The 71,621-nt window shown below is 48.4% G+C and overlaps 1 long non-coding RNA gene across 1 annotated transcript; it reads right to left on the bottom strand.

Annotated features, from left to right (window-relative positions):
• Positions 1–38,821: 38,821 nt before the first annotated feature.
• On the bottom strand, positions 38,822–47,947 carry LOC134522645 (uncharacterized). The gene is made up of 3 exons (XR_010073085.1): positions 47,834–47,947; positions 44,352–44,429; positions 38,822–42,577 (listed from the first exon to the last, which is right to left on the bottom strand). It is a non-coding gene; the product is annotated as an uncharacterized LOC134522645 (long non-coding RNA).
• Between the last annotated feature and the right edge of the window lie 23,674 nt (positions 47,948–71,621).

Below are 71,621 nucleotides of genomic sequence, written 5' to 3'. Positions count from 1 at the left end.
AGCCCCGGATCTCCCAACCACACCAAAGAGCAGGCTTACCACTGCTAGCCTTTGTTACTAATTGTCCTTCAGGCTACTTGAGATGAATTACCGTCGCTTACATTTTCCTGTTTTTCCTTTCTCTTCTATTGGGTTAAAAAAAAAAAAAAAAAAGAAAAAGAAATAATAAAAAAAGAGAAATCTGAAATCTTTCCACTTAGCGGAGCTGGATGGATCAGACAAGTGTAGCGTTGACTGTTGACAGCACTTCACAAGAAAACCCTCTGACTGCAAACTGTCTCATTGATATGTTCAGCTTGACACGTCGGATTGATTTTTGATTGTTTTACAAAGCTCGCTTCTGCGTGTTTTCATTATCAAGGCTGGGCAGTTTTCATACTAACACTTACAAAATGTTAGCGCTATTAATATAATTTGATATCATCTATACTGCATCTAATTGTAACAAGTAATCCAGCAAATTAAGCCTCTTCCACCAAAGCTCTCCAAAATGGATTGCACTTCTGATTATTCTTTTAGTTTGTTTCATTTGGGAGCGCTTGAAACAGCAGCAATATTACTTTAGTTCTAACTTTTTAATCCTGCGAGTTGTGAAGGCAAAATTTGGGCTGAAAGTTTTAAATTCCAGACAGGCGAATGCGATCAGCACCGAATCCGTGCTTATTCCCAGCGACTTCATCGGGAACTGGATCAGCTCCCATGGGAACCTGTGCCGGGCTGCAGTTTGGGAGGCGATGGCACGCTCAAGGGAAGAACAGTGTCAAACATTCGCCGCCCGTGTGGACTGGTTGGATCGATCCTTGTCCTTCATCTATTAAATCTGCTGTCCCCAGCCATCCCTGGGGACACCCCCATGATCCCATGCCCAGCCTCCAGGCTCTCATCCACCCTCTTCTTTGCTCTTTCTCATCTTGCTCCAAGGATGTTGGCTCACCGTGAACCTCCCTCACCCTCCAGAAACCCCAGAAAGGAGGTGTGGTGGTGCTTGGTCTTCCCCGTGCAATCGTTGGGCTCCTGCTGATGACCCCAATGAGAGTTTTTGCACAGCAGAGGCCTGGAACCGGTCCAAATTCCCCCAGAAATTTAGGAGAAACTTCCCTTCCTAAGACAGATTGAAGACATGGGTTATGGTTGAGTTAAGATGAGTGCTGTGGGTAGCTGGCCCACATAGAGAATTATCTCCTTCTGCTGGTCCTGTTCAGCTGTTGTCCCTTGGAAGAAATACTGCCTGCGCTGCCTTTGCCTTTTTTTAAATGCAGCACGTGAAAAGGAGGAACGAAACCATCTCGGCTGAATTTTAGAAGCCAGAGCCCACAGCCCATATGCGAAACTGCAACTGGTTTTGTTCCCGCCGTGGCTGTATCTGTGTTTGCAGCCGGCGCGATCACCCCAGCGGGCACCGAGCAGCGCGGTGACCAGGCGGCCTGCGTTTCACAAGATTGTCCTTTTTTTTCTCCAATCGCAGGAGAAAAAAAGAAAAAAATCCTTTCCCATCACTTTTCCCCCCATTTTTTTACCCAGTAAATGAAAATTTAATATTCCTTGGTGCCACGCGTCCTTTTTCTGAGCCTGAGGTAACGATTACCCCAGGTTCCATCCGCTGTGCAAGGGCTGGGAATTTGCTCGTGAACAAGCGCCCTCCTTGCTTTTCTTTTTATAAAGAAGCGTGGCCCTAAATAGTGCGTAAGCGCTCTCCCGCGACCATGCGCTCTCTTCATAACCCTTCCACTCGAACAAAGTGATTGTCTGAACTGAAATCGCTTCACTGAGATGATTAAATTAGTTCCTACATGCCAGAGATGTACAGAGGTCTTGACATTTATATTTGGGTACTAGAGTCTGACATTCAAATGCGTTTGTGTTTGAAAACAGCGTAATTTAAAAAGTAGCATAAAATCCATTAATATAATAGGGAGAGAGGGCGATGCTTTAATTTGTTTGGGGCTGTGAAAAACGATCATTTCCCGCGGCTGCGGGGAGGGCAGCCCTGCGATGGCCGGGCTGTGCGAGACGTGAGCTCCCCAGTGTCCCCCAGTTTCACCAGCACCCGTGAAATATTAAACCCCCAGACACCGGGGGAAAATCAGCCTTGGTCTGCGCGGGGCTGAGGTGCTTCTAATCACGATAGGTTTATTTTGACACCATATAATCCACTATTTCTTCCTGCAGGTTGGCGCACACCTGCGGCTGGGCTGGCAAACCAAGAGGCGCACGGGGGCTAAATCTCCAAAAGGGCAAAATAAGCAATTAATGACATTCTGGGGGAATCCCAGCGAGGGAAAAGGCACAACTCACGTGCAGGCGGCTTATTGCGAATCCAGCCAGCACCCCTACAAAGAGAACCTGACCCGAAATTAAGTTCTGTATTACATGGTGAGGATGCTGTAGGCTGTTAGTTGCCATTATTTAGGAACCGAAATTATATGCTTTTAAAAATTATTTTTGACCCGATGATACACTTGTTTAACATGTATATTAAAAACCTCTATGAGTGTCCAAATCCCATTGTTTTATCATGGCTTGGATACCCAAGCAGACACTCTCTTTTGCCTGGAAACAGGATTTTTAACTTTAACACAGAGCTGCATTGCCACTTTTCAATGTTATTTTGAATGAGTGAATGCAAATGACATTATTCAATTTGCAGAAGCGGTTTCATTCATGATGTGTCATTAGCATCTGGTACCTAAAGGAAACATTTTTCACCAACTAAAATAAAAAAAAAAGAGGCTGATAAAGTCCTGAGAGCAAGTTCCCCGCTACGCCGGCAGCGCAGCAGCCCAGTAGTTTCACGCTTTTGCATCAAAACAGAACTCCGTTGGGATATTTATGTTTTTCCCAGGATGTTCCTCAAATGCGGGGGGAAAAAAGAACTGTAGAGATCTAGGCTGGAGCACATGAGCGTGCACGACCCAGCGGCAACGAAGAAGGAGCCTGTGATAAAAGCGCGTGCCCACATTTTGCTGGCGTGTGTCTGCACATATTTATTATTCTCATCTGCAATATTGATGACCGAGGACCAATCTCACTGCACATGCGTCTTCCTCCCCGCATCCCTTTTCCTTCACTTGCGCAGCTGAAAAACGCTTGCGATTATTTGTTGTTGCTGTTCTGGTTTTGAGCAGTGAGCAAAATGCCCTGATGTTAACGCCGATTCATTTTCCCGGGTGGGAAAAAAAAATAAAAAAGAAAGAAAAAACCAAATAAACCATATGAAAACAGTAATCAGAGGAATCGGGGCAGGCCATTGCAGTCAATAGCGACCGGGGCTGGGAGACGTCGTTTCGGCTGTTGGGAGCAGGTCAGAGGAGGGGAGTAGGTTGTGAGTGCTAAAAATGAGGATTTTATTATGCAAGGGGAACCCTCGTTTTAAAGGGGCAGGAGAAAACTGCATTCGGGATCAAGCTCAGTCTTCAAAATAGTGAAAATTGCTCACGTGGCTAGGACGACTGGTGTCGCTTTTTTTGGAAAAACAACTCTTAATTAATTGGGAAAAAATTGGCACAAGAATAAGTGAGAATAGACATACGTATACATGGGTGTGTGTACATATACATAATACACTTATTTATTATGCACGTGCTGGAGCGCGTATATGAGTGTGTGTACGTATGATAAGAATAATGAGCTATAACAAAAATGAGGGGACAATTATTCTGATCTTTTGTAACCCATCTCGGCTGCACAAATTATCATTTTGAGCGGTCTGAAAACAGAAAACTAAGCATAATAGACTATAGGGAGGCATATTTAAAAAATAAATTAAGGAATAAAATGCATAGAGACAGAATGCCATGTTTTGTTATGTCATTCCCTGCCTGCCTTTCTTCAGGAGAGAGATTTCAAATTAAATTCAAAGACTCTACTTTTAAATAAACAATGAAAATTGAAAATAGCCTTCCTTGTTAAAATATATATATCTCTATTTCCTCTCTTTTCTTTTTTTTAAAGTAATGCAGTACTGTGCAACGGTACAAAAAAAAAAAAGGAGGGCATTAGGTATTAGGATTCCAAACGGGATAGTACATCTTTAATGATACATATGATAATTAAAGAATACAATAAACACAATTAGCATATGTTTTAAACAGTTTATTAGTGAAGCTTACCATAAAATCAGAATATATAGAGCTCCAGGGTTTGTTGGGATAACAGCTTCTAATCCTTAGAGTCATAAAATCCCTGGCTTGGAAGAAATGGGCATCTTTAAAATGATTGAATCAGCAGGCCTCGAGTGAAAACACACAAATTAGCAAACTCCAGCAGTTGGGCACTGCGCGGAGCCGCGATGCGCGGCGGCGAAGGCATCGCTGACACTGCCCCGGCAGCTCTGATGGAGCACAGCGGGGACGTGGTGCTGCTGTGGACATCCGAGGAGATAATCACTTTAACTCCTTCCAGACCAGGAGTTACCCAAAAATAAGAATTTAAAAAAAAAAAAAAAAAAAAAGCCTTTATTTTGCAAATAGTCATCGTGGGGAGAAATGGATGTCTGACCAAGTGACGGGTGTGAAGGAGGTGAGGGGTTTCAAGAGAGGCTTGGTCTGTGCCCCCTCCCTCCCTCCCTGCCGGCGGCGTCCCCGCGCGTGGCCGAGGGGACCCGCAGGTGGGTGGCCGCCACCCCGGGGTGTGCGGCTGCGCGGGAGCCCAGGGACTCGCCGCAGGCATTACCGGGAGTTTAACAGTTGAATAATTGAGTTAACGGGTCTGGACGGGGCTCTGACAGCGCTCAGGCGCAGCCGACAAATAATACCGTGTATTTCTTGCTCTTGCCTCTCTTCTTTTCCCGATGTCCGTATTCTGCCTTTATCTCTCCATTTCTTCCCATCTGACTTGAGGGCAGTGTGAGCAGTTGGGATGGTTTTTTTCCGCTAATGATTAACATATAAGCTCTTTACGTTCATCGCCCTACTGTAGAGATAATTTCTTCCCTCTTTTGTTATCCGTTTGTTTGTTTGGAGGGGGCGAGGATGGGTTTAATCCTGCAGTTCAGATATTTTGGGTTTCTTAAGAGCAGTGGGGAAGGCTCCGGATGAGAGCCGGTGTGGGCTGAAAGGAACAAAGCTCTGCCGAGTTTTTGTGAAGGGAAGGGGCAAATTGTCAACTTTATAATGAATCCTCATCAGACGCGATGACTTCCCAGCTCTGCGGCAAGGGAGAAGAATAGCAGTCAAGCGATGTTTGAACACATTCTTATGGGGAAATTGGAGTGTTTGGATCCCGAAATTAGATCTGAAGGCAGCCAAACATCTCCATAAAAATGGGAGCTTCACTCAAATGAAGGCATTTCAAGTTTGCTCAGCTCCCGGTCTGATGTGAACGAATTCAATCACAGCTCCGCACGGAGCGAGCGTTTTGCTGTCCCTGCTGCGTGGCAGAGCTGGTGGGCACGGAAGAGGCTGCCTGCTAATTCGGGTGGTCGGGAACAAATTCTTCTGAGTCATCTTAAACATGCGAGGAATACTGAAAACACACGGCATGTGTGGAGACACTACGTTGCTTCACATTTATCCCTTAGCTTGGAATTTGTGCTGATATTTTCCTTAACTTCTGCTTGGGTGAGACCTGAAGCCCAAGAGATGGATGCACTGTGTAATAGCAACGCAAGTACAAACCATGCGCCACGTTTTGCCCCATAGATATTCGTCTGGTTTTGCCCCATATTAGTCTAAACACAAAAGAAAAGAGCTGGAGGAGAAATGAAGGTCCAAAAAAGATGAAGTGACTTCCCCAAGGTCAAACAGCAGGACGGTGGCAAAGGCAGGAATATAAACACGAATTATATTGTCACTCCGCTCGAGGAAAAGGTTGAAATGCAGCTCAGTTTTTTCCCTTGTGGTTTAGACCCAGCTCGACGTATTTGACCTCTATTCGCCTGGCCAAGGTCTGGGGAAAGAAATACGAAAAATAGGAATCTCTGCCTACTCTGGGGAAGGACAGGGAGGTAAACTGAGGTGTGTCGTGGGTTCACGCAACGGCATTGCCTGGTTGAAGCAAGTCAAGGGGTGAGGCAGGGTCTAGTCAACTTTTTTCTGTTTTTTCTATCATCGACTTCATTGGTTTTGAGTTGTGTTTGAAGGGACAAAGAAATTTGGCCCCCCAGCCTGGGAGGAGGGGGGGGGAATGTAATTGCACCCATTTTTTATTGTGATGTTTCCCTCTGGACATTCCCAGGCTGATTCACAGCCGGCGGCACCCGCTGGGCACCAGAGTCAGCACAGTAGAAGGAGCTTTGATCACAAGACCTGAATTTTAGCTCCATCTCCAGTTTTTAGCAGAGGAATTCAGCATCTAGTGGAGCGTTCAGAGCAAATCGCCGGGGGAGGGCAGAGCAGAAGCAGCTTGGCGTTCTGCTTCGGGTGGTCATTTCAGCCTGGAACCCCCTCGCCCGGGGCTTGCCCTGAGCTGGAAGAAGGTTCTGCAGACCTCCATCTCCACCTCGGCTCTGCACGCTCCTGGTGGGGAAGAGTTCGTCATCTGAGAGGTGTAACGGCATATTCAGCCGTCTGATTATGGCACGTAAAGCCCACTGGCACCCAAGTGTTACAGAATAATATATGTGCCAGACGTGACTCAACTGGAGCTGGCGGCACTGGAGGGCACCAGTTGCTGGTCCCGCATCCCAGTTGCCCACCCATGTCCCCTGCCATGGGTCAAGGGGCGCGAGGGTAAAATTGCAACACTCAGGAGCAGAATATCCTCCAGAAAAGAGCAGTGATAGCAGTTAAGAATGAATCCGGATCAAAGTCAGAAATAAAATCTAGTGTCAGCGACCCCTCTCTGCTCTTGCCGTTATAGAGAAGGCCGCGGCATTTTCCAAACCTGAGATTTTAAAGAAAACATTTTAAGTAACAATGTGTACTGTTCTCTCTTTCATTCAGGGGGAAGCATTAACACACTTTGTTTTTTTTTAACCATCCAAACACGTGGCACAAGCTTTTTTGCATTTAGCGCATCAGGTCAACTTAGCGTCTGCAGAATATCTTCCTGTACACTTTCCATTAGCATTTTGTATTTATTAGCGATAAACTCAGAAACAGCGGATACCTAATTCAGCCAAAAACTAATTCTGCACTGTATATTTGACTAAGACGTTGGCTTTAAAATGTGTTAGTTATTTTTATAGATATTCTAAAAATAATATTAGAGGGTTTATTACCTAACCCGATTCACACATAATTTGACGTTCGAATGTTGAGGGCTCGTGCATGTGTTAAAACAGTGAGAAAACATGCACAGAAATTTTTCAAGACTTCTTTAAAATAAAAAAAAACCAAACCAGAAAATTACTATTTGCCCCAACTACATTGCAAATTGAAAAATTGACAGCGGTGGGTAGCTTGTACACCAGCATTTATTAGCTCGGTTCCTCCGCGCAGACTTTTTAGGATGCTCTATCACGGATTAATGTCTCTCAGCAAAGAACGTGCTATAAAAAAATAAGGAATGCAGCTGATAAAATTAATGAAACAAATCATTGTTGAAAAGCATTTGGTGAGGTGTGAATTTGAAAGCTAGTTTCCTAATACAATATTTGTAAAATAAACAGAAATTAATATCCATTAATATTAACATAATTATCTTAGCTGAGAATGTTGAACTGTTGCCTGTTTTGTTCTTTTCAACTGCGGCGTCTCACTACAACTGTTTCTGTAGCTGGGGAATAATCTGCTTGTGTACGCTGTAATGACACAAGGAATAAAACGTAATAAAAGGAATACGATCTGAATTCCCATCTCAGCGAAGAGTAATTCCACAATCCATATATTTCTTCGGTGGCTTTCCTATAAGGTGAATACTTCTGCATGGCTTTAGCTCCCAGACCCATTTTCACTGCCACCTCGAGTCGGGCTCACATGAGAAACTCATTCTGCTTGACACAAAAATCTTTCCCCGCATCTTGAAATTACCCTGAGTGATCCTAAATTTCCTAAAGGCTGGGAAGGTGACGGGGGTGGGTTCCACTGTCCCCCTTCCACCGCTGCCCATGGGACAGCCCCTTCTCTCCGCCTTTCCCACCAGGGAGGATGGTTCCCAGGTGGGCATCCCAACTTTGGCATGCACATCAGAAGCAAACTTCGGATCTTCCCAGCTCTGTGCAGAGCTGCCTTTCGGACCCGCTAAAATGTGAAAAAACGTGACATTTTCCACCAGAAATGGCTTATTTTTAGTTCTGCAGATACCGCAGTAGCTCGCGAGTGAAACCAGGCGCTGTGTGGACTGAAGTAAAAAAAACGACATCTCACAAAGTCAAACCACGGAGAGAAAAAAAGGGAGTTTGTTCTTTTAATGACCAAAGCAATGCGGCATACATTCACATCCCGGTGCTGTGTTAGGTTGTGATCCGCGGAATGCAAACGGTGTGGTGCCGGGTGGTGCCGATGGGCAAAGGGACGAGGGGTCTCGGGCAGCCCGGGAGAAGGGACGAGCCCCATCCACCCCGTGGAGCTTCGGACCTGAAATGAGGGAGCAGGCGGCTTTCTGGCGAGGAAGGCTCCGCAGGCAGGACGGGGGAGCTTTGGCTTCAGTAAGACTCCGGCTCTAATTTGCCGTTCGTTAGGTCCCATGTTGGTGCGTGCACCCCTGCCCACACAGAGCGGGTAACATAGGGTTTACACAGGATCCTTTCTCTGAAGCGAAGTGAAACGCTAAAGATTTTCTGAGCAAATATCTCCTTTTAAAAACCTTTCCTCGTCCATCTCATGCAGACGTGAGTTAGTGGCTGTCCATCCCGTCGCCACTAATGTTTCTGTAGAGCATCCATCAGATCCAGCCCAGAGAGGCTGGAGTCATGGGAATAACGGTCTTTTCAACTCATTGGCTCAGCAGCCTCATGAACTCGGCCTTAATCAAAATATTTGATCCAACCTGAAAAAAAAAAATATGCGTTTTACCTAGACATTTCTTAACCACCTCTATTATTGCTCTCAAGATTTTCAATGTTGTTTTGAGGGAAAAAAAAAGCCCTGAAACATTTTGTTTTGGAAGTGTGGAAGTGAAACTTTTTTTAGTCGCTTTTCCAGCCTGCCACGTTGCCATATTTACCACGGCGCTAACAGTTGTCAGAGATTATCTGGCTGAGTCACAGCTTTTATGGGCTCGACTCCGGTACTAGAGACGCGAAGCAGCTCCTCTGCAACCCAAGGTTTATGTTGGCATAAGCGAGATCAGAATTCGCCCTTCTGTTTACCGTTTAGCTGAATCACCCCATCACAGACCAACTGTCATCTGTCACTCCATACTTTTAATGGTACATTGCACTGATGTTGTCTATTTTTTCCCCTTCCGAGCAGCCCTGTCACTCTGGTATGTGCTAATCTCTTCTTCCAGGCTTCTGTTGGATCTCTTAATGATGCCACCACTGCAATTTAGGGGGGGTTATTACAAAAAAAAGTCAGGAGAGGCTATGGGGAGGTAGAGGCAGAATCAGATTTGCCCTGTAGCTCGGGCTGTGGACTAAAGGGACCCCAAGTGCCCCCCAAGCCGTGTTTTACCCGAACGGTCCCAGGCATCGCTGTGGCTGGGGAGCGGAGGAGGTCCCCCTCCCGCCGCCACAGCCGGGCTGCCTCTCTCCCACCAAGTGTGTTGTAGAGAATTAATCAATTTTAAAATAACGTTCTGTTTTTAATGCTCGGGCCTCACCACAGCTCTCCGTTCCTCTGGCCAGCGGCCCAGAGATCTCTACCCGGCGCTCGGCTTCCTTGGGGCCCCGGTGGCGACAGCACCTCGGCGCTCAATAACCCCTGCGGTGACGAAGGGCTCGCGTGGCCCTGCCAAGCGCCTTTGCGCAATGTCCCACGCCTGCTCTGCGTCTCCAGCTGGGGAGGTGCTTTTCTAACATCTGCAGGATGAATCACGTCCTCTTCTTGTATTGCAGTAGTCAAAGTGGGGAGAGCCGCGCCGTGCCGAAGGCCATTCGGCTGGGGGAGGAGCTGCCCACCCAGGGCCATCTGAAATATTTCAATTACTGAGTCCCATTTCCTGGGTGTGGGCGTAGGGGGGAATTTAAGCCACAACAAACTCCCACGAGTTTTTCCACCCCTTTTTTCCATTTGTATAATTAGATTTTTCCTCTAAGAATTTTAGCCTTTTTTTTGTTTTGTTTTTGTTTTTTGCAAATCTCTACAAAAAACTCTGAAGTTTGTTCGTGGCCTTTCCAGAATTACCCATATGTATGTGAAACGAGCATTAACACTGAGCGGTGAATTTAGTGTGAACTATCACTTAGCTATGGCGGGTAGCGCCTGTGAACATTAACCCATTTTGGGGGGTGGGGGGGGCACACATTTTTATGTTAGCAAAGGGTTTTGTCCCTGCAAAATGCAAGTTAGCGTATGCACCATTGTGATGAGTCCAAGATCAGGGTAAAAATGGTTTTGCCGGTTCGATCGCTATATGTATGCGACGTATGGTACACGTGACTTGCAGAGGTCCATCTGGTAAGAGAAATAATAGTGTCGTTGCATCGTATGTGTCTGGGCACGCGTGTATTTCTCTGTGCTCCTTCTTTGTCATGATTCCACGGTTTAATTTAAATATGTGTTTCACTTCTCTCCATATTTCAGGTTTATTACAGAGTATGAAAATCAGGAAGCTTTTTGTTCACTTCATACATCTCCTCCAACAAAGCCAGACATCAGAACCCAGCACAGGCTCCAGAGTGATTATTGTTACACATGATCTATGGAGCAGATAAATTACAGCTTGATTTTTACAAGGTATGTTGAGCCTGCAGGCTTCAGCAGAAACAAAAAACAAAACAAAACACAAAACCTTGGTTTAACTAGTAATTTGAGGAAATATGACAAACCTGACATGGAAGTCACAGAGCAAATAAATATGCACATCCATCATTTTGTAAAATAATGCCTTCGCTAGAGAGACCTCTGCTTGCTGCAGTCTGCAGTGTAACATTTCTTTGTGGTTTCCTCGTCTCAGATCCTGCTACATGAAGAATCAAGTTAGTTATAGTTGAAAGGAACAATTGTTTGCAGAGGAAAACCAGTGCCGTACGGTGAAATAGTGCAAATATCATTCTGTGTGAATCAAAACTAAGTTGATTCTAGGACATATTATAATATTCCTAGAATTTTTAGATGTGGTTTTTCTTCATGATATGATTGCTAAAATACCGATCGGAGAGTCTTTTCTTTTATTGTAGAATAATCTAGTTCCTAGAAATAAAAATCACCTGGTGGTTATTGCAGATATAAAATCTTACTTTATACAAAATACAACAAAAGGCAGTTTCAGAGTCATCTTCTGAGCACAATAGTTTTGCTGGTGCACTGGAAAGAAATTACGTACGAAATTCTCACTTCAGGGATCGGCTTTTTGTACCTTCTGGGTTTTTTTTTTGCAGCTTGCCAATATTTGGAAGGTTTTGTGCGATGCTGAGGAGCACGGTCGGTGCCCTTTGTGTGAGATCTGCATCTCCAGCAGCCCCATCCCTGCGGAGCCAGGGAGCTGCAGATGTCACTGAGTTGGTCTCCACAACCTGGCGAAGCTCAAGAGAGGAGGCACCGATGGGGATGTCAACTTTGACATTGGGAGGAGGATTTTACCAAGAGTTTAAGGCTTAAATCTAAAAACTTATGTCCAACTGCCTCTGGATAAAGCACCAAACAGAACCAAATGCTCCACTCCTAAAGAAGTGTCTTCATCAAAGCCACGACCCTTTACGTGCTCCGTTCCTGATCCTTAGGTTTTTCTCCGTTTCCAGGGATGGGCAGGATGGAGAGGAGCCAGGTCACCACCACACATACACATGCACATGTCCAAAATACCTGCCAGCCTAGAGAAGAAGACGCTGCCACGTGCAGGGAGGTGGGTCTGGGTCATCCCAGGCCGTGGCACGACCTGGATCCCCAGCGTCCTGTGCCTGGTGTCCACCACGTTCAGTGAAATCCCAGCAGATGGTGCCTGGAAGAGAGTAGAAGAACCTCCGTGTGCAAGTTCCCAACGGGGCAGAAGTACAAACCACAAATTGAGTGGCTCAGCCATGTTAAAACTGCCGTAACTCTGAGGGTACATGGAGTTGTTGCTGTAGGTATCAAAGAGCTCCAACATCCGAAGTTGGAGCACCAAAAAGTAAAGGATTTCAGGTTAGTAGGTCAGGAAGTAGGGCTGAAGTCCCTTTTGAGGTGGTTGGTTCCTTTATTAGATATGATCAGCATAGCCTGGCTGGGAGGTCTGCAGGACATTGTCTAAATTGGACTATGAGCCTCGTATCTTCCACTCTTAACCACAAGACCATCCTACGTATACAGCAAAGGTGGTGGTCCGAAACATAAGTCAAAGTTTAACCTCTACAGAAGCTGATTTTGGTCTGATCTTGTAGTTTTTGGTCCACATGTGTGGTTCTATGTTTTGGCCTCATCCTGCAGTTCTTGGTCAGGCAAACCTTGCTTGAGCCACTTGGAGCACGGCCTGTGTGAAGAGTCCGTCATCTGTTCCACTGCGTCTTCCAAGTCGCATCTTGCCATTTAAAAGCAAAATGCCTGCTCGCTACTCCGAGCATCGCCAAACCAAAACAACCGGTTTGTGCTTCATCCATAAAATTGCCGGCTAAATTTTCATTCTGGAATCATTACTCCAGGTGTTTGTCAAGGAAGATGCACAAAGCAGACGGAACACGTGTAGCATTTCATATACGAGGTTGAGGTGCGGGAGTGACAGGTTGAAAAATCTTGTTTGGACTCATACACTGAAACCGTTTAATATAAAAGTCACTGGTGGACTATAAATATGGAAAATCAATGTGCCGTATTTTTATAGAATCCCCATTCTGCATGTCTTTGAAACATATTAGTACTTCCAAGAAGCTGTAGAATCTAAACTCACCAATTTTTGCCTTGAACGTCTACAGTTCTTCAATGGGTCAGCCTCCAGAAGCCCAAATGTCTGCGCAATGTGCAGTTCATTGGAACGTGCACTTATATTAACTGACCCCGCAAAAGCCAACTGTGTTCATTTAGGCTAGGAATTACCCAATTTGCTCACATAATCTCAGCAATTACATGTTCATCTTGTTTTAATATCAGACCTATGGTGTCATTTACGTAGTATCTGATCTTTCTACTTAACCTCAAAGATATTAATCTTTATTAAAGGGGGCGAGAGGCAAAGAGGGGGAAGAGACGCTGGTGACAGATATTCTGACAGCTAGGAAAAGTCATTTATAAAGCGAACATCAGTAAACATTAGGGGTGACATATTGATATCAGCAGCAAGTAAACGGATGGCCAAGCTAGGATGAGGTATTACACCTTAAATTGTGGCAACCATTTTTTTTTTCCAAGGTTGATCTTTTATAATTTTTTTAAAGCGAAATTTACTGTTATGCCTCCTGCTTCCCCTATGGTAAAATGCCAGAAATTTGACTGAGATTTACTTAAAGTGACAGCAATGCCCCATTTTGTCCAAGAAAGATGATCACTAAATGTCACGTCTATCTACTCGCATGTGGATCACTTATTTGACATGCTCATGTCTAAGCTTCATACTGCTTTGCAACATGTTTTCTGTGGCTCTAAGGCAATTTGAAAGTTTTGTGGTGAAAACGTGAGCTGGCCAATGGCAGTTCATTAAAATAAATAAATAAAAAAATTGGGATTTGTTCCTCTGCATCCCAAGGGTGTCAGGCCAGAATTAGGCAGAAAGAGCCCTTACAAAAGCAGACCAAGAGCGTATGCTTCTGGTCAGGCTGCGAGAAGGTCATTGCTGGTGGGATGCTCTCGCCATCTCAGCTGAAGTAGAAACGCACCACAAAGAAAGCACTGGTGTTTAAACACAGAAAATAACCTTGTAAAATTTGCTCTTTTGATTTTTTTTTTTTAGAAATTTGTGAAATATTACAAGAGTCTGAAGCGGTGAAGAGCGTGGGTTCTCCAACTTTGCTGCAGAATGGGATTCTTTTCTCCCCATTTTGCTCAGCTCCTGGAGGGGGAGATGTGAAGCCCAGCTGGGTACCATCGGAGCGGTGGAGTCATGAGCACAAGCTCCTGTGGTGGGGAGTCTGTTCACATCTCCTGCTTTGCTGGGCCTCGGAAGTGACCTAAGGAAAGCGAAATGGAAAAGAAGGTAGAAGGCTTTTTGCACAAAATGGAACAGTAGGCATGAAAAATTAATGGCTTTCTACCTTCTTTGACGGTTTAGCTTGTCTTCCTTAGTAGTTATTGCCTTCCAGTCCAAAAGCGCGTCTGGAGATTGATAAAGGAATTCATGCATGTTTTGGAGACCGTAATGCAGCAGCCTGAAGAGTGAAGGATTACGGCCTGTGCTGGAGATGCCACCTCCCACCAGACCCAGCTTTCTTCAGGAGTCCCCACAGCCTGGGATGAGGGGACACCCTCACAGGGAGCCAGGCTAAGGGACACTCGTAGCAAGGCCAAGAGCTCTTTTTACCATCCTCTTTTAAAAACGTCTATCGGTCCTATTCGAATAAAAGAGAAGGCTCGAGTTCTGAATGCAAGGACATAAGTACATCTAACGAGAACGATACACCTTTGCGTTTGTTCTGGCACCAGAGAGTCAGCCAGCCTGCGCAGATGCCCAAATATTTATGAATTTTGAGGCGGAAATGCTAGAGTCACGCAATACAGCAAGAATATTGAATAATGGCTTATCCCGTTGACTCATGGCAGCTCTAACAAATTCTAAGTTTTTCCTAGCAGATATTCCTCCAGGCGCCCAGTTGCCAGCTCACGCATCGGAACTTCACTTTAGTCGCAGTTTAACTCCCAGAAGACCTGCGAGAGCAACAAAACCAGCTCTAAAGGTATCCTATGTAATAAGAAAAGAGGGCTTTTTTTTTTTGGCGCGTGGTGGAAGATTAAAGCCATTCTAAATGAAAGTAGAGTGTGTAACTGGATACAAGATTTCTAAATAGGTGGCACATGTCAGCAGGCATTACAGCAGTGTCTTTAGGTGAGCCTTTGATACAGGCTGCTGAATAGTTCAGTGAGATAGATGCGACCACGCGAGAGTTTCACAGCCTTGATTTGTTTTCCAGCTAAACTAAATCTGAATGGAACAGACTTAAATTACCTGTGATTTCTCTGTCTTTAAAAGGACACGTAAAAGCTCATGAGATCACTGGGCTCCCTGGGAAAAAAAGGGAAAGAAAAAAAAAACCAAAAACCACAAAAACCCAGGAAAACTATGAAAGATTCATTTTAATGGAATCCAGGTTTAGCTGTTTCATATTTAATAATGTTTAATATTTCATTTACTACTGGGGACTCACCTTTTTCAGAAGAATGTAAGATCCAAGGCACTATCACGCATTAAGATTTTATGTCTGACTGTAGCAATATTGTAAGGGTTGGCTTTGCAGCTGCTTGAGCCTGATGCAGAGAGCCTGGAAGCAACAAGGTTCTCTTCTTTTTTCCTACAGACAAACTAGGCGCCGAAGCCCCGGAAAGCGGTGGGGTAGAGCTGCGAATCCTAGCAACAGGCGGAGAGAGAACTGTACGTTTCTTCACATCCTCCAAGTGTTGGTGCCTTCTGGTACATCAGTTACAGGCAGCGACAGAGACCTTGGAACGGCCCTTCGTGCTGTTGCATCACGAAAGGGACAGAGTTTTTCCAGTGGGGTGGGTGAATTATTGCAGTCTGGGGAGAAAAGCAAACAACGCAACACTCCAGAGCTCATACTGTTGTTGCGCTTCCCTTCCTCGTAACGCACTGCCTATTGCTGAGGGGTTTCTTTTTTTCAATTTTCTGCGCTTTTAGTCTTTTTTAAGCCCTTCTCAGCGATAATGTGGGCTTTTCTTTTTGAGCGAACGCTGAAAATTTACACTCAAAAGTGTGAGCACAGGAAGATCTGCAAGAAAAATCCATAATTCGGCCGTCTGCAATGAAATCATGAGCGTTAAAAGCCATCACCTGCGTTTTGCAGAAAGGAAACTGAGACCTGAGCACACACTTCCTGGAAGGAGAAGCTCCTTTTAAATATGCAGCAGGTCTTGCCTTGCCAATATTAAACTAGCTTCTCTTCCTGGAGAGTCTGTCAATACAGTTTGACCCCTCTCTGTGGATATTCTTCAGAGCCTGAAGCGCTCAGATGATCTAAAAGGGTCCCCCGACACCATCCTCAGAGGGTGGTTTTCAGTCAACTGGCTTCTACGGAGCCTGGGAGAAAAAGGAAGACGGGACCTCCAGACTCCTTGGTCCCATCACCCCGTTCAGAAATGCACCGTTTCCCAGCTGATGCCGGTTTGTTAGTTTTCGCCACCAGTTTTGCTACTGGGAGAAGTTTCCAGGCTCTGAGGAGTTCTGCCTGGATGCGAAGGGTGGGAAGAGGGGCACTGAGAAGAGCTGGGACGCGAGGCATTCCGTTGTGCAACACAGACTGCTGCTCCTCTTAGAAGATTAATTTTGTAGTAAGTAGCGCTAGTGGGCTGTTGCCTTGGAGTGGACCAGCTGCTGCAAGGATGAAGCACAGGCTCAGACAGAAGGTTGCAGCAGAAGAGAGGGATTTGGCTCCCAGCAAGCACCGAAGCTGAAGAAGGGTCCTGTCTGCGTTCTGTCTGGGGGAGGGGGTGCATTTTCAAAATACAGCCCCCCTCCTGGCGCAGCTAGCTTCAAGATTTTTCTAAAAAGATTTATTGCTGGCAGAGGGCAAGCGTGTTGTTTTTTTTTTTTTTTTTTTGCTGGCAATTTCAGTTTCAGATCTCATCGAGGGGCTCTGGCATTTGCATACCTTCCCACGGAAACTGAATCAATGTTTGACATCATGGAACAGAATCTCAGGCGTGATTTAGCATTAGTAAGCCACTAGTCATCAGCGTACTGTCATTCCCCTATATCTGACATCTTAATATAGTCAGCCCCGTGCACACACATGTTCAGCAGCAGCAGATCCTTGTGCTCTCAGCACACGTGAGTTGTTTAACATGGGCCTGCACATACGAACATCCAAAAGACGCTGGTCCGACGTGATCAATTTTCAGCGCTCAAAATGCATTTTCCTTTTAGGTAAGAAGGGAATTTTAAGTCCTCTTAAATAATTGAAGATACTACTGATACAATCAAAAATCAAGCTCCCCAAGATGAAAATGTCTAGATGATGAATAAGTTAATGGAACTAAAATCCCAGTCGTAGCTGATTAGGGGACCAGGAGAGTTTATCAGAGATGGGAATGTACAAGCCCAGTCACAGCTTGACCTTGTAACAAATGAGAGCTGAAAAGCAATTAATTGAGAAATTATCAGGGAAAAGCGAAGTTGTATGGTTGGTTAGGTAAAGCAATATGTCAATGGGCCCGGGATTGATTTGGCTGGAATACCTCAAGGTCTCTGTTCTGATGATTCAGGACTTGAAGGAACTGGCCCGAGCCAAGCAATAAAAATAAAACAGGGTCAGCAGAGGGAGTCATCAGTCAGCAGGGTGGATCAGTGTTCATGTATTATTTAGCTGATAGTTAAGGGAAGTTATCAAACAAGAGCAGTCTTTAAATCCAACTTTTTTCCCCCCAGGGGAGGGGAAATGAAGGAAGAGAAAATCCTCTGTTGTGCAGACACTCACTGTCCTCAGCTGCAGCACTGAGCTGGGAGATGGTCCTGGGAACAAGAACCGCCACGCGTGCCTGTTCCCGGCGAGGGACCGTCGGTCGTGCTTGGGGCTGCAGCGCAGCAGTGACAAAAACCCCCACGGTCTCTCCATCCACCTCCGTGCACAGCCACTGAATCCCAGAAGTCAGCAGTGATCCATCTTTTCCCTTGGCTTTTCCTTCCTCCCTTTGCCTGCGAGATGACTTTTGGTGGGCGTTAGAGTACAGGCCAAGCTAGGCGCAGTTATTCAGCCTCTGCTCTGCTTTGCTTTGGCGGTGGATGGACATCATTTTCTGCCATGATATTTTCTTCCTTCCTGCTGCCAACAGGCTGCACAAGTCTTCTGCTCCCATCTCCAGCGGGTACCAGTGCCGCTCCCCAGCGGCCAAACTAACAGTGACCTCCTGCCCCTTTGTATCTTGATTATAGCGACTCATCCGCACATCAGCCTCCCACGTCCCACACATTCGGGAAGGTATTGCCAAGACCAAGACTTTAGCGTGTTGATCTGAGCTGCAAGATGTGGCTGGAAACACAGTTCCTCTGCTTCACGGGGTGCTTTAGGATCTGAATATGAAATGACCTGAGTGAGAACATAGTATCCTGGAGCTCAGGAGAACAGCAAAGCAAAACAAATTATATATAAAGTGTTCTAGAAAGAGCAGTGGGTTGGGTGAGGATCGCTGTCTCTTTGCTTGTCTTGTGACAATTCACTAAATAACACTAAACGATGTCTCTCTCTCTCTCTGAAGGCAGGAGAAAACCCCCGCAGAAACAGCCAGCACATGATTCGTGGCAGGATCGGGGCCTCAGACACCACAAACTGTTCCTTTTTGGGATCAAGATCCTGAGAAGCTGCAGAAAATTTGGGCTGAAGGTTTGTTGGAAAACTACAGCTAGCTCTTCCATCAGGACAAAATTTTAAGTTCCGGGGTGTTATTTTTTTTGGAGAAAGGCTTTCTAAATATTTCAGATTTGATACTGGGTCTTTTTGTCATTTCCTTGACAAAACCTAAATGACAGCCGCCTCTGTGGCTGAAAATAGGAACGTCGTTAGCATCATAGATATAGTGGGACAAGAGACAAAGGGTTGGCAGATAAATATAAAATGTCCGGTGATGCAGATATAGGACGGGCACCTTAATGTCAAGGCTAAAGAGAGCTGCCTAGAGATGACAAAATGAAGAAAGATTATAGCACAGGAGAAACTTGCATGTCCCCGTCACAGCAGCGATGAGTTGCACGGGGCTCTGCTCTTTGCGCCGGGAGGATGTGGGGGGGGGGGTGGCCGAGATGCGTTTGGACCTGGTTTGGTTGTGGGTGTCTTGTGAAGGGGGATCCCAAATGGGGAGCTGAAGGAAAGGAAGGAAACTAAACTGCTCGCCGTGGGAAAACAGTTTCTTTGCTGGGACTGGGCTCTGGCTGCAGGGAACGGTCAGCGTCCAGGAGCAGCAGAGACGGGGAGTTAAACCCCCACTAGTCAAAACCAGAACAAAGCTGTGATTTTAGCTTCTTAAGTCTCAATATGTAATAACAGAAGAAACTCCAATATTTCACTGCAAATAGCCATTGCTGCTGCAAACACGGGTTTTTAGAAGGAAATTCCAGCAGCAACGTGGAGATAAAGGAACGACTTTATCCCACTGCCTATGGATGTATCTCACACGCACTCATTTCTGGGACTCACAGTATGTCACGCTCCATGTAATGCATTTTCCATTTGTCCTGACCCGAGAGCTTTGCATTCAAGGAGCGGATCCCCCGAGTGAATTCATCAGGAGGAATAATAACCAACGCACGAGCCCGGAGTTGCTGGGCCAGCAGATCCATCCTGCAGTTGTCAGTGTGCTGAATTTCAGGGTAGCATAAATGCAGTCTCCCTTACTTAAGGACCAGAAGGAAACGGCAATATCTCTCCAGCCTATTTGCTTGAAATGAGAGAGAAAGGGTAAACGTGAAGTCTAAGCAGCAGCAAACAAGACTCGCTAGCAGTGCCCAGCGAGGGGGTCATCAAACAGAATCTCTTTTGTGAATAAAGGAAGAAGGTTTAAATGGTTTCTCTTACTCCGGCAGACCCTCTCGATGTTGCACAGGACGGCAGACGCAATCTGCTCGGGGGACGTGGAGGTGCCTGGCACGGGATCCTCAATCCGGTCGGAAGGGATGGACAGGTGACCGTCACGTTCTTTCATTTTTTTCCTGACTTTGGGAGCTATATGCAGTCTTGGCTATCTATGGCAGAAAACTTTCCTTGGATCTCTTCCACTTTATGCCAGGGTAGTGTTCAATCTGATGATTAGCTTGAGAGAAATGTATGCACTTTCCAGAGTGATTTACTACCTTACCTCTCCGAGCATTTCCATATAGGTGAATTCTATACATTTTGAAACCCGTAGCCAGAATTCGTGCTCCAGGATCCTTTTAAAGCCAGGCTCGGAGCCACTGTTTACCATTGACAGTGGATCGCGCTGAGAAAGGAAAATGGGATTTTCCCCACTGTGGTCAGCCCTGTCTTCTCCGCTTGGCTCCCTTTCTGGGGTCGCATCGTTCCTCGCCTCCGAGGCTGAGCTGCTGCGCAGCCTCCGTACAGCCCGTGAGAGTTTACGGGGTGGTAGTGGAAGTGCTGGCATGTCCCGGCACTAATCGCGTATTATCACCTTATGATAGTTATCAAAGCTGATTCCGAATGAATCCTCTTTGGAGAAGGTCCTTGGCCTGCCCTCTGCTCCGCAACATGCCCGAGGTACCACTCGTGCGGACACAAGAATCGCCAGCAGGAACTTCAGTGAAATCCAAGATGCGGTATCGCATTGCGTGAAGCAGCTAGCCAGGTGTTATCACCGAGACATCATAAATTCGTGTTGTTATGGGAGGAATCAGGAAGCATTTGTAGATACATATAAAAATTCTGTCTGAAAGGATTCTCTGACATTTTGCACGTACACGTTAGAGTTGGTGGCATGATCTTGCTAATACGGGTTGGTGCATTTGCAAGCTGTGTCGCTGCAAGAACCCAGAGACCAATTCCTTGCGTGATTTTTTTATTAACTTAAATGTGCTGATACCTGAAATCCTTTTGTATTCCAAATACCACTAGAAATGAGACAACAAAGGCAAAGCAGAGGTGCGCGAGTACAAACAGAGGATTCCTGGCTTTTGAAGCCTCCTGCCCCGCAGAAGGCGTGCTGGGCTGCCCTCCGATCTCACACAGCGGGGTCAAATTCATAGATTTGGCCTCTTTATTTTCTTTATTGTTTTCACTGATGGTCAAAGACTTTCAGTGTAAAGGCTGCGATGCGCTAAGATTGCCACAATGTGGAAGGGCAGGAAAGTGCCCGGTCTGGAGTTTGATGCGCTTTCCATGGTAAACCAAATGAAGTCCATGGGACACTTCACACCAGTAGCAGACTGGTGTGTACTTGCGTATGCATGAGACCACCAAGGGCAGGGGAAGGATGGTGAGGTACCGCTGACCCGTTTCTAGGACTCCAAAGAAGTTCCACACTCTCCCATAGGTTCTTATACAGGTTCAGACAAGCCGTTCAGCTCCTCTTTTTCCTTCAAGTCTTGCAAAATGTGGACTCATCCTATCTTCATCCCTGGTATCTGCCAAAGCCCCAGTGGAGGGTGGAATGACAATCCCAGGCATCACTGGAGTGGGGGTCTCTGGGACCACTGGTGTATTTGCCCCCCATGTTTCCCCCCGTATTTCTAACAATAAATCAATTTATGTTTGTGATTCCCTAAGGAGAAGGAAATCACTGAAGCAGGTAGGCTCTAGGCGTCAAAGAGGACCCTCATTTCAAAATATTGTCTGCTGGGCTCAAGCAGCGCTGGTGTGAGAGACAGGCTGAGTTACATCGGTAAATCTCCCGTTGGGGCTGCTTGTTGTTGTTGTTCCAAAGGGTTAACAGACGCAGCAAAACATTTCTAGGATGAAGTGCTAAGATTTAGTGCACTGAATTAATTCTTAAATTAGAACAGGGGATTTGCACATGATTTCTAAGGGAAATTATCTTCTGGGTAAAATTAATACAGGAGATGTTTCAACATCTGGGATGGCATTATTATGAGCAATGATTACCCAGACATTGCCAAAAGAAGGAGATCACACTAGACTCTTTCTCTTCCTACCCAAAATAAGCTCCTCACCCTGAAGGAAGACGACTATTTGCAAAAGCGCTGGCTTATTTAGAAATGCACAAGAAGAAGTAAATTCTATATGAAAAAGAAAAAAAAAAGAAGCTGCATGTTTTGCTAATGGAGAGTTGGGAAACAGAACTGCAGACAGTGATGACACCCTCTTATACGTGGGCTCCGGGCTTTAGTCTGCCTCCTCTTTGAGCTCTTCATCAAAAAAAGGCGCTTAACGCGGTGGTACAGCTGTCCAGGTGTTTAACGTTCGGAGGTTAAAGAGGAAACACGCTGGCAGATGTGACCTGGAAAACCTCAAAAAGGGACGGTTGGTCCGTCCGCTCCCCACCCAGAGACCACAAAATCCATCCAAATGCCTCATCTCCCTCCAGCCTTTAGAGGGCTGGCTTTTCCCTGCCTAAAATTTAAATAGTTAAATAGGGCAGAGAGTAAAGCCAAAGCAAGGCCTGCTGGAGTTGTTTTGTCAAAACAATCACCCACCAGGAGGAGCTTATAAATATTTATTTTGCTTCATTTTGCCAAGAAAAGAGGAGGGCGCTTGAGTGGGAAAAAGACCGGTGGCACGCCGGCCCCTGCTCCTTTCATAGGAAAAAACACCGATGTTTAATTTAAAAGGGCATAAATATAAGAGAAATGCCTCTTTACTTTCATGTTAGTAGCTGGCTATTAAATTACATCACAAGTGCTACGTGTGGGACCGGGCGAGTGCATGGTTATTTCTGTCTTCTAAACCAGAGTGCAAGTCTCAAGGTAATTACTTTGGATCCAAGTGTAATTACCAACTGATCTGCAGGAACATACACAGTAGTGACATCCATTCGAGGCGGCATTAGAGCCTGATGATAACACAGCATCATTAACACAGCTTAGCACTTCCACACGTGGCTGTGGGCCATGGTTTTCCTCAGGAAAGGGCTCGCGGTTCGGTGGCCGAGTCTGGACACCTCGTGAGAAGTCACCTGAGATGCTGCCCCCAGCCACGGCGTCTGCGAGCGCGGGGCTGTGTGAACAAATCGGAGCAGACAATAGCAAACATGATATCCTAATCGTGGGAAATGAAGCCAGAACAGACTTTTTTCCAAGATATACCTCCTTGTTTTGGCATTTCTCCAACCTGCCCCCTTTATTTTTTTTCCCAAAACATTGAACCCCCTGAGAAGAAGGCGGGTGCCGAGTCCTGCTGCCACCCCCAGGGTCACCACCTTTTTGTTTAGCTTCTCTCTGTTTCACTCTGCTTTACTGTGACAGCATCATGCTCACGTTTTGGAATATTTTCTCCTGAGCTCACACCTCATCTGTCTCCTTTTGGAAGACAGCGGGTATAGGGATTTTCTTTTCTTTATTCTTTTATCTTTGGGTTTTTTTTTTCCAAGGCTGGCAGCATCACAGTAAACAACCCATTTATTCCGATGGTCTTGAAAGCTCTCTCTACACCTCCAAGAAGGTCAGAGAAAAGCTTCAGAAAGAGAAAAGGAGTAAAAAAACCACCTCCTTTCTTTAGAAAATTGCCTGGTTTGTCACCACACCTTCCTAGTGATACAGTGCTCCAAAGACAATGCAATAGACCGATGTTAGAAATGAAGAAGTATTAAAGAAAAACAAAATATTTTTTTTTTTTTTAAAGTTAGTGTTTTCAGGTACCTTTAGTTGTGTCGGTTCTAGCTCATAAATACAAACAAATGCTGACAAAACACAGCCTGACATAATTTCCCGTAAGAAGTATGTGACACAAGATTATACAGATAAGCAAGAAAATATCTCCCAGCTCCTGTGGGTAACGATATCTTGGCACCCAGCTCGGGTTCAGCGGTGGTAAAGTGCGATGGACAGGGTAGCTAACCCCTGAAGGAGGTTTTCCGTTTCGGGCAGTCCTGCTAAGCCAGGCTTGATGCTTTGAATGAGCTCAGTTGCAGAGAGAGATCTTCCCCCCGCCCCTAGTTTTGCTTTATACGCCGGGTTTATGAGAGCAGCTCCGCAGATGTCAGCGAGACACATTTTTGTTTTCAGTTACATCAGTGTAAATCACAACTGATCCGGTGAACTCCGAGATACCCACGTTACAGCGATATCTGTGACATTAAGAGTTTGGTGCCGTGGTATTATGACAGCTTAAAGCCCCGCCACGAAGAAACAAAGTCAGGCTCAGCACTGTCCTGGAACGCGTTACAGAGCATGTTTGTTATGGCAAAGAAGACAGCATTTGCCTTGGCTGTGAAAAAGAAACCCAGATCTATAACAGCTAAGATTTCATCTCTCCCATTTATCCAATGAGATTTCCAATCCTCTTGCGCAGATACCCTGCTGCTAACATAGCAGTCGAGATCAGAGCACTTAATCAATCATTCACTGAGGACAAATATGCCTTATCTAAATTAGAACAAACCAAGGCATATTTTATATGACAGCCGTACAGATTTTTAAGAAAAAGCATTGGCAAGAAAATTGCATGAAAACAACAATGTCTTGTGTTTATGCTTAAAGCGGTAGATTTCCTAAAAGCTTCTGCGGGACCAGGTAGCCTTGAATAGACAGGGGCAAATTCCGCTCTCGCTGCTTTCACTTCCACGTTTTCATTAATAAACTAGAGCCGCATTTGGCCCCTCTGGCTCTGAAGCAGAAAGCCTGCTGCCGACCTCAGTGTGATGTAGAGTCCTTCTTAAAAACCTTTCATATTTTATGATCACTGTCGATTCTCTTATGATCAGTGCTGGTTCAGGCTCTCATGAATCAAAAATCAGCTCGTGGCATGCATCTTAGAGCAACCTATTTGTCTGCGGGTAGCAAAGGAAAGTGGCACTTTGAAGAATAAAACCCCTCTGCCTTCAGAAGGAAGCGGGGGCTGCACGGGGGGCTGGAGCACGAGCCGCAGGCTTAGACCTCCTCCTATTCAGGCTCAGCTCTGGGCATGCTGGGTGACCTCGCCTTCTCCCGTTTTCCTCTGGGTGAGATATTATTTATCCATGATAATAAAGTACAGGATTCTTCAACTACAACTCATGGTTTCATCTATTGTGTCGACGTGCACAAGCTCCCTTGGAAAAAAAGAAAAAGTAAAATGAAATCGGAGGCATTAAAAGGAGCACAAAACTAAGCGTCTTTAACCGAAGCCACACGACTTTCATCAGCGGACAGGCCCTTGTTGCCCTGACTCTGCAGGGTGAGGTCTCCTTAGAGGAGCATCCCGGCGATGGCCTTTGAGAGTAGATGATAGCGACCTGGGCTACTGGGAGGTGTCCCTGTCCGCGGCAGGGGGTTGGAACTACATGGTCCTTAATGTTCTTCCCAACCTAAACCATTCTAGGATAGCTGCTGCACAGCCCACAACACCCATCGGTCTTGGGGACCCTTCACCATTGGGTACAAACCCAACACGCAGCAGGAGGGCTTGAGCCCAGCCAAGCCGCTAACAAGGCAGCCAGCGCTGCCTCCTGAAAGGGGGACTTTAGCAAAAATACTGAAAATATCTTTGCAAACATCCCTTTCCCACTTCCCTCGGCGGAGCAGGCTCTAAATAGCTGCTCTGTCTTAGTTCTGCCTCTGCTTGTCTGGAAGGAGCAAACGCTCCCACAAAAGTTCACACATCACCAAAACCTCCCAGGGGGAGCGGTTTGCCGTTTATTGCCAGGTTTGGGGACGTTTAAATAAGCGTTTTGGTCCCTGCACAAAAGCGGGTCTGATCTGGAGTGCAACAGGGCTCGTTTTCTCTCCTCTGACTCCAGGTTTTGGAGGGTCTTGCGAGGTTTTTTGCAGGGACAGCTGTCAAGATGTCAAATTCTTCTACCAACCAGCTTGCCGAGACAAGGCGCTGCCGTCAGCGCTGCTGACGTTGGCAGGTTTGATCAGTTTGGGTGGGGAGATGTTGGTCGAATCAATGACCCCACGTCGCTTGAATTAAAGGCAATGGTGAATACCCCAGAAATGCCTGGAAGAACAAAGTCGGGGCAATACTGAGGACTTTGGAAAACTTTATCTTGGGTGTCTAAGCTGGAATTTATGTGCCTGCTTGCTTATTTTTGCATCCAAAGGTCAGGTATAGATTTTGCTAAGATCTCTTAAGCAGGAGAACTGAGTCTCAGCTTCAAAGATCAGAGCTGAAAGTGAAATTTCTTAAGGACAAGGCAGAGCCTTCATTTCGGTCTAAGTTCACCTCAGTGTTGAGAGAAACCCGTGCTTCTCTGCAGCCTCCTGGAGTTAAACCCCGAAGTGCAGATACCTTCCTGTGAGCACAGACACGCTCCATAAAATGCGGAGATCCTGCCTCTCTCTTGTCTCCAGTAAATGAAAGAACCTCTGCCCCTTCCCATCCAAAACCAATATATTTTTTAAAGTGCCGACTTCTCCCTTGTTTGCATCCGTTTCAGTCCGCCGGCTCTTGACAGCTCCAGTCAAACGTCTGCCCAAAGCCGGGTGGCCCAAGCAGCTGGCATTGGGTGAGGCGCGGTTTAGAGCGGTCGGAGCGATACGGTTAGCATCCCGTCTGGGATTCACCAGCCTGATTTATTAGGTACCAGTGACAGCCCGGGGGACCGGGGGGATGCACGAGTCCGAACTGACACCGTCTCCCTGGGAAAAGAGAAAAATCACCATGTCCTTGTCAGCGTTGGGCCTTCTCCTTATTGTCCTCTCTCCGTTTCATGGAGCATTTTTGCAGGCTGGAGACACCTATCCAGAGCAGAGAGGTAAAAAATGCTCTGCAGATACCAGCGACCTGGGAGCAGTGCTCCTTCTTTTCAGCATCCATACAATTTCCAGAAGTCACTTGGAATTACATTTTAAACTTAGATGCTCAGTTAATTCCCCCGCAAATCCCTGCTAAAGCAGCTCAGTGCGTGGCCTGGCTTATGTTTTTAACTTAGCTTTGGTTTTTTTAACTTCTCAAGTTTCGACTCAGTCCCTTGGATGGGAGGCTGCTGTGTGAAGGTGCACGAGGATGGACGGAAGCATCTAAATGGAGGCCCCCAAATGGGAGCGTTTTTCCCTTAACCTTCCCGTACCATTGGGAATAATAACTCCTCGCAGGGCTGTTGCACAGCTTGATTCATTAAGGTTTATGAAGTGCTTTTAGCTCCGGCACTGGAAGGCTCTGTGCAAGTTATTTTGGACTGCTCAGGTGTTCAGAGGAGAGGCACTGCAGAAGGAATACAAATAAATCAAGAAGAGAAACTGCCCCTTTCCTCCATCCAGCCCCTGCCCCCCACTGCTCTCCATCACTGTTGGTGTCAAACAGTTAATTTACAAGCCCAGCACTTTACAAAGCCCCTGGAGCACCAATTGTCCCTTTCTCATGCAACATCAGCTCCTCAAAGAAGCCAGCTGAGTCTCCAGGGGTCATCCTGCTCCTGCCCTTCCCGAGGCAACTTCAGCCTCTACCCAAAACCTCCTGGATATTTATTTTCAGACAAGTCAGATCCAGCCTCACCCCCTTGCAGCGTGATGCTCAAAGCACTGAAATAGCCCCGGGGCGCAGGGTGGCTGCTGTTGGGGCCCTGAAATGTGCCGTGTGGCTGGCCAGGGAGGCGATATTCCGTTGGGGAAGGTGACCCAGATATCCCACCCATCCCACCACCCGTGAGGGCAGCAGCCCCACGCACCGCAGAGGGATGCTGCCGCGTAGGGAGCACAGAGCCCCATGGGGCCAGGGGAACGCGCAGCCCGGCGGGACAAACCGGGAGAGCGGTAGGCAACGCCACAGGCTTGTGGCTTGGGAAGGTAAAGGCAGTGGATCTCTCACATGGCTTTTTTTTTTTTCCCCTCCCTCGCTCCGTCTCCCTCCCCTCCTGCAGTCTGTTGCGCGGGAGCTGTCGGCCATGCTGTTCCAGTTCAGGGGCTCCTGCAACAGAAAAGATCAGCTGTTGGAGAACCCATGGAAAGCCCTGGGGGAGAGCCATGGCCGCAAGGTAATCAGCAGGCAAAGTTATTACCATTATGCTGCTAATTAATTCCCAGCTCATTACGTTTCCTGTGGCTAATTTGTACTCGCCGCTGATTTGATTAAACTCATCTCTATGCTAATAAATGTGTTTTCCATTTGTTTTAGCGACTGTAGGAAGAGAGCCCGGTATTTACATATTTTGACGTTTATCAAATAAAACGCGGCGCCTGAATTAATTCTGCTCTGATTTATAAGTGGAGGCGGGGGGAAGGGGAGCGAGGGGATGCTGAGGGTCAGGCGAGCATCGCGTGTGCAACGGTGGCGGGGGGGGCTGCCCGGGGGGGCGAAGCTCCGGGATATTTAGTGTCCCCCCCCGGCCCCATCCTGCCCGGGGACGGCTCCTGCAAGGTGTGTGCCACCTCGTCGGCTGCTCCCCTGCCATTTATTTCCCCTTCCCGGACAAGTTTTGAGAGGCTTTGACGTGCGGGCACGTCGTACGGTTCACCAACACCTCGTCAGGTGGATTTTTCTTTGTCTTTCAGAAATTGTTCTAAACGAAAATGAGATTTACGCTGCAGCACCCGATTATAAGCAGCGACTTTGTTTCCCAGTTGCCTTTGGCGGGACCGGCTGCAGCAGTACCGGACAGCTTGGGTTTCTAATCAGATAGGGAGGCACAGACACCTTGCAACGCATACGTAAATATATATATATTTTAGGCATGTGTTTTACACTCTCTCCACCTGGTGTGCGTCAGGGCAGAAAGCTCTCTCTGGCCCTAAAGGGGCTGCCTTTTAAACGCAAGACTAAATCTTCAGGGCAGGTCCTCAGCAAGTGAAACTCCATTTAGAGCAGTTGTCCTGTTTTGTGTAATTAACTGCTGCAGCATCAGTCTCCTCTTCATTTGGGGCAAATTCTAACAGAAAAATACTCTGAGGGCGTAAGTCAGCGGGATTTGTGCTTTTTACATCACCTAAGGCTTTGTGAAATCCAGCCTTTCCTCTTCCGAAGATTGTCACCCGGCACATGCCCTCCCTCCGCGTCCGTGTGTTCCAATGTACCGCGTTATGCTGGTGCACGTACATACGTATCACACAGGCTGGGGGGCAGACCCTCTGCACGCAGCGTGGCTCGGGGAGGGCCGGGATGGCGGCAAGGCAGGGAAATGCTGGAAATTCTGGGGCTGGAAAAGGCGTGCTGGCTCAGCAGGGATTCCCGGGAGCCAAGGGTAGGTCTGTCCCGTCCCACTCCTCCCCCCTGGTTTTGTCTGGAAGTTTGGCTCAACCCAAGAGGGAAGTTTTTTCCCTCCGAGTGCTCACTTTCGCCTGGTTTCCCTGGTTTCTCTCCCAGGTCCTTCACGTTTTCACTCACACCAGCGGCTCCGGGGCAGCCCACAGCTTTCATTCGCGCTCCCGGCAAAAGTTTCCCAGCAAAGAGGGGCTCTGGCGATGCCACTTCTCGCTCCGGCAGTGAGACACCTTCCAGTGCCGCTGCTTCACCCCGGGCGATCTGAAAACAGCTTGATTGCTTAAGTAACAATTAACAGCCTTGTCTTTTGGGAGTGCTTCTGGTGCACCACGCGCATCCCCTGCTCCGGAGCCTGCGCTCTCCCGCGGCGGTACCCGAACCGCGGACATCCCCCAGCTCCTTCCCACTCCTCAGCCCTCCGCGTGGATGGGCCGTGGTGGGCTGCGCCGTCCCACCGAGCGTGAGGATGCTTTCGCTCCTCTTGCACTTGCTCTGAGGCTGCACGGGCACAATCTGTGCCGCTGCCCGGGATGCGCAGGATGAGGGTGATGCTCCACCGGTCCCTAGTAGGGCCGGATCCAGGCTCATAGCAGCAGCTCCCTGGGTTGTTTCTAAACCAGGTTCCTCAAAGAGGACCTGGAAGAGCCCTGTCTGGAGCAACACTGTGCTCAGGTGCCCGAGCGATGGCGCGATCCTGGTGCCCAGCATCGCCTTGGCTGCGCATCCGGAGACCCAGGCATTGGGCAGGATTGTCTCGGTATCACTAGAACAACCAGCTAAGCCATGCGGCGGTGCGATTGCTGGACTTTTCTCTTCCTATAAAAGGTTTTAAGCCTTTGCAAAACCAGGAAGTATTACTGAGAGGAAAAAAAAAAAAAAAGCCTTGTTTCACATTAACAGCCTTTGCTTTTCCTGGCGAAGGTGGGACAATAGCCACACGCCGCATGGTATCAGTGTCACAAAGAACGGACCCAAAAGGCTTCAGCTCAGGACAAATAAAAGTAACATTGATTCCTTTTTATTTTTCTTTTTTTTTTTTTTTTTTTTTTCTCCAGCTGGTATCAATACATTAAACAGCCACGCTGGAAAAGTGAAATTGATTCAAGGCCTTCAGTGCTCCCTGCCAAAAAAGCCTCCTGCAAGGATCTATTCTGTATTGAATTACAGTCTGGAAAAGTTCAATAGGTTATTGTACAAACAGAGAGCAAAAGCCCATCAACAATGGAGCCAAAGTGATTGTGCGGCTCCTTTGTGTTTGCCAGCCCCGTGCCCCTCGCAAGCTCGGATGTTAAATCAGTTTAATTAAAATGGTGGGCTTCAAATGCTTCACATTTTTTTAATGCACGTCCCTGTGTAAAGACATGTAGGCTGAGCGGTTTAAAGCCGCCAGCCTGCGCTGACAGCCCCCGGGCCCTTTCTCGCTCCCTAAATTGCAGCAGATTTTTAAAGCTGAGCACTTTGGGTGTGAACCCCTGGTCCCCAGCCCCATCCCGAACCATCCCCCCCCATGTCCCCCCGCAGCCTGTCCTGCCAGGAGAGCTGGTCCTGGGGCTGGTCACCTCTCCCTTTAGCAGAAGGTGTTGGTGGCACGTGGCACCCGTGAGCTGGGGACACGCACGGGGCGGGCACCGGGGGCGCGTTACCCTCCCGCCACCCCCTCTCTCTGGGGGCTGGAGCCGTGCTTTGGGGCAGAACATGGAGGGGGGACTCGGCTGGGACCCTCCAGCGCCAGTGTCCCCCCCGGCGGGACTGGGTGAGGTCCCCGGTGCTGCGGCAGGTTTGTCACGGGCCCTGATGGAGGGTCTCCTCCTCGGAGCGGGCAGGAGGCACGGCCTCGTGCGACACCACGGTTTCTAAATCCCCCTCTCCATCTCTAATTAAGATTCAAATCAAGTATAGAAATCATGTGTAAGTAAGATGCTAATTATTAAAGTCATTGATCTCCCAGACAATAAAGCAGGCTCGCTTCTCTGCCCTGCCCATGTTTTGAGATAGCGCTGAGCCCTCGTGAGCGTAAACGCCCGGGGTATCTGGAAGCCGCGTTTGAGAAGTGTGTAAACGTCTGATGTTTGCGGGGAGGCGAAGTCCCCATCTTGCTTTGAACAAAACCTCTTTACGGCAGCCCCAGCCCCAGCCGACCCCGGCTCTCTTGATGGCTCCCAGTAACGACACGCATGAAACTTCTCCCCCCACCTCGCTGGACATCTGCCCGATGCCCTTGTCCATGCCGCACCATTGCATTTATTTTCTCGTTGGAGTAAACGGGATTTGCTACTCCATGTGCGCTCGGTGGCTTCCCGTCCCCATTTCCCATGGGGGAAGGGGAGGAGGGGACCAGTGTTTGCCGGGGGGTGCAAGGTGTTTGGGGTATGCAGACCCCCGGAGCGCCTATAGACAATATATGTGCAGACAATATATCCCAATCCCAGCGCTTTCTGGGGATGCAGGCATCACCATCCCTGAGTGCGTGGAGCCCCTGCCCAGCACCCAGCACCCAGCACCCAGGGCTGTGGGCACTGACCCATGTGGCCACTGTGGCCCTGCGGCTGGGTGCAGTGGCCCAGGCAGCAGGCACGTTCCTCCTGGGCTGGCGGACAGATGGCAGCTGGTTCAGCCTGCTCCGGATGGACATCCCGCAGCCATGAAAATAGCCCCAGGAACAGGTTGGAGACACCAGGGCTTGACGGGCGTCCTTGGGAGGATGCTCTCTGTCCATCCTCTCCGCTGCGAAGCTGTCCCCGCCGTCACGGCGAAGGGGACAGCCTTGTCACGGCACAGGGAGCCGGCACAGCCTGGCCAAGCTGCAGGAGCAGCGCCGAGGCGGTTTGTTCACGAGCCTGGTAGCAAACCCACGGGGGTTTCGTTCCCTTGTCCTCCCCCAATTAGACAACCTTGGAGGCTGACCTACCCAGGAGTCACGGGGCTCGGGAAAAAGGCGCACGTAGCTTGAAAAAAAATAATATATGTATATGAAAGGATGTCTGAAAAATTACAGAGAGAGAAAATCATATGGAAAGCAGAGCACAAGCGGTATGGGGCCGGGCTGCGAGGTGGGAGGGCGAAGGCAGACTGGGAGGGTGAAGGTGGCCGGCGCTTCAGCGGCCGCAGCAAAGGCAGGAAGAAAAGGCTTGGGCTGGAGAAGAGAGGGATGCTAGCCTGGAAACACAAAGTGCAGTACCACACTGCACCAAAATGCTGGAATTAACATCAAAGCAATCCTGGAGCAAATGAGATTACAGTATGCATGTTAATGAGGCAGCAGCGCTAATCAGCAAGGATGCCTCGCTAGGAGGGCTGCACTGCCAACTTGTGATTTTTTGTTGTCAGGCTGGACCGGGCTTCCATTTGGAGCGAAGATTTTGTTTGGTTTAAAAACCATCAGTATTTTTGTGGGGTTTCTGGCAATCGCAGATTTGATTTGATTTCTTCAAGTGGATGTCTGGCCCTCCAGGGGACAGAGAAGAACTTGGAAATGGGGTTGAAGTGGTCCCCAGAGCCAAACTGAAAACCACTCCAAAGCCAAGCAGCGGATGAAAGTTACCCAAAATGTATTTTACTCTATTTTTAAACCTCGTTATTTTTAAGCCAATCTCACCAGCTTGCAGAGAGCTTGAATTTGTGCCTTTTGCACAGTCTATTTGTGTGTTAAGCTTTCCCAAGGAATATGAAGCCACCCGAGATGCGAGGGGTCCGGCTCTGCTCACGCTTGTAGCAGGTTTTTTTCCAGTGCCCTGATGCTGGTGTCAGAGCTACACTTCACCACTGAGCTCCAAAACTGCAGCTTTTTTAAGTCAAGAGCCCTAAAAAAAGCACTTGCAATCCTGTGACTTCGGGCAGAAAAAGCTATAAAAAGGGGCAGCCCCTCCCCGGGGAGGTTTAGCCGGGCTGGGGCAAAGGCTGGCAGGAAGGCTGGGGTAGGAAGGGCATCATGGAGAAGGGAAGGATGAGATAAGGAAAGGCAGATAAGCTGCTCACAAGAATTAAAAGGGCAGGACCCGGAGCAGGGGACTGGCCTGAGCCGTATCTCGGCTCCCACGGAGCTGCCTGAAACCTGGGATGCTCCCAGAGTGCTGGGAGCAGATTCATCTCGGTCAGGGAAGGTTTGGAGCGGGGGCAGGAAAAGGGAAACCTTTCGGGAGGTTTTCATCTGTCTCTGTAGCAAACTAACCGAGAGGAAGGTGGGGAAGAGCCACTCCAGGGGACGGGAATGCTGCAGTGAAGGTGCAACCCCCCCCCCGCCCCGGGGAACCAGCCCCAGCCTCCTCACGGTCCCTCCCGAACTCTCATTATGGAAAATGCCATTCCCATCAACTCCCTTTGCAAGGAAACTAGGCTTGTTTTGATCTGTTTTTTCAAACAGCTTTTCTTCTTGACTGGAGAAATCGGCTTAAATGGGTCCCTCTCCCTTTTCTCGAGCAAGGCTGCAGCTCGTTTCTGCTTCCTTCTCTGTTCACTCATAATCTCGTTTGCTGAAATTGTGAATAGAGCAGAGTTTGGGGTATTTGAGTGTTTATAGAGCAGAAGGATAAGGTTTATATTTGTTTGCCGTGCAGATGTGTATCTTCTGCCGGTGGCTCTGGGTAAGGAGCAGGAGCGGGTGCCAGAGGAGCCGACCCGCCATTCCCGGCGCTGGGAATGCCTCTCCTCTCTTTTCGCTGCAGAGAGGGCAACGATGTGGCTCCGCTGCACAGAAATCTCGCGTGCCTTCCTACAGATGCTGCAGGAACGGGTTCTCAGAGCTGCATTTTGCTCGCTGCAGCTACCGGGAGGAGAAATCCGGGCAGAGCAGCAGAGGAAAGCGGGGGGAGGCAGGCACGGCCCTGGGAAGGTGCAGATGTACCTCCCTTCTGCTGCAGATTTACATGGCTGGGGAAAGAAGCTGTTCAGCAGTGCTTTCCATGCCAGGGAAATCATTAACAAATTAATCATTTACTAATTAAACGGCATGATACCCATGTAAAGGGAGTGTGATTATCCTCTTTTCTAAGTCAGGAAACTAAATGATGTTTCTGATTTTAGACCAAATTTGCCCTTCTGGCATCCCTGCAGCTCCTGCTGCCGCAACCTTTGCTCCGTGGCCAAAGTGGCTTCTTTAGAGCACCCGTCTCTGCACACCAGTGGGAGAAACCTCCCCAGCTTGTGCCGTGTCAGGCACCATTGCTGCCGGAGGGCTGTGCCCGGGCTCCTCTTGGAAAGGGCTGGAGGCTTGGTGGGTTTTTTTGCACGTCCTTTCAATGTGGTGTGGATGCCAGAGGGCTGGAAGAGCCAGCCAAGGAGATGCGGCCGAGGCTTGCCGGGTGCACACACGCCCTTTGCCACCCCCCCGATGAATTACAGTCTGCAAAAATTATCAGCAGAGTCAGGAGAAGTGAGAGCAAAAATGAGAGCCAAAGTCTGATCTGCTTCTTTTCACTCGTCTGAATTTATTTAGATCACGCACACGAGATTAAACCTCTGCTTTATCCCAAATAAAGCAGCCTCTGGCAACAGGGGAGAGGTGAAACTTCACCTGTGGCATATGAGCTTAAATTTATTTTAAAAGTGAAAGAGAATGAAATTGGGAAGGCAGAGCAGTGGCAGTGCTGTCCGGTGAAGACCATGGAGGCATCTTCCTCATTGCGTGTTTGAAGCAAGTCTTTGGGATGCAGAGAAAGGAAATCCATAGTCAAAACGCCGGGTTATTGCATCGCAGGAATGCTTGCCCTTGCTAAGATCTCTCATCCCACCCCTACCACTGTGCCTTCCGAGGTGCTCAGATACGGCAGAAACTCCCCAGAACTAAAGCCAGAACGCTGCCCCTTGCTTCGTGACCTCGAGGCGTCCAGCACACAGCGTTGACACGGCGCGGCAGCCCGAGCCCCGCGCACCTACGTGGTGTCATCCCAGGTATTTGCTTTTGCTAAGTGCAGCTCATTATTACGGCCTCCTCTGGAGTCGGGGTGCGAGGAAAATTAATTCCCCACGGCTTCGCCCAATAACTTTTGGAACAGTATATTTCCCAGTTTTCTTTACTTTGTGCTATGGTTTCACAGACTCAATCAATCGCGGGTGTCACACGGTGGAGTGATCCCACCTGCCGCAGAGAGAAAAGGACGCTGGACTTTGCTGTGCGGTTGTTTGCTTTGTGTTGTATACACAGAATAAAAGTTAATTCAGGAGCAGCTAGGAAAAAGAAAGAAAAAAAAAAACAACCCACACTGAGATTAGGAGCGCAGAGATATAATGGTCTGAAAACCAAAGCCTTGCTGACTCCAGGAAAGTGAGACACGTCTAAGACGGTTCCTTTCCCCATCATAACTCAATACAAATAAAGAGAAGAAGGTGGATGGAAATGGAGTAAATTATTTCACTGCCTAGAGCGACAGAGCAGCAAAAGCAACGGGGCTGGCTTCTCCAGGCTTTCAACACTTTTGCATGTCTTAAAAATAATGCCACATTCAGCCACCTGCTACTGAACTTCATGGTGGCCATCCATCCAAAGGTTACGATAGCCAGGCAGCCCAGTATGGTTTTCCAGCTTGATTTCCACAGCAGGATTTTGTAGGGATAAGGTGGCACAGGGATGATGTCCAAGAGCCTCCTCCTCACCCCTTCACCGCTCCTGGGGACTCGAGGAAGTATTTGTCCTTTGGGCACAAGAGCAAAATGCCGTTTGAGTTGCCCGTAAGGACTTGGATTTGGGCTTTTGCTCCCTTCGGAGCCTCCTGCCGCCGAGCGCCCGCACCCAGGACTAGCCCCATTTTTCTAAGTCAAAGCACATCTCTAATTCAAACACAAAGTGAAAGGATGCTGGAAAGCCGCTGGCCTTTATGGTTTATTAAGCTCTTTGTGCAGGCATAATTTCAGACTATTTTTTTTTTCCCCTTAGACTAGACCATTTCACCTCTGTGCGGCACTTCACAAAAGCCGCCACGCCACCCATCCCTCCTTCAAAATGATGGAAGAAGTATTGGGAAAATCCCACCTTCGTTGCTGAAAGATTATGCGACTCTTTTTTTAAAAAAAAAAAAGAAAAGAAAAGAAAAAAGAATAACAGTCACATTTCTAAACAGCTCTTTATTAAACCGTCCAAACGTATCATCTGCACTGGAGGATGCAGGGGCTGACACCAGACAAAACCATCAGATTGCTCCGAGAAAATGCATTGGCTTGTCTTGACAATTTAGGACTCTGTGGAATACCCTGTTCATATTTGCTGTTGATTTTAAGACTGAAATTTGCAGTATGAAAACAGACATGTCCAAGAAAGCATTGCTCAGCTTAAACTTAAAAGGACAGAGATGCGAGATTACAGCGGAGGGATGCAGCTCCTGGCTCCCAGCCCTTTCTTAGGAACCAGCTTTCACTTTGCCTTGGGCTTTTGGTCTCTCAGCATCTAATGAAAGATGACAGTGCAGGCTCCCTTAGGGGCTAACGTGGGCAATTTCAGTTCTGGCATTTTAATTTATCTGTAACCAGCAGTTTTCAAAAGGGTAGAGCTAAAAAAGAAGTTGGCTTGGTCACACACACACACACAGACAAAAAAAAAAGGGGGGGGAGTTGTGACATAAAATGCATGAGGAGGTTTGCTTCGTTTTAACTCCTTGGGATCCTGCTGAGCCCGTAGCGATGGCTCCATGCTATTAACCCTGTACACCCGGCAGCTGGTTTTCCTTTAGGTGGAGCGGATCCCGCCGTGGTTTATGGCTGTTGGTTTTAGTGCCGGGCACATCGACTATATTCCTGACAGTTAAGGTCCCGACTTTTCCCATTTATTAATCCCCAAAGTTGCATTCAGACGCTGTAATGGCAAAAGGTTAGCTTAGGATCAGTAGCGGCCATAAATCCAGAATCAAAGGCTGCGGGTTCGTCTCCAAACCACCCCGTGTGGTGCCGAGGTGCTGGCCGGGGGGGGGGTGTCGAGCTTTCTGCGAGCCGGCATGAGCACTGACGCTCTCGTTGCAGGCGCGCAGCTGCCCCTGCAGCATCGCGGGCGGCCCGGGAGGCTCAGCCAGGAGCTCGGTCCTTCTCCTGGGCTTCCCACAGCATTTTCCTTGCCGGGTTTTCCCAGATGCGCCGTGCCTGCGGAAGCGCAGGTTATGGCGGCAGGCTCCGTGCTGACACAGCCCGACGCTGATGGCAGCGCCTGGCACCACTTCGTGTCCCAACCTTCACGTCAGCAGCTTCTGACGCTGATTTGTTCCCGGGCACATTCGCCATCCCCTGCAGGCACCTGGGTAACCGCGGGGCGCCCAACGCCATCCGTCAGCTGCCCAAGGATGGGGCCAACCCAGCCCCCGCCTGACCTGCGTTGGGGCTGCAAAAAAGCTTCATTCAGGATCGAATGGGTTAAATATTTTACTTTTTTTTTTTTAAATTATTTACTTCTTTCTATGGAAGAATTCCACTTTGCCGTTTTTTTCCTCCCTGCCGCCTCTAGAGGACCAGGCGATTCGAGGCACAACTCTAGCAGATGGTTTTGGTGATGTGAAGCACAAGGGGATGGCTCCCAAGAGCAGTTAAGTCAAACCCGAAGCGACGCTCGCAGCGTGCCACAGCCCCCGGCCCGGCCGCGGATGCTCCTTTCGGCACAGACAGCCCGTGCTGTCCCCGCGGCCAACGCAGCCGTTCAGCATCTGGTCCAAAATCTGCTGGAAGGGATGCTCATCCCTTTCCCACCCTCCGCGCCGGGCAACGCAAGCTGCCATCTTGCTGCAGATCCGGAGGCTCTTTTTTTAAAAAATATTTACCTATTGTAATGTAAAACCTTCACCTTTTGTCCACGGCAAATATTGCTGAAGTTGTTAGAGAGCGAGAAAAGCAAATCCATATTTTGTCAATATTAGTCCGATAAATAAAATTTGAGACCTCAATGCATTCAGTGCTCAGCAAATGGAAATTAATTTGAGATACGTGAGAACTGACTTTTCTCTTACCAGCATTTCCCTTGCTTTAGTGAGATAATCTAGAGCTATATTGGGAAATGCAAACATTTTTCAGAAGAACTATACGTGATTTATAGGGAAGCAGAGCTGAATTAGCTATAGCACGGCGCTGAGCTTTACTACGGCCCGTACATCTCGTGCCCCCGGACCTCACCGGGCACAATGGACCCGTCTCCCCGATGAAACCCTCTCCCAGAAACAGTTAAACATGAGAAACCAGAAATGATCCATAAATTAGGCCCGGCTAGAGATTCAAAATCATAAGTTCTGGCCTATTGACCTCATACTCTGAGGGGAAATCAGAAGCATTTTTCTAAAGAGCCACCACTGGAGGACGGGGGCTTTAATATATGGGGCAGCGGAGCGCCGATGCAAATAAATACAGCGCTGCATAATTGCAGGGCAAAAATCAATAGATAGCACGGTGGTTAAAATAAAGATATGCGTATTGAAGTTTGGGGTTTAGATGTGCGAATGGCTTTTTCCCGAGGAGCGGAGGGAGGTTTCTTTCCTGCCTCTAAATACGACAAAGGCGACGGCTCCTCCGCTGCCCCTTGTACGGGGAGCAAGTTCCAGCTGTGGTCTTCCTCAGAGCAGCTATCTTGCGCCGTGATTATTGGCGTGATTAATAAGTGCAGTTTGCTCATTTGAAAAATCCCGGCGACGTTTGCCGCTCAGGCATCACGTCAGCGCAAGACACAAGAAATCGCTGTGACAACTGTTTTGCGAGTTCAGGTTTTATTGACGAACACCACAAAGGGACGAAGCCCAGAGCAAGTCCCTTTTCACTTTAATATTTAAACCGCTTTTAGGCCGACGTCAATATTAGCTCTCGTAATTGATGCTGACAGTTGACTGTCTGACCATAAAAAAGACAAGCGATACAATTAAAAAAAAACCCCTTATTGCAATGCGCCAGCCACCACAGCGAAGGACAGTGGGACGAGGGGCTGAGGTCTCAGCATCCCTGCTGCCGTCGGAGCTGGTGATGCTGCCCGGGAAGGGATGGGACCTTCGGGTTCAGCTGATCCCATTTTCCCTGGACGAGAAACCCATGGACGAGAAACCCATGGATGCTCAGCCTCGAGACCGGCCGATGCTTTTAATAGCTAAATACCATTTGTAGCTAGTTAACCTCAGGATTTCCAGCCCTAAATCTATTTCCCGCGGGAAGCAGGGAGCACTAGGGCAATGGACAAACGCAAAGTTCCTGGAGGTGGGTGGGAAGAGCGCACAGCCCTTTGCCAACCGCCCCGTGCGGGCAGATCACCCAGCAAGCGCGTGGCGCGCCAGGCTCCAAACCCACTTATTTATTGCACAGACCTTTCTGATCTTCATTGGTCTTACTCTGAGAAAGGAGTCTCATGTTTGTGCTGAAACTTTGGGCTAAAAGTAGTCCAAATACTAAACAACGTACAGCTGAGATTTAACGTGAAGCGCCGGATAACCTGAGGTGCGGTTATTGTCGTTGCTCGGTCTGTAACACAAGCAGAAGGAATTGCGCAGTACATCACCATCTCCAGGTGTTTTAAGGGAGGCGTAGAGCAGTTTTGCTGGCGTTGAGTTCTGCCTGTATGCAGAGTGGGGCATAAAATCAAAACCAGAGAGCTGACGTCGTTGCTGAAGGTGATATTTTTAAACTCTGAAATGAAAGGCGGGCAAACAACTGAAATATCCGGTATGCATTAAAAAAAAATTGAGCTGAGTTCACCACAGGGAAAAATATTTCATAAATGGAAATTTCGGGATTTCTAAAAGGTGGGGTTTAATAAAAAAATTATCAGTGGCAATACTTAATACTTCTGTTTTTCTCCCGATCGGGTTGAAGGGCTGCACGGGCATAAATCTTTCTGAACCAACCCGCTGTGCTCCAGTTAAGCCAGTTTGGGTCCTTCTACACTTAGATTCAGGCTCAAACGAAAGCCGGCAGAACTCCTCCCCAGCAGCCCTCTCCCGGCCAACGCCTGCCCCGCTGTCTGTCCTGGTTGGAGGATGTCCCGGCCACCCCTTTCTTTTTTGTTCTTGATATTTTTTTTTTCGCCGAGTTTTGGGTTTCTCCGGGCAGTTTGTGTTCCCGGCGGAGGAAAGTGCCCAACAGAGGAACCGGGATTAAGGAGACAATGAGGAATCCCAACCGCTGCCGTGCGGCGGGGAGCAGGTCACGGATTTAGTGCGAACGAGAGAAAACAGGAGAGCTTTGTAGCAATTAAAGCTGGTCAAAGCCCACCAAATGCTGGAGAAAATAAGGCGGGGTGGAGGGGGCTGGAAATCATTGCGGTATTACAAGTCTAAAAAAAAAACCATATAAATCAATATTCTTATTGTTCCCTGCAGGAGTCTCCCAAGGAGGGAAGAGCCATGCCCAAGTGGCAGGGCTAGCTGAAAAATAAAAGATTAGCCTTTAGATCCTTATCAAAATGGCAAGGGGAAGCTTTTGGGTAAAAGGGCTACCTACAAGAAAGCTCTCCTGGCCCGTTACTGCGCTTGCGTTTAAAAGACGGACAACCACTGACATGAACTAGCCGGCAGTAGATGAGCGTGCTTTAATTACCTGAGTTTCTACAACAAATAATCCTAAGTTAAAACCATCTCCGTGTGCGCGGGTATGCGTGCGTGCGCACACGCGGGTGCCGGCAGGTTTCACGGCAACGAAAAAGGCCACGGGAGAAAAATTGGCCATAAATGCGCCGGCTTCATCTCGGAGTTGTTCTCTTCCATTCTGGCGTTGCAAATAAAATATCCTGTGTACTGTAAACTGCTCCTCTGTACAGTAATGCATTTGTTGCCACCATGGCTCTTATTTAAGCATCTGACTACAGTAATTGTTTCATACATTAACTATACTCCCTGATGGTTGCTCTATTATCCTTTTTTTTTTTTTTTTTTAAGTCCAAAATGGTGCTTGCAGATATTAGCAGCTTGATTACTTGTTTTATTAACAATTTCGACAAGGCGTCAGCGTTGATTTGGGAAGCGGGGTGGCGTTGCCGGTGGGTCGGAGGTTTCTGCCAGGCTTTGTTCCGCAGCTCGCTGCTCCGCGCGGCCCCAGCGATCCGGGCTGTGAAGCCCAGAGGGGTCTCGGGCTCGATTCGAGTTGGGCGTCCACAATCCCCACGGTCGCCACACTTCGCTGCGGATAAAGCATTTGCATGCAGCTGGCCGTGGGGGCCAAAGCCAGGAAAAAGTGATTTGGGAAAAGCAGGCGGGGAGGTGATGGGTTGGGGAGGGGGAGAGGGATGCAGCGACCTGCGCTCCCGTGAAAACCGCGTGTGCAGGCGCCCGGGCGCGCGCATCTCCGGCGGGGGACCAAGCAGGCAGGACCAAATTTAATGTGTCGGCCCCTTTTATACAGGAGCAATTCCCAGTGGCGAGTGGAAGGGGAGGAAGCGGCTGGATCGGGGCCGGGAAGGGGGCAGGCGAGGTTTCCGCAGCCCTCCCTTCGCTCGTGCGTCACTTCTGTCACCGACAGGAAAAGCAGAGCCTGATGCCAGTTATTAAATATCTTCATTATAAGGGCATTCCTTCCAGCTGACTTCCAATTTTGTTGTATCTGGGGGCCCCGTGTTAATAACTGCACGCTGAGGACAAGTGTTCTTAAAAAACACTGACTATTTAAATTCTTATAAATAATATGCAGCTTCCCGCTTCTGACTGATAGATATATTGTTCAGCCGAGCCACCATGAAGGCAATAAATATATGTACTGTTATGGGTCATGAGTCTAAAAATTAAATCAAATGCAGAAATTGAGTCTTGACAGAATCTGAAGGGATAATGTCTTAGCGTCTCCAATTACGCAGTTCAACATTTGGATAAATCATATGAAAGTAAGTATTTAGCCCCATTTTTCATAATCACTATTAATGAGAACAAAATGGGAGCTGAGGGCAGAGGGAGAGAGTTCTGACAAGATAAATAGCATATGGGGTGTGTTGTCAGCCACAGAAAATCAAGGCTGTTTAAACCCCCTAAACAGCAGGAAGGAAAAATGCAGTTAAAAAAAAATATAAAAAAAAAATAGAGAGATTAGTGGTCACGTGTTTTTATCAGCGACAGTCTCTGTCTCGGGGCTTTTGAGATCTGGCTTCCCAAACCCCACTTAGGGCGCAGAGGTACCATCTAGAGCTCCCCAGGATGGTGTGAATGACCGATATCCCGAGCACGCGATTTCAATGCTGCCTCTTTTCACTCTGTAAGCAGCATTTAAAACATTGCTTAAAAAAAAAGTCATTTAAAAAACCCACAGATTTTCCCCCTGGCCTGGTCCCTGTGTGTCCAGGACCGGTGGCTACATACACCTTCAGTGGCCACCTCTTTGTTTCAGGGCAATAAAACCCGAGCAGGAATCGTTCTGTTTGCACGGCGTTTTTTGCAGTTTTCATGCCAGGACACGCGCAGGATGTGCAGGGCTTGAAGGAAGGAGGGGAAGGTATAAATTCTGTAGTCGTTTTCTATCATCTTCGCTGTCTTTCCTGCTTTTCGTGTTGAAATCACATTAAGCATCTGCAGAATTATTCTTAGAGGGTCTCTCGTGAAATCAGATGGCTCGGAATGGAATTCATTCCCACTCCGTTTCATCAGACGCTAGCACGGAGAGGGCCAGATCCTGCTCTAATTGGCTTCGAGGTGGGGCTCCCTCTTTTTGCACCCAGAAGTCGGGATTTCACACTTGTGCCGAGTTTTTTACCCATCCCGAGGTCGTGCCCGGCGTTTCGGTATCTCAGGGAGCATCCGTTGCTCTCGCTCGGATGCAGACGGGGGCTGAAGCCTGATGTTAGGCATCCTAGCGACTCGCTAGGAGCCGAATTATATCAGAATATTCCTGCAATATAAAGCGCACGGTCACCTTTCGGCACCGAATTAGAGTTACAATATCCCCGCTAAAGTCAACAGCAGTTCGTGGTATTAGCTACACGGCCGTATCCTCCGCCGCTCCGAACAGGAGCATTAAGCTATAAATACCCCGGCAATCCAGGGGAGAGGGGACCATTTCAATATCTCAGGCAACATTAGCAGCTCACAGATTAAGCACGTGGGGCCTGGGAGATTATCTCCTTGAATCAATATAAAGCAGGGAAGCAAACAAACAGCTGGCCGGGTTCCCCCCCAAATAAAAGCGTTTGATTGTGGCAAGCTTCAAAGCCACCGGTTGACACGAAACGGGTCGGGTGCCCTCCCCTGCTGTGCCCGGGGAGCGGAGGGTAGCGTGGAAATAAATAAACATCTAAAAATTACTGCTTACTCCTCCCCCCGCCGACCAAACCGCCTCCCAAAGAAAAGCAGGGAAGCAACGAAAACCACCCCAGAACATATGGCGGAATCAAGCGCAGGATCCCCCGTAGGTTTGGGTTGTACAAGTAAATATGAATCTGGGGGGGATACTGGGGGCTGAGATCAAAAGAGCTGCTCCCGTTTCTAGAGGGAAAAAGGAGTGCTTTGATGTCACAGCGTCTTCCCTGCGCCGCCTAATGAACTGAAATTGTGACACAGTGACATCCTGCAAGGTTTGAAAGCACTTAGCGCAATGACACGTCTTTGGGGTTTGCTGCTCTCTTTTTCCATCGGGCTCCTTTGCCAGGCAGCCGGCGGGGGGCGGGGGGGCAGGGCTGCCGGCGGGGCTGGGGGAGCGGCCGAGGAGACCGGGGGGGGCTTCGGGGAGCGTTTCTCCCTCGATGACACAACAGGGGACTCGCTCCATCACAAGAGGGACCGGGCAGTTCGGGGCAGAGATGCAAACGGGAGGGATGCAGCGGGGCAGGGTGTGTGGGAGGCGGGGAGCACAGAGACCCCCCCGTCCCCGTCCCCCAGCCATTGCACCCACCCAAGGCTGGCAGGACCGGGGTCATCGTCATGGGCCCAGCCCGAGCCACGGCATCCTCATGTGGTGATGGACGTGACAAGGACTCCGGGGGGAAGCAGGGACAGGATACGCTTCTCACCCGGGTCCCACAGATGCAGAACCCCCCCCTCGCTCACGTGAGTCCCAGAAAATACCCAGCAGGTACAAAACCCAGGGCTACAGGCGTCTTCCTCGCACAGGCTTTTCCGCCTGTTTTTGCCCAAACAAAGGGCCTGAAATGTTTCACCAGGAGAAAAGCGCTGAAGCCAAACCCTGTGCCCCCACCCCGGGGAGGGCCGAGGCGAGCGGGGAAGCCTCTGCGGGATTTCGGATGGATCCCCTCCGGCTTTTCACCAGGAGGTGGATGACCTGCCGTTGCCTGCGGAGCGTGGGTTGGTTTATTGGGCTTTTCTGGGAGCATCTCTTCATCCAACCCATGGCTCTGGACAAGGACGCGGAGCCCGGCAGAGCCCGGGCAACGCCGCCGTCAGGGATGCACACGACGGCTCAGCCAGCGCAGGGTTAAATCCAGTTAATCCCCAGGGTTTACTCCGGATTAACCCGGGGAATTGGGAGCAGCCTTTGCCCCGATGTAAAAAGGTCGGGTTTTCAATGGCAGAGGAAACCCAACGGCGTTACCCGCGCGGGGGGGTCACAGATCTGGGTGAGAGAGCTGCTGGGGCCAGAAGTTAGGAAACGTGACACGGCTGAAGCAGGCGGGGAAGAGAAACTTTATTCAATCATCTGCTTTACTTACTTTGTAGCCAAGGAAATTCATCTGTCCCTTGGACTTGTTTGTGCTGTGAAAGCTCCGTGTTGTCACGAGGCAAAAAACCTGTTAGAGAGAATAAAAAGGGCGATGCTGAGCTGCAACCTGCCTTCAAATGCTGCGCCCGGATAGGAAAAATAAAACCACGAATTAGGGAAAAGAGTCCCGTGGCTCTTCCGAAGCCAGGGATGCGGTCTGATCACTCCTCACCAAGCCACCGGGATTAAGAAGGCATTAAGGGGAATGACAACTTGACGGGTTTTAGCAAAGCGTCATGACACTGTGACATTGCCTTTCCGAAAAATACCGTATTTGGGGGGGGGGGGGGAGGGGGTGGTGCGCAGAAATACCTGTACGTACAGAGCCACACGCACAGGAGGAAAGCCCGGAAGGACTCGAGGCGTCGTTAGAAAAGTGTGAGAAAAGGGACGGAGCTCTCCCAGGAGGGGCTACAGAAATGCACCCGCGTAATCGCCTCGGCTGGAAGCTCCACGGAGGAGTTTGCTGTCGGGGTGTTGCGGCAAGGGGGGGTCGATGGGAGCTGGGGCACCTCGAGCCACCCCTGCCCCCAGATTCCAGGGAGAATTCCCAGCGCACATCCACCCCTGCAGGAAAGAGTTTCTGGAGTAAGGGAAGGGATCGGTCACATGGAGCTTCTTTTCCATGAAAAACTCGCTGTGGCGGGGAGAGGATTTGATTGCGCGGAACAGAGCCGGGCTGGATGCAGCTCCCAGATGCTGCTGTGTAGAAATATTCACTAATAATAATAATAATAACGATGACACAGTGGGAAAAAGCTCATCTTGAGCTGAGCATTGAGGCGCATTAACGCGACTTTGGTGCAGCCTTGGGGCGGGTGGCTCCACGCAAGGTCGCGTTGCGGCGTTCTGGCGGCCAGGAGCGGGCAGCAGCCCCCGACGGCCACCCGTCGCCCTCCTGCACCTGCTGCAGGGAGCACCCTGAGGGAAAAGCCAAAAGCACTGAGCTGGGAAGCGATAAACAACCCCCATCGCAGGGAGGGGGGTCCCTGCGTGTGAACTGAGGCCTTGCCGGCTCCCAGCGAGATGCCCCTTCACAGCGCCGCGGCTCCCGTCTGGGGCAGTTTCCCTTCGGAGATGCCATTCACCAAATCCCACTCAGCCGTGATTTCAGCTAAGCTGCATTTCATTATTTTTTTTTTCCCCCCAAATCAGCCTTATGCAGATTCCAGCCTCTCTGCCGGTTAACCCCCGCAGCGCCAGCACACCCCAAATGGCTGTAGGAGCTTGGGGAGGTTTTTGGCTGTGAGAATCCTAAAACGTGGTGGCGCGACACAGCGCCTCAGTGAGACCACCTGGCAATTTGCTTAGAAAACCTACCACAGAGCTCTGCTTGCCTGATCAGACATTTTTTTCCCATCTTTCTCTTATCAGAAGACCTATATGGGTCGTAATAAAGAAACGCTGTTTGTACAGAATAAAGGGTATTGTACTAGTCTCTACTAAGAGTGTAGATATCGACTGCAATTTTCCTTAGCTCATAGCTATATTTTATTAATAAAATGTGAGTTAACATCCAGTTTATCCATGAGCACCTTTAAGTAGCTCACAGTTTTTTCATGTTTGAGTCGGGCTGACAGAGAGGTGACCATTCCCTTGGCTGGGCAGAGGGATGGACCCAGGCAACACCGATCTTCCTGTGAGCTTCCCAGTTGTGCCGTGATGGATGCCCCAAAGCCAAAATTAAGGCTGCGATGCCTGAATTAAAAGTCCAAACTGAGGATGGAAGAGGAAGTTAAGAAAGGATGAGCAGCAGGTTGCATCATTGGATCTTGCCAAGACAATGAATCAGGCTTGTTTTAAAAACCCTGAAGATGATTTAGGCTTCCTCATAGGGATATGAGCTCCGAACGGGAATCCTGTCCACAAGCCCAGCTTCGTTGCGTGGGATAACACAAGGGACTGCGGCCCATCACCACCCGGCCCCCAGTGATGGTCATTCCACTGCCGTGACCACGGCATGCAGAGACACGGGGCTGCTCCTGACGTGGGGCAGAACACCCCCCGCCTCCGGCTGACACGAGTGGAAGCGGGTGCAAATGGAAAACTAACCCCGGGCAGCCGGGATTCGCTCCAGGCCCTGGAACGACGCTTCCCGGTGCAGGGCAGCCGGGAGGGGGTGCTGGTTGCTGAGTGGGGAGCTCAGCGCTGGGGTGGGAGGTGGGTGGCCTGCACCCTGCGTAAACCCTGCCTGCAATCAGCCTGTGCACAGCCTGCATCCTGCCTGCACCCTGCCTGCAATCAGCCTGTGCACAGCCTGCATCCTGCCTGCACCCTGCCTGCACCCTGCCTGCACCCTGCCTGCACCCTGCCTGCAATCAGCCTGTGCACAGCCTGCATCCTGCCTGCACCCTGCCTGCACCCTGCCTGCACCCTGCCTGCAATCAACCTGTGCACAGCCTGCATCCTGCCCTGCACCCTGCCTGCACCCTGCCTGCACCCTGCCTGCAATGAACCTGTGCACAGCCTGCATCCTGCCTGCACCCTGCCTGCACCCTGCCTGCAATGAACCTGTGCACAGCCTGCATCCTGCCTGCACCCTGCCTGCACCCTGCCTGCAATCAGCCTGTGCACAGCCTGCATCCTGCCCTGCACCCTGCCTGCAGCCAGCCCGCAACCTGCCTGCACCCTGCCTGCACCCAGCCCACAATCAGCCTGTGCACAGCCTGCACCCTGCCTGCACCCTGCCTGCAATCGGCACGCACCCTACCTGTGCACAGCCTGCATTCTGCCTGCATCCTGCCTGTACCCTGCCTGCAATCAGCCTGTGCACAGCCCGCACCCTGCCCGCACCCTGCCCGTGCACAGCCCGCACCCTGCCCGCCCCCGCTCCCCGCTCCCGCCGCCCCCCGCCCCGGGCAGCCCGTGCCTGTGCCGCCCCCTGCCGGCGCTCCCGAGCACTGCAGCCGCCCGGTTGCCGCGGCAACGGCGGGGGAGGCAGCGGGGGGGACCGCCGGGGGGACGGGGGGGACCGAGCCCGGCTCCGCTGGGGACGTCCCGCTGCCGGGGCTCCTCCGGGGATGGGGCAGAGCCGCGGGGGGAGGCCGGGGCAGCGGAGCCCCCTCCGCTGTTACTATTTCTTAATTCTTTTTTGGGGCAGAAGACGGGGCTCGGGGCAGATTTGTGTCCTGTGTTGGGCATTTCCCTACAAACGGGCCGGGACAGGGATCTTGCCGGCAGACATGGAAGTGTCAGCACTTCCAGGGGCTTTATTCCCTGCTGCTGAGCCCCCTGCTCAGTTTTTCCAAGCCTCCCACCAGTGACCTGGGATTTCCACCCCCGCAGTGTCCCCGCTCCGCCACGGAGCCTTGGCAGCCCCATGGAAAGTGGCTCCTCTCCCCTCGTCCCCCTCGCCCGAAGCGGGGTGTCCCTGCCACCAGCCAGCGTTCCCCCCACCACCACCCCCGGCCCCGATGCCTGATTAGGATTCACCTCGCATCCAGGCGGAGGAGGGCTCCGCATCCCGGCATGCACCCGCCCGAAATCGCAGGCCATGGCTCGCGCCGCAGCGGCCATCTGGTTGGAAAACAACAGGCCAAACAGTTTCAGCATCACGTCATGTATCCGCCAGCGGGGAGGAGGTGGAGAAGGTGTGGGGGGGGACACAGAGGCAGAAATGCCAGCGAGAAGGAAGGCGGTCGGGGTGGTGGGATGCGCGGGAGCGGTGGTGGCTCCGGCGAGGCCGTGGCCGTGTCGGGGGGGTCCGGGCTTGGGGACCGCTCCCCGCTCCCATCCCTCGCCGCAGGGAAGCCGTGCGGTTCACAAGGATTTCCCCCTCATAAATTAGTATCTTCCAGCTGTTTTCCTTCCACATAAAAATCTCTTCTATTTCTTCTCTTATTGCTTTATATAAACAAACATGAGAGCGGCTCGTTCTAAATAAAGTTATTTGTCTACGTAAATTAATATATCATATTCTCTCCTGAAATATAGAGAGCTATTTGTCTCCAGAGAAATCATGTTAAGAGTGACATAGTATAACCCTATTCATTTGCATATGCAGATATGTCTAATTATTCAACTTGCAATTAAAGGCTTGTGTGTCAGCAAATGAGACTAATTAGATACATTTATCTATGATAATCAGCTTTATTACAAACAAAATAGATTTCCCTTCACTTCCCGGGCAAGTGAGACGTGTTGACTGGAGGTGGATGGTCAAGGGCCCGTGGACTTAAATCGCTGACGGGGTTTCCGTCTCCATCAGACTGGGCAGAGGCGCACGGTAACTGGTTTCTCCTGTGTCCGAAGCACAAACACATCATTTTTCAGCTTTTTTTAAACTTTTTTTTGAAACCATCCCGCCGGCGCAATCCATCCTTTACTATAGGGAAGGGCATAAATAGTTACTCTGGCTTCTAAGTGATTTAGGCTCCTGGGTTAAATGCATCGGGTGTGCTGTCTCCGTGGGCTGAGACAGCAAGTAAAGGCGCAGCGGAGATGAGGACATAGCTGGCAGCTCTCATTTAAGGCAGGTAAAAGAGATAAGAGCTCCTTCAGGTTAGACAGAAGGATTGCAGCCCTCATCCAAAGCACAGACTCAGCCCACCGCCTGCAGCAAAGGGTTAGCAAAGTGCGGGCTGCAAAAATACGAGCTCCGTGGGTTGGTATTGGGCAGAAAAGTCCGGCGGCATGGAGGGGAAAGCAGCCAGGATGCGCCAGACGCCGGCTGAGCAAACCCTGGTACTCGGGGCAGCAGGGAGGATGCTTTGGGCTGTTTATTATTCCCTGGAAGGGGCTCAAAGCTGCCGAGACAGAACTTTGGTTTCTCCTGGCAGAGTTCTGCTACTTTCAGGAAAACATCATTTCTCGCATCTTCTCTGTGGACCGAACCAAAGACACAAAATAACATTCAAATCCCACATTTTTTGGCTAACCTCTCAGGCCAACAGAACGTGAATCACTTGATGCCAATGGCTGGAACAGCAGTAAAACAAGTTATCCCCTGCCTTTCGTACAAGAGCATTTCATAGATCATCCACCTGCTACAGAGCAGTTGTTTGTCGCAGCTGCTTGGACTACATGTGAGCTATTGAAAATAACGTATAACCTCTCTGGACTGGAGTTAAGAGCCAGGAATCCACAAAAAACAAGAGTTTCTTTTTGGAAAGACAACGTTCTCCGTCTTCCTGCTGGCTCCAGGGGGCTTCCAGCTCACGGCCCCCCGCGTCTGGGCAGCGTCGGACACAGTCAGGGGCAAAGGAGCTGGTCCTGATTCCCTTGCTTTTCTGCAAAATCATGCTTTGGACATCTTTTAGACTTGAAAAACATTAAAGAAGGCATCCCGGATAGTAAACAGATAGTACTTGGAGGGAAAATGCACTGACATTACAGCAAGAGGATGGGTAACGGGGGAGAGATGCTTAAATGCTGCAGTGTCCCTGAAATTCCTGAGGAGCCTCTGGATCCCTGACCCTCTGCAATAAAACCAGCAGAGCCAGGAAAGAGCCAGTATCGCCCGCTCCTGCCGCTGTTTCCCTCCGGCTCAGGCAGAAAAAGGCAGCCAGCCCCAAATTTTTGATAGCCTTTCCCCAGTTTCCCAGTTGCCTGAAGGAAGGCAGCGAGACACCTTCTGTGAGCACCAGATACGCTTCTGGTGTATCAACTTTAAAGAATGGTTGAAAAAAAAGGAGTTCCAAATCTGTCCCCGCTACTGACGCCATCAAAAGCACCCTCATTTGTCACATGTTCACAGTGGGACACATGGCCCACAACCGCTCCGGCGTTTATCCAAGTCCCCCACCCCAGTCCTGGTGCCGGCAGGACCCGTGTCCCTTCCCCCTGTGACCGTCCCAGGGAGCTCCTCCAGCTCAAAAGCAGGAGGGGTGAACCCTGGAAGCGTTTGTGTTAGAAACAAAACCATTCGGGTTTGGCAATGGCTAAACCAAGACTTTTTGGCTTTTCCTTCAGAAATTCTGGCTAGGCTTGTTACACTGTGTTGGGAAGCAATCCGCAACCTGTTCGTCGTGGTGGTGTTCACAGAATGATATGAATAACATTCATCATGGTCACTCGGGACAATTTCTTTACAATACACACACTGCATATAATATAATAAATACAATAAATGCTTTTTCAGATAACTAGTTTATTTTTGAAACTGCATTAGTTCTGGCAGAGCCACAGACAATTTTTCACAGGCGTAATGCAGTTACAAGCAGGAATTATTTTTAGGAAAAGTTGGAGTTACCTCATTTGGACAATTTTCGAACCAATACCTTTTTTCTTCTCTTATTTCAGACCTCTAGCGTGGGGGGTTTCCTCTCTTGAACTTTAGCCACTGAAAACGTCGACATCTCGGCTCGGTTCCCCAATCCGTGAGCACAAACTGCGTATCCCTCCTTCCCATTTCTGATGACTCCCTTCCAATGAGAGAAATTATTCTCTGGATGTGCCTCCATTTAATTTGAAAATAAAATGGGATTTAAAACAAAAGAAAGGGAAATGAAACAGTGTCATTAATGCAAAGCAGTGGCTTGTTCCATTCTTTGTTTTTCTTTCAGTGAAAAGAAAAGGAGAAGAAAGAAAATTAATTTCTGGTTAATCCAAATATGTTTGAAATTTGTTGTATTTCTCTGTTGGGTGGAGAGAGAAACAGGAGGGGAGCAAGTGGGGGGAAAAAATAAATGTCTCCAGAAGCAGCTTGCTGAAAGTGTGTCTTATAATCGTCATTCTGCATTTTCTATCTGTTCTGACATTTCAAGGGCGAAAAAGCACCAGCACAAAATTGTAGGAGCACTTTATAGGTCTACAAATCTGGGTGGGAGAATTAGGGATCTTCACCTTTTCAAGAGACCCGAGATCCCTCTCAGGACCCGAAATAAGAGCTCGCCTTTCCCAGGAGCTCAAACTCATTTGCTCTCACCGTGATGCTTATGGCACCTCTCACAGCCCAGCAGCTCCGGGCATTTGGGGGCTAGAAATGTCCTTTTTGTTCCGTGTTTCTTTATTGCCCAGTTTAGTGGGATCTCATCCGTCACTTGGGCTCTTAATGCTTTTACAGTAATAGCTGGCCTTTTCCCTCTTTAACACATCTACTGTAAATTGAAACCATCGGGCCACAAACAGCGATGTTGGTCCTGGCCAGACTCCTGTTGCCTCCTGTGCGATGCATCCGGCTGAAACGCGGCGGGGTTAAATCTTTTTTAGCATCCAGGGATCGCTGACAGGAGTAAATAAGTATTATAGAACCTTCCCCAAAAAGCATAACAAAATAATAACGGGAAAATGAGGTTAAGTGAAACCATTTCAATAATGTTATAGGCCTGCTTTCAATCAATGAAGGCTGGGAAATTCACCGTCTTCAGAGGCCATCATTTCATTTCAGCTCCCTCCGCTGCCGAACTTCTCTTCACAAAGCGATGAGTTAAAGACTTAGCAGCAGATTCATAATACGTCTGAAATGTGCTTTTTGTGTTTAATATTCACTGGAATGGTTGACTTTCCTGGGCTTGGTTATCGAGAGGAATAATAGTTTTCAGTTTCATTGAAGCATAAGATATAATTCCATTATCTTTTTTTTTTTTTTTGATAAAATAATCTGGAAGAAGTAGAGCAAAATGGGAGAAGAAATGATTCTATAGACCCTGTTAATTATGTATCCATCATATAAAATAGCAATAATAGCATAATAATTTTTCATTAAATAGGGCACAGGAATATTTGCAATCTCATACTGTCAAGTAAGAAACGGCTTTAAAAAACTCCACTTACTCTATTTCAATAACGCTAACTAATTTGGGGGCAATTAACACTAAAATTTTGGCGCCTACTAAGGAGGGATCTGACAATTTTGCAGTTCTGAATCGATTTGTGCATTGCTCCATACACATCAAACCCGAGTTCGGCCCCTGTAACTTCAGGGACTTAAAAGTTAAGACTCCTGCTGTAAATTAGGTGCCTGAATGTCACGGTTTGGGGACAGGATGGGGACCTCGGGCTTGTACCCGCTCCACAGCTTTGCCACCCAGCTGCTCTGTTTTCCAGCCGCTATCTGGATGCAGGAGAATCGCATCACCGCGTTTTAAATTAATATAATTGAAAGAGGTGCCATTCTATTCTCCCCGCAGGGAGCAGTCGTTTAAGCATTGATCTTAATTTCGAGAGGTTGAGGACGGAAAATGAACTAACTCCAAGAAATGGCCAGCGTTTTGTCCGGAATGCAAAGCCGCGCTCCTGATGCCTGGTGAGCTGTTGAGACGGGGGGTCCAGAGAGCAGCGAGAGGGCTACGTCCCTCCGTTTCCTGCACAATACGCCAGTTTTCGAAGATGCTCTCAACTATAAAGACTAGCCGGTGTACTGGGTAACTCTGAGACACCTCAGCTTTCTCCCATACGGGTATATCCCACGTGTCGGCCAAGGAATGCCGGGCCTCATGTTCTGGGAAAATCCCCCTGCAGACACAGAGAGTTGTTTTCCCACCCAAAGGAAACCCAACAGCAAAGAGCAGACCCACGCTGCCCAACGCAGGACGAGAAGGTTCGATCCTGGCAGAGGTGCAACGTTAGGAAAGAAAGCGGTTGCATGTTGAAAACACGGGCAACTTGATAAAGGACATGAGAAGAAGGAAAAAATTGCTGCTGCTGCTGCTGCTGCTGCAGCTTTAAATTAAAATGCTGCATCAGCCAGTCCCTCAGGACTTGATAGAAATCTAATTAGTCAGACAATCTGGCACCAAATGTCCTAATTTCCCCAATCCATGTGGGATTTGTGTATTCTCTTATTCACTGCAGTTCTAAATTTCAACCTGAGCCTTTCTAACCCCTCTCTTTTTTTCTGTACAGACATGGGACTCAAGAGAAGGTGATCCCTATCAAAACCTAATTGTTTTTCATAAACCTTTAATTAATTAGACTCAGGCTCATGAAAGACACTTAAAATATTAACAGTTTGTTTAGAGACAAGTGCTGGATGAGGACTGCTGCAGCGCGGTATTTTCGTGAGGAACCCAAATGTAATTAATGTGGGTGGGCGTCCGCGCGGTGTGGGGTCCGGGAGGGTGGCTGAACCGGGAGTGCCCCCCGAAACGCCCCGGGGAGCAGAGGCAGGACCATCCCAGCGGAGGGATGAATTACAGCCAGCATCCCAACCAGCTCAGGATGGATGGATGGATGCAGCGTGGGTCCGCCGCGGCCAAGGGTTAAGGGCAGTAGCAGCCCTGGGGAAGGGGGGGGGTTGAAGAAAAGCTCCAAAAAGGCGTTGGAGTCCCCCCAGGCACGCTGCACCGGGCACACCGAGAGCAGCAAACTCGTTAGGCAATTAGCCCCATCCTAGGGGACCCCGAGCTCCTGGAGCAAGGTGCGGAGTGCCTCTGAATCCCCCCGGCACCCTTGGAGAGCGAGGATCCCGGCTCACGCAGGATTAAGCCGTTCAGGAGTAACAGATTTGATTTTTTTTTTTATTTTTTTTTTTTCCCAGAGCGGCTATGACCTGTCATGTCAAAGCTTTTTATTAAAGTCTCTTAATCCCCAGATTATCACCACAATAGTTCCACAGGCCCATTCCAGATAAGGCAGGGCCCATTGTGGAGATGCACATTGGAGGAGTTTTAATCTGCAAATTATTGGCATGCAAGACCATGAGGGGCTGCTGTGCTGGGTTGCCCGTTGCGTCAAGGGGAATTGAATATTTATAAAGGCGACTTCAAATGGGCCATGCACTGTGTTCCTCCCACACATGTGCAATCCCCATGCGGCAGAGGGGCCCTGCGGAAGGAAAAAAACCCTCCCGTGCAGCCCCGACACACACGTGGGCTCCCCCCGGGAGCCGCGCAGAGAGAAAGGGAGCAGGGGCAGGGGCTGGTCCCCTCCTCCGAAACACCCCGTTTCAGCCGCACGGGATGCAGGAGTTGATTTTTAAGAGAGAAACTATAAGAGCGGAAAGGCAGAGCTGGGGATGGAAATTCCATTTCTCTTTTGAATACCGGGGGAGGACAGCAAACAGATAAAGTCCCTGATAGGGATCCTTCGCTGACACAAAATATGCCATGTGGAGTGAAGGCTTACACTGTATACAAAACTAATTAGCAGTTACCTTCTAGATTAAGGAACAACTCGAGCATCTGTTTCACTGAAGTGTTAAAAAAAAAACAAAAAGATGGTCCTGTTTAAAATATTCTGGTGGATTTGAAAATGTCACCCCCTGGGTCTGGGGGCTGCCAGAGGAGGTGCTGGGGAGCCCAGGGGAGCCCATCCCCTTCACAATATGTTCCCAGGCTGCTGCAGAGCTGGCAGGGAGAAGCAGGACCTGCCCCCTCTACCCCCGGCTGTGTCTGTACAAGCACTTTTTTGCACCTACTGCGAAGGCCACCAGACAGAAATGAACCTGGAAATGCCGTACGAACAACTATCGATGGGAACACGGCAAGTCTGAGCAGGGCGGGCTCAATCATAGGTGGAGCAGAGCCCACGGCAGCGAGCTGAACCTCTCCAGCTGCGTGCCGGGGGTAGGTTATATACACCTGTATTTGTGTACCTGCATGCATTCCGCAAGGTGAGCAGCTCCTGCAGCTCTCCCTAGCATAGACGCTGCTGCACAAGGCCAAATCCTGGCTACCACTCATAGGGATGCTGAGCCCGCCTTCTTCCTCCGGAAATCCCAGCCCCGGGTCAGGCTGCAGCGTCCGTCAGGGCAGAGGAGTCTCAGCCCTCCGCAGCAACCTGAGACCTCCTCCGGCAGCAGATAGGGCCGTCCAGATAAGATGGTCCAGGACACGGCTTATCTCTCAGCATGCGAAGTCCCGCTGCTCGCTAGGCGATGATGGCACCCCGTCGCTGGGGATCTGGTTCGGGATCTGCAGATGGGCTCAGCTCCGGCTCTGCCACAGCCTTCCCGTACGACCTTGGGCCAGCTGCTTAGGTTTCCTCCATACCTGTTTCCCATCTGTTAGAAAATGACTGGGTATATTAAAGGGTTCGTGTGAAGATAAGTAAACTGTGAGGCTATTATTAGCTATTACACTGATAGGCCCCAAATGTTCCTATTTTCTGTAACAGCTCAAGAACTTAAGCAGGCGGAAAAAGGCTTTGGGAAAATAAAGCATTGCCTTTCCAGGGTGTCCTCTCAAAGGAGAGAGGTGTGTCTTCCTTTAGAGCCGGGTCCTCATGCATTTTATGAAATTGCAATGCCCACATTTTCCCTAATGGCCTTCCTTCCAGCCCGTGAAATGGCCCCCAATAGCCTTTGGCTCATGGAAACCTTCCAATGTGCTTAATATTACCTGCAATGCCTGTATTAATCATAACGCACAGGTGCCAGAGCCACCGGAGGGAAGGAGAAGGGAGAGGCCAGGTAATTTATCGCTATACGGCCCCAGCGTGAGCCGCTGCACTAGTCCAAAAATTACTTTGCTTTCTGGTTCCCAAATTTCTTGTGAGTACAAAACAGGAGAGGGGGTTATCTGTGAATCATCTGCCATCTCTAAAGCATTCGGCTACAACCTTTTCGTGACTCGTGGAAAAAAAAATTATAAATAAAGTGTGGGGGCAGGGAAAGTGACTAATTGAGTGCAATAATTAAACACAGTTCCCAAAAAAGTGCAGCATGTTTCTTCAGCCATCAGCACTCTGAGTGATGGGTGAGAACGCTCCAGGGTTTGCCAGGGCTGGGTTCCTGGGGAGCATTAGTGTCAGGGGCAGCATCACCTGGCAGGATGCACCAGAGCGCCTTCTCATGCGCCGCAGTCAACGCACAGGCAAAATACATTTTTTTGATAGGCACCGGCGGGGGATTAGAGCTGAAGCGGGGAATTAGCTCATGTTGTCGCTCCGTTTGGGGGGAACCAAAAGAAAGGAGTGTTTAGTGGTGCAGGGCAGTGCAGCATCAAGAAGAGTGTGGCCAGCAGGTGGAGGGGGGTCATCCTCCCCCTCTGCTCTGCCCTGGGGAGGCCACGTCTGGAGCACTGGGCCCAGTTCTGGGCTCCCCGGTTCAAGGAGGACAGGGAACTGCTGGAGAGGGGACAGCAAAGGGCTACCAAGGTGCTGAGAGGACTGGAACACCTCTCTTATGAAGAAAGGCTGAGGGATTTGCGTCTCTTCAGTCTGGAAAAAAAGATGACTGAGGGGGGACCTTATCAACGCTTATAAATACTTGAAGGGTGGGTGTCAGGAGGATGGGGCCAGGCTCTTCTCAGTGGTGCCTGGGGACAGGACAAGGGGCAACGGGCACAAACTTGACCATGGGAAGTTCCACCTAAACATGAGGAGGAACTTCTTTGCTGTGAGGGTGGCAGAGCCCTGGCACAGGCTGCCCAGAGGGGTGGTGGAGTCTCCGTCTCCGGAGACATCCCAACCCCGCCTGGACGCGTTCCTGTGCCACCTGCTCTGGGTGACCCTGCTCTGGCAGGGGGTTGGCCTGGGTGATCTCCAGAGGGTCCTTCCCACCCCTACCATTCTGTGATTCTGTAGGGCAAGGACTAACACCGGCAGGCAAACCAGTGTTATGCATTCACCTGGGCCACCAGATTTGCAGGCAGGGCCACCAGCTCGCCCTAGACATGCGAAGGCACTAAATAAAACTGGTACCCAGCTTGGAAAACTTCCGCTCCAGCTAATAATACTTGCAGGATAAAATACCAGAATCAATATATCCCATGTGCCAAATGAAACCATTTGTATCCACTTCTTCCCTCTCTGGTTCATTTAATAAAGGCAGCCCAAGAAATACTGAGCACATTTCCTTTCAGAAATCTCCCCAAACTTGGGGAGTGACATTTGGAATCAGACAACACAGCTGCACCGTGAGATAAGTTAAACGACGTATTCAGAAATGGCTCGGTTCGGAAGGTTGCATCTTTCATAGGAGCCTGGCGCTGAAATCTGTGTTGTGTTCTTAAAATGTGGAATAACTCTTCCTCCCGGTTTACATATATTGATGAATACACTTGAAAGATGGCCGGATTTCTGTATAGCGCAGTGCTTTCTTTTCCTGACACATGGATCCATCTGCCAACATCACAGATCTAATTAGTACTCTCTTATTTCTATTCACCGGCTAGTAAGCATGTGGCATCTTTCCACAAGCCTATAAATCCTCTCTCTACGCAGACATACACCATATTGCGATGGGTGGGTTATAACCTCCGTGAAACTGGCAGTTGCAGTTGCCTTTCCATCGAGGCTTAGTGTCATGATAGCCAAAACAAGAGAGACCATCACCCAAAACACAGGCTGGCACAGCAAGGCTAGGGATGCGGTTCGGAGATTCCCAGCCCTCAGCTACCGTGCCCCCATCCCCTAAAAGCCACACACATCGCACCTGGGCCAATACAAGTGTTTGTAGGGCCGGCTTTGGCACTGGGTTTGTGTAATGGTCCAAAAAAAATCCAGTATAGAGGTTTGGTCATAAAGGCAGACATGATTTGCGCAGTTTAATGCAGTAGAGCAAATGCAAGGGCTTGGAGAAAGAACTGGCAGGGACATGATGGGCCCTGGAGACCCAGCTCTGAGAAAGGAGAATTATGAAATCCCTTAAATAAACCAGAACAAGGGTAGAGGCATGGACTGGCTTCGGTTCTCCTCCCAACAGAACAACGCACGTCCCCTCCCAAACCTGGTCATCCCTGCAGGTCAAAAATGTTGTATGAATATGCACTGGAGGTTATTTTTCCTCTCATGCTGGGGAGAGTTATTTGTAAGCCTCCTGCTGGTGTTAAATTAAATTACCCATATAAATAGCACCGGAGGTGACGGACAATAGATCCCACTGGTTTGCATGCAGGCTGCTCTATAATGGGCTGAAAGGTAGAGCTATGGCAACATGACCTAAAAGGCACCTATTTAAGTTAGATCTCATCAAACTTCCACCCGGTGTAAGTTACTTTGCAGACATCCCCCTGCAACGATACCCAGCTTCTGCTGTGCAAGAGCCGAGCCCATCAAATACCCAAGGAATTAGTAGCAAAGTGCCTTAATTACCTATCCGGTCCTATTTTGGGGTTTCCACTGATTGTGCTAAAAATCCACTCGAGTGTCTATATTCAAATTTCTAACATTTTACAATAGTGCTTCTTGTGGAAAAAAAAAATGGCCTGCTCAACAATGACTCTCTTCTTTCCTTTTTCTTAAATAGCCTTCTTACTTTGCAAGGTTACTCCCTACTGCTCCTTTGTAAGATTTAAAAAAGACGTTAAAACAAGTGAGAGAATGAATTTTCCCTGGGGAAGCTAACAAAATTCATACCCCATCAAGCTTACCAGCAAGCAGCATCTCAGGGACCGGTGATGCCAGATAGGTATGTACGATGTAAAATGCTTGAAATGTATCATGAGGAATATATATAGTGTTCGCGTTGCCAGAAAAATAGCAACAGCAAAAGGCTTGGCAGTTTTACGTTCTGTCGGGGGCACGGGTGGCATCACAGGATCGATACCCACCAAATAAAGGCACAGATCGGACAAGAGGAAAATTGGAGGGTTATTTTTTTAAAAAACAGAATCTCTCTAAGCCAAATTAACCCCTGATTGAAGCCCACTAAAGTCGATGGTGCTAGTGGGCAACCAAAGTTAACATGGCTCTTTTGCCCTGTTTTCTCCCTATTTTAGAGGAGACAGCCCGTTTTGATGTTGCTGGCCAAGAGAGAGAGTGTGAGGATTAATAATGAATTCAAGGCTGTAAAGCGCTGCATTGCTGTGAAGTATTTAATTTAGATCCTTTTTGCGTTTCTGGGGATGTAGCCTAAGCTGTCTACAAGAAAAAGGGTAAGGTGCAGCCCAGAATTTGCAGCAATGTAAAAAAATTAGAGAGGGAAACAAAAAAAAGACAAGAAAATGAAACAACAACAAAAACCCATCAGAGAGTGTGAAATTCACCTGGATCTCTCCTAAGGGGTTTGCACATTTGTGTGATTAGAGTCATATTTATAGGAAAATCTTGTCACTTCTCCTCACACTCTGTGGGGCTGCAAAACACAGCACTGCTGCTCTCGGTTTTTGGAAGAGCTGCTGAAAACAGAACGTGTGCAGGAGGGACGGAGCCTGCCGTGCGGGAGGGACAGAGCCGGTGGTTCAAGAGGGTCCCCAGCCCGGGGTCCTGCCTCCCCGTGCAGGCACAGGCTGCGGGTTTCACCCACAGTGCGATGCCCACGTCCACGTGCCAAGGGATGGATGGCACGAGGGGCACTTGGCTGGAAAAACACATGCCAAAACGCTTTTGGACACCGCTCCCGAGGGTTTGCCCGCTGTCATGGGAGGGAGCTGGTAAACGAGGACACTCTCATTTAGCTTGTGGCCATGGTTTGCAGGGCCAAAGCACCGCAGAGGGTCTGGGGAGGCACCCCCATTCTCACCTAAAGGGTCCTGAATAATGTACAAGAGCAGGGTTTCCTCCTGGCACCAACCTGTAAGAAAACGGCTGGCTTTAAAATAAACAAGCAAACGAACAAAGGCTCCATTAAAAGCTGACATCCTCGAAAACAGCACCTTGTTCAGATGTCGGTTTAAAAATCTCAATGATCTCCAAAAGAGTTATAAAATCTAGTAATTGCGACTGCTGCAACCAGGGATTTTCCAAGCACTTCGTGTGCTGCTCAGGCACAACTGGTTGCAGGAATAAGCAGGAGAGCGGGGGAGATCCAAAGGGAGCGGGAGAAGAGGTAAAGAGCCCAAATGAAAGAGAAGAAGAGCCCAAGCCTGTGCGGGCAATCTTGCCTGCTCATCTAAATTGATATTTGATTCCTGAGCATACCACAACGCGGCACTGACAGATCTATTTCTCTTGCAGGGCTGTCCAGTTTTATACATTTCATGTTGCCAGAGCTACACTGTGAAACCTCACCCGGCCCTTTTTCCCCAGCAGGAGCTCCTCAGGCAGAAAAGGGGATATTTCTTTTTCCAGTTGTCACAGGGATGTGTTGGGCAGCTAATATATATATAAATTTAAAACAAAACAAAAAAAAAACAGAAAAAAAGAAAAAAAGAAAAAAGAAAAAAAGAAAAAAGAAAAAAAGAAAAAAAGAAAAAAGAAAAAAAGAAAAAAGAAAAAAAGAAAAGGCATGCGGAAAACAGCCAGAGCCCTGAACCAAAGATAAAAGCCTAAACAAGTGCACTGAAGTGTGAGGTTAAATGGAGAGGGAAAAGCCATTAGGGACAGTAGGGCCTTGGAAAAGAGCAGAAATAATTCCTAAGGAGAAAGGGCTGGTGAAGTATATCTTAAAGACAGAGAAACAGAAGTCAGAAAAACATGGAGAGCTACTGTTGGGGCTCAAGACAATACAAATTGCTTTCCCTGGTCAGAATTGACTCTGGCTGAGATCTCTGGTTCTGAAGTGAGATGGTATTTCTGATTGTGTACTCCCTTGCAAGGCCCGGCTGCCTGAACACAAGCAGAAGCAACGATGGCACCACAAAATAATAAAACAGCAATCGTTTTGTTGGCTTGTCACATATTACAGCTAATTATTTAATTACTCTAATTTAAAGTTTTACTAGATTCAGCATCAAAGCATAAAAATCTAGTGATTGCAGTGTCAGAAAGGAATAATATAATTAACGTATTTAGTAGTAACATATTAAACTGTTGATTGCACTGCATTAATCGGCAGAGACGATATGATCCATGGGAAGCTCTATGAAATACATGTATGGGCCTGGGTTGTCGTCCTCCCCATGCCATGACTGACGTGTCCATGGGGCGGGAGGTGCAGGTGTGGAGAGTACAAGGAAGGCAGACACATTGGATGGGGCTTTGAGCAACCTGGTCTAGTGGGAGGTGTCCCTGCCCATGGCAGGGGGTTGGAGTAGATGATCTTTAAGGTCCCTTCCAACCCAAACCATTCTAGGATTCGATGATTCAATGATTTCTGCTGCAAGTGTCCGTGGAGGCGAGCTGTGGATGAGCTGATGGCATCGCCATGGAGGCACACGCCAAGCAAAAGGCTTTGGACCATCTCTGCAACCAGGTCGAAAGCACAGATGACAATTCTGGGGACGTGTCTGGCCGCCAGGCACCATGACGGCTCTTTGCCTGGGGATGTGCTGGAGTATCCCTGAAGCTGCTGCGGTTTGCACAGACCTGAGCCCACGGTCCTCACACTGTTCCTCCCACATAGACACATTCCCCGCATTGAAGCATTTAAAAGAATCAAGGTCTAATTCCCCGAGTTATCCACAACACACCAAATTCTGAAGCAGCTGGGTAGTCAAATTCTTGGAGCAATAGGCCCTTTTTTGATATTTTGATAGTGCCCTTCAAAGTTGGCTTGCTGGTCACCAGGCAATTAGAAGTAGAGAAATTGTTTCTGCCTGACATAACGTAATAACATTTATTTTTTAACTCCATTGCTCCAGAGCCAGGCAGCCAACAGAGGGAGCACAAATTCCTGAGCAGCACTGCATGCCTGGACTCTGCCATCCCCTCGGCTGTGTTCCATTGATCCTGCTGGCACAGGAACCAGGAGGCAGCAGAAGGCGCCAGCCTTGGAGGAAAAATGTGCTCTGAACTCCCGTCCCCCGCGACAGGACACGGAGCAGCTCAGCTCTTCAGAGGACCCTGCTCCAAATAAGAGCCGTGACCTGAAAATATGAAAATGAAGCAAGACGTCGGTACATAAAAGGCCAGCCTGGAAAGAAAGGAGGCAAAACTGAGAGAGGATAAGTGTTTATATTTTTAAGCTTAAGCTCTTCTAGAAAATAATTCCCTGGTCACAACATTTTTCAGATTAATTTCTGTCTGCAAAGAAACACTATCTATTCCTTTTTCTCCCTCAGTACGCGCAGTGGCCTCCTCGCCTTTCTTAGGAGACAAGCCACGTTCTCCAGCGTCATGCAAACACGTGCCCACAGCAGAAACGCTCCCTGCACCACGCTGGTTTCCAGACCCACATCTACCCAAATGTGGTTTGCTCTCCAGCCACCCCTGGGATAGTTAATAAGTGGGTTTTATGGTAGAGCTGCTTCTTTATCCCAGCTGAAAATGCCATCGTGCCATAGCTTTATCTAAAAGCGGTAGATTATTTTTAGCATTCGCAGACACAGCCGGGTTTGAGCTTCCCAGAGAGAATCCCGTGCCCGGGCTGCGATGCTCAGAGCTGAGCAAACTTTGCAGCGTTTCAGAGCAGCGTGTGGCCAGCAGCAGGGCACATCTGGCTGAGCCCGGCTGCTGAATTCAAGACCACCCCAGCTGCGAGTGACTTCTGATCCACGCATAAACCAGGCATTATTGCAAGACTAGCGCAAACTGTATCCTTCAAATTAAAAGAAATCATTTACTTAGGGTGTTGGGGTTTTTTCTCACAAAATAACAGAATTCGAATATATTATTTGAAAAAATACATTTTTGTTTTCCACCTCACTGCATCCAATGATTGTGGTGTGATTATTAAACACTTCATAAATAATAATGTGACATTTTCAGATTGTGCGTCTGATTAAGCAGCCATTCTTCTCTCCCTGACTGCGACCGTGGACAGATGAGATTGCTGCAGACGCGGCAATCTTTGTGGCTCCTTCCCTGGGGACCAGGGATCAGAAGTCGCCCCTGTAACCCAATTAAATCCAAGAGGATATGAGCTGATCACTTCGGGCCAGCTCCACAACTCACGGCCATCGATAGGGAATCTTGACAGGAACTTCTCTGAGCTGCAGATCTGACCCACGAACACAGCGTGATGCGTTTTCGAGGGAGGATATTTTACACAGTGAGTCTCTTTCTCTGCAGTGTGTAATGATTTAACTCAATTATGGTTTAATATTAGGACTCCTGCTCCCAGAGCAAACAAGCAGCTCCAGGTGAAGGCAGAACTAAATCCAGGGAACTGAAATGTAAGAGAAGACGGGTTTCCTCTGAAAGCAAAAAAGTGAACCTGAGAGATAAATACTCTCTCAATGAGGGATCGGAGTCTTTTGAGGATCGACACGTTGCAGACACCCTCCTCAAAAAGTTTACCATCCCATTTTCACATCAAAAAAACATTTCATAAAGTTATTTATTAAATAAAGAGCCAAAATCCAGTGGCATTTATCCTCTGGTTATTCTAGTGCCTAAGATGCAGCTGTGCCTCTCAGAGCTGTCACACAGAGCAGCGCAGATGTCAGTGGAAGGGACAATCTCTTAACCCAAATTCTCTCTTGCCTAGTACAGCATTCAGATGAGTTAATCCCAGTCGGAAAACCCAAATGTTGTCTTTTTTTTTTCTGAGCACAATCACCATTTCAGAAAAATGACCAAAGCAAGCAGCCCCTCTCCGTAAACCCTCCCAACCATCTGTCTGGATATTACTGACCTTTAATATTATGCAGGCGGGAGGTGGAAAGGACGGGATAAGGAAGCGGGGGGTGGGGGGGGGAGGTGTGGAAAAATGTCATTGCTGTAACAATGGCTTATTGCATTTGGATAATCTCGCTTCTTGTACCGCTGCTAACATGGTAATCTTTCTCCACCTACTGTATGTCAATAATGCAATAACCTCGCTCTCCCCCTGCATCAATAACACAACAGCCGCTCGCCGCTTTCAGCGGCACTGATGAATTCTAGAATTGCAACAGCTCAGATGGTCCATGCTCGCTTGTCCCTGCCTCCCACCCTCATTACATTTTAATTTCACTTTAAAGACAGTCGCTACCAGCATTGTTTGGCTATAGCTTCTGCAAAATAAGACCAGGCTGTATTTGAACGCAGGAGGTTCCTGGGCTCAGGATATCTTCTGTCAGTGTCGTTTCTTTGCATACTCTCAGTTGAAAAATTAAGGCAAGATTTGCCAAAGACTTAAGTGGCCACCAGCTCAACATATTCTGCAAAGCTGCTCTAAGCTCAGCACTTCTGAAAATGTGCTATTTATGCTTCAGTGGATGGACGGCAGGTCAGATCCTCAGCTCACTGTCCCCGCTGCAGCCTTCAGATCCGTGCCAATCGCACTTACACCAGTCCACCAGTTACTGATTAATCAGTGTTGCTTTAAAGCATAAACATACACAAGTGCTCTCCACAGACATGTTAAGCAAATTATGGTTAAAAAAAAAAAATTGATACAATAACAAGAGCTAAAAAATAGTTAAAGCCAAGTGATGTGACAGGTCGGGGAAAGAAGATCTGAAAGCATAATCAAGTAAGCTTAATATCAGGGAGCATATGGTAAAAAGATCTTGTAAGAGAATCCTTAATACTACAGTGGGCCTCACACACTGATTAATATCACCTCCTCTGTATAGTCTAGCATGGATGGATTCAAGAAGCTGATAATTTTCAGAAATGCCGTTCCTCGTAATGATAGAAGATGAGGTTTTGTGAGTTATGTTGAGAATTATTGGCAAAGGTTAGGTGATTTCCCACTGGTGCTAGAGGGAAAACATTGCTTGCAAATTACCAGCATTTGTCAGTACTAATACCACATCCCCCAGCCACCTAAACTGTCAACATTAATAGGTGTCTTTACAGCAAAAAAGGGTGATGATAGTCAGACTCGATCAGACCTTGAAATGAGAAGAGGAGCGTGATACAGAGAGTAGAGAAATGGAAATGTGCTTGCGGTGCCTCTTGCCTGAGCTCCCAACATCCCACCCATCGCTGTGTGGGTGGCACTGCTTACCACGCTCTGCCAATTATCACATTCGCTTCCCCGTTCACTCTCCTTCCCATCTCTCTTTCATTCCCTGGGTAGATTTCGTTAAGCCTTTTCCATCCTCTCTCTTTCCAGTGACTGCTCGGTTTTCACCCTATCTATCATTAGCACGGTGCTGCTTTTTCCAAGAAGCAAATTCAAGATGCTGATGCGAGATGCAAATACGAGATGCCTTCCCAAGAAAAAAAATGAAAGATGCAAGGCAGGAAAGGTTTTCTGGTGCCTGGGTACTGCCAGACCTTGGTCATTCTCCTACCAGTCCCCTGTACAGCCCTTGGGCAAGCAGTGCCCAGATCCCACCGCAGGGAGCCCACAGCCCAGCTCCCCAGGAGCGGGGTTAGAGACAAGGGTCCTTGCCGGGCTTCCAGTAACTTCTCTCCCACCAGGGCACAGCAGCAGCAATATCTGTCCCTTGCAATGCATTACCCCCTATTTAAACCTTGAAAGCTTTCAGTGTTACTTAGATTGCAAGGTTTGGGTGAGCCTGGGGAACAGCTCAACGTGTACCCTTGTGTACCTGGTCCGGGAGTGCAGAGCCTCAACAGCCCACTCAGATAAAAGCAGCACAGACAGAGCAATGCTCACAGAGCTCTTCACTCCTGGCAGGACAGTAATCGTCACCCGTGCCCAGCAATTAATAAGCGTTTTGCTGAAGAGTTACTAAGGCATCTTCCCTCCTTGCTCTCCCTCTGCACATGTCATGGTAACCTGCCATCCACTCCTCCAGCACTCGAAATTCAGGTCTAGAGACCTGCCTTTGTTTCAAGAAGGCAAAACAAACCCCCACCTCGCTCCCCACATCTTCATCTTTCAGGCTGCCCAGCCCGTGCAACCGGGGACACGGCTCAGCTTTGTCCCTAAGTTAACACGCAGCCTGACGCCTGGTTTGGTACAGCCGTACCCCCACCAAGGAGAGCATATAAAATACAGACATCTGCTCTCCTGAGCCTTTCGGCACCAGAGGTAGCATTAATTTAGGTCGGCCACAACCAGAGATAAAAATAATTTCCATTCGACTCCTCCTTCTGTCAAACTGAATAAAATATAGTTCACTTATTCACCTCGCCTGGCCCCTTGGTGATTAACATTAGCAAATGCAATCAGCCCATGGCCACGTCGCCACTCTACATTAATGCAAAACTGGGGGAGGGCCTCGTCCACTATCAGCACAAAAAGAGAGCCTTACCTTTTAATGTGCTCATTCTTCACATGGCTGCTGGCGATAAAAGAAGCCGTCAAAACAGATGGACAGGCCAGCCCAGGCAGAGATAGGAGATTTCGGCTGATTTCTCAGGGAAAAAGAAAAAAAAAAAGAGCATGGAGTGAGCACTAGGCACATCCTCAGCAGTTTCCGCTCATGGAGCAGCCGAGGCTCTGGCAGGGCCCCGGAGGGTCATAATCTTCGCTGTCCTGACTCCATTTCTGTCTGTGCTCTTGTCACCACTGCCCCCTCCCACGGCTGCTCCCCCTGAGCACGGGCTGAGCTTCCCCAGCAGGTCCCACCGCAGATCCCGTCGAGGAGTACAGCACTTGGGAAGAAGCACGGAAAAAGGTCCCACGGTGCCTGGGAACACTGCTCAGTTTTGCAGTCCAGCTCACTTGCATGCCCCAGCATCAGCCAACGCTACTTTTCCTGGAAGCGGGATCGTTAGTACTTCAGACCGGCATTTTTAGCAGTTTTTCCCACTGTTGCAAGTGGCTAATACACCATGAAGTGCAGAATGGAAGGCCCAGGCTCATTTCCCTGCCTCCTCCCTGGCAGTTAAGGGCAGGCTGACCACACGCCGCTCCTTGCCACATCTCTGCTCAGGCAACTTCCAACACAGATACAAATGCTGATTCTGCCAACACTAAAGGGCCAAACCCCCAAAAACCACAACAGGGTTTGCATCTGGGGAGTGTTTGGATTGTAAAACCCCGGATGCTGTCACCACTGAGCTATGAAAATACAAAAAAAAGTGCCAGGTTTAATGCTAGATTTCTCATTCTAACCCTGCCTGCAATACCCCGGTTCTGGGGCACATAAGCATACATCTGGACAATCTAAGAATGAATAATCTGGTCTTTACCAGCCTCATTGACCCTCAGTGACAACGGGTGAAATGATACGAGGCTGGTTCCCTCGGGACTGGACTGTGGGTGTCTCTGTGTGCAGCAGTACGGCTGGAAAAAATGCATGCAGAATCTCAGCCCACATTTTGAAGATTTTTTTTCCTTAAAAATATTTTCTATGATCACTACTTGGGTAACAACTTGGGTTGTTGTTTTAAGGCAGTGAATTCATTATTCTTCTCAGATAATGCTCAAATACAATATTTTTTTCTTTTTCTTTCTTTCACTACAGCCTCCTCTTCGGCAAATAGGACTCCCGAGTCCCTTCTGATCACTAATAACATGGGCTTTCATACCCTCTTGGAACAAGTGAAATTTCTTTGACGTCTTAACTTTGCACAAATAGATTTTAATGAGGGAATATCACCTTGCCTTGAGCTAACTCTCTTCCTTTGCTCTTCCAAGGCTTTTGTAGTCATTCCCTTACAACTTACAGAACATTAAAGTTCAGCAAAGTGTTTGAACACTGCATACCATTTCCCCAGGAACTTTGTTTATTCGCTTCAGACTGTCACAGGAGGGACACGCTTTCAAAGATATGATGTAAATCAGGCAAAGGAAGAACATCTTCTGCAGCCCTCCATTGTCCTGACATGGTCTTTCATGTCTGCTTGGGGGATTGCACACAAAAGCGCTTCCCATTGGGTGACAACCAGGGTGATGCTACTAATATAAATAAGGCTCTGAAGTTACAGCCCACTCAGAAGAGCTGTGGAAAGCCTTAAGTATAACTTGAGCAACATGCACTTGTCGAAGGGATGGGGAGTGCACGATAGATGTGGAAGAGAAGATCTAGCTACTTGCCAGAGGATATATCAGTTCATGTTCAAACTCACTGTAGACTTAATGAAGACAACAGCCAGAGAGGACATCAGCCTCTCAGTTCTGAAATTCGAAGAGGATCCGAATCTGGAGTTAGGAAATATTGATCCTGTTGCCAAATTCCTCTCCGTGTTCCTCCCAGAGCACAAAGTTGAGACAACAGCCTGAGAAGCCAGCCATTTCCCCATGCTGTCGTTTCCAGCAAGGTTCCCAGCATGGAGAGACACCAAGAGATGGGCTTTTCTCAGAACAGTTGTCCTCTGGGGTGGAGCAAAGTGTCACTGTGAAACCTGGCAGAGCACTGAGATCCTGGGCAGACGTTCAGTGAACCCATGAGTGGGATTCAGCTGTCCCCCTGCAAACTCTTCCTTTTGCTGATAATTTACTGTAATTAAACCGTATGTAAAATTCTTTCACTCTGTCAGAAGCAGAGACCTTCTGCTGCCCATATGCCAGAAAGACAAATGAAGGGCAAAGCTCACATGAAGAAGGAAAACTTTTGCTTCTTCACTAAGGAACAGTAAAGACACCTCCCATAAATGCGTCTGCTGGTGCTCAGGTGATGTTGTGACATACGAGCGAGATCCACAGTGAGACACAATGAGTCCCCAAGAACTGTCAAGAACCAGTCAGTGACCATCAGCTCTGTGTTTCCATTTCCCCCACTGCTGTAGGAACGGGGTGTTATCAGCATCAGGCCTTATCTCTGGCAGAGGATAGGCTGTGCTAGGGCTTGCTCGTTCCCCAGGCTTACACTCGCGTCTAAGGGAAACAGCCAGACTCTTCTCAGTGGTCCCCACTGAAAGGACAAGAGGCAATGGGCACAATGCGAAGCACAGGAAATCCTGTTTAAATGTATGGGAAAAAATTTTATGGTGAGGGTGAAGTGCAGGAACCAGTTGCCCAGAGGGGTCGTGGAGTCTCCATCTATGGAGACATTCAAAATGTGAGTGGACATGGTCCTGGGCAACCAGGTGGCCCTGCTTGAGCAGGATGTTGGACTAGATGATCTCCAGAGGCCTCTGACACCTCAACCATTCTGTGAGTCTGCGAGAGGAATTCATGGTGCTACGGAGTATGAGGGAGGGAGCCTGAATTTTGAACACTTCGAACTGTCAAAACCGAAATTATTCCAATTTCTTAAAATACAACAGAAAGGCGGGTTCTCAGCTTATAGACAACTTATTTCTGCAGACTTGCCAGACAGGAGAGATGAATATTTTCCTGTTGTTGATCTAACTGCAATTCAACAAGTGCAACAACAAAAAACTAAGAAAGCCCAAACCATTCACAGAAGCTACAGTTAAACATTAGTTGACATGTTTTTTAAAATTGTAAATATATAAATAAGGGCAAGAATCTGGAGTTCAGTGCGATAGAAACAGAAAGCTGATTCAGCAGAACAAGGCACAGTCATAAAAGATTTATTACGCTTTATCAGCAATATCCACAGTCTTTCTGTGATTAGAGTTGCATTGTGTGTAATTATCTTATAGAAATTCTGCTCTTTGATGTGCTTTATCCACCATGCTGAAATACAGTTCAATTCTAGTGGGTTTTCATGGTTGACTGGAATTTACATTAATTCCTTTGGGCCTGCAGGGCCAGCCTGGTCTGTCACTCGCAAGTTCTTCATAAATATTCATACATATATATATATAAAAAAATATAAATTCTGTGAAGTCCTAGATACTCTTGCCCAAAAAAATAGAGGAAAACAAAGAGTCTGACTTCCCAGGAATGATCTTTGATTTGTATTCCATAGTCCAGCCATTCCTCCCTTTTACCACGAATTAGAGAGTGATTGAAATGTTTACAGTAATTTGCAAGCAGAGGTTACACTCTGCTTTTAATTTAAAATGTCCAAGCAAATTGAGGAAATTATTTCATCTCAGTTCATTAAGCTTGATTTTTCTCAATCAGAAAAATGTTCTCTTTTTATTTTGCTTTTTAAAGTTCACTGATTTTTTCCTTACCCCCTATGCCCATAAATGGTTGCTATCAGCCAGAAAAACTACAGGTGTTTGCAGGCCAACCTGTATAAGATGCAAATGCTTAAAACTACCTTGGTTGTGTACCTGATTGTGCTTTTGTGGATTTCAGCATGGGGGAAGTAATCACCTTCAATGGGAGCAGAATCAATTTTCTGAATAATCGCTTAATCCTTGGGAGATGCTCAGCGCCGTGCAGGAAGGAAAAAAGAATGGAGAGCAATGGGGGACAGAGGTTTACAGAGTTTGGGGGTTTTTATAAGCAAAGCTCATTTTGCTCCCACGTTTGATAACTAAATGGAGGCTACTCCGATTAAATATGTCCAAATAACTCTCAAAATTGTAGCTCTGTGACATTTCAGGCAATGGATACAGTGACAGTGAATGTAGAAGACATAATTATGTCTGTTTCGCACGAATCTCACCTCTGTCAGCCATCTACAGGTGTTGTTCCGTGGATACGATTTGTTTTTCCATTCAGTATCTGATATTAGAAGAGATGGAACTTAAACACTTTTTTAGTGCAGAGGTGGAAAAAAGCACAGAACTAACGAGCAGAATCCATCATTGCAAACTGAAGGGCCAGGCCACCAGTGGGTCTGATCACTTCACAGACCTACAGAAGTCACGAGAAACCAGCGAGCGTGGTCCACAGAAACCAAATTGTGCCATGAAAGGCCAGACCTTGCTTCTGCAGGAGCCTCACCCATCCCCTTCAGTAGCACCAGAGGCGAGCCCCGTGTTCACCGCTCGGCCAGGCATCTCAACCTAGAGTGCGATTCTCCTTCTGCAGTGTAACTCCAGCACCTTCAAGTGTTGCAGCTCAGGAGCTTATTCCACAGTCAAATCTCACCATCAGGAACGTATGGCCAACCTTTTCCTTTATAACTGCGGGGAACACTTCATCATCTACCCATTGATTTCTAAGGAGTATATTGAATTAGATTAGATTCCAGGTCAGTTCAAGGGGGGAATAACATCCTCCATTACCAACTTGACCTAATCCTCACCTCTTTCCAATCAGCCCTCCTGGGTTCATTCTGTTCTTCTTTTCAACTCTTCTATGACAGGTTTCCTGAACAACACAAAACCATCAACATCCAGATAATTAATTTGTGGTGGTGGCGTTCACAAGATCTTGACTTGCTTGTGGGAGGGGGTATTAAAATCCCATTTCCTAACTGTGCATCCACACTGCTTCCTGAAAGATGAGGGGTGACGGAAGGAAAAAACGGCCCAGGGTCTCCACTCGTCGGTGTTTATCTGAACGGGGGTGGGTTTAACCACCCTAAGTGGCAGCTGAGGAGGCTTGACATAACTGTGCAGGCGGGTTTGGGGAGGACAGACGCCAGCGAAAACCCTCCGTGTTGTGAGAAGTGAGGGAGAGAGGAAATCAATACATTTGAGTAAGAATTGAAACAAGTTAAGAGCTGTATGCTTATTAGCTCCTCACAGCAAAATAATCTGCCATTGAAAGCAGACAGGGAAGAATACCAGAATGGCTGTAATGGAACACAGATTGGTTTAATAGTATCAGAAACTCTTTTGAAGGCAGCTGTGTAGCATAGAGCAGGTGGGTGCAACTCAACAGGGAGGCCTATCTCTAGGTAGAGACTTTGTTAAAGAGGAAAAGAAAAGCTGGGGGGGGAGGGAGAAATTGAAATTCTGTTGTCAAGTAACATCACGCTTTAATTTCATGCCACATTATGACAATCTGGTCTGTAAGGCACTCCCAGTGTGTGGC

Source organism: Chroicocephalus ridibundus, chromosome 12 (assembly GCF_963924245.1).
Source record: "Chroicocephalus ridibundus chromosome 12, bChrRid1.1, whole genome shotgun sequence".
NCBI lineage: Eukaryota > Metazoa > Chordata > Aves > Charadriiformes > Laridae > Chroicocephalus > Chroicocephalus ridibundus.
The sequence above is the reverse complement of the archived record's forward strand: the minus strand, read 5'-3'. Positions and strand labels throughout refer to the sequence as shown.